This window comes from Ziziphus jujuba, chromosome 3 (genome assembly GCF_031755915.1).
Source record: "Ziziphus jujuba cultivar Dongzao chromosome 3, ASM3175591v1".
Lineage (NCBI taxonomy): Eukaryota > Viridiplantae > Streptophyta > Magnoliopsida > Rosales > Rhamnaceae > Ziziphus > Ziziphus jujuba.
This window is the reverse complement of record NC_083381.1, coordinates 16,098,436-16,168,581: the sequence shown is the minus strand read 5'-3', so window position 1 is coordinate 16,168,581 and position 70,146 is coordinate 16,098,436. Positions and strand designations below refer to the sequence as shown.

Below are 70,146 nucleotides of genomic sequence, written 5' to 3'. Positions count from 1 at the left end.
AAAAGAAAATGCTATAGTGGGCCATTTAACGTCCAGGAATCAGTAGGGGTGTGCACCAGTCGGTTTCGATCGGGTTTTTGCATAGGCCGAAAAGTGATTGGTCGGTCGGTTATCGAGAAACCTTTTTTTTTTTTGACTTCTAAAATCGGTCGGTCAGTTTCATTAGATTGGCGGGCAGTTATCAGTCGGTTTTCGGTTTGAAGATGGTGTAGCAGAGAGAAGCTATACTATAGAGAAGGTGGTCGGGGTGGTAATATAGGGAAGAAGAGTTTGCTTCGTAATTGAACCTTCTTGTCATGTAGTGAAGTAAATTTTGCTTTTAATAATTTTTTTTTTCGATCAGTGGGCAAGACTTGCCAATAAGTTGGTGGTGAGGTGACAGCTTGTATGTTTTTTTTTTTTTTTTTGGCTGAAAAGGTGACAGCTTGTATGCGTGTGAGTATTAATGTCTGTATACAGTAGTCCTTGTTTCACAATGAAATTAAAAAGACAGGACTGGGCTCTGAGCTCTTCATTTCACTGTGGGACTTACATCACTATTTTTCAACTTTGTGTGTGGTATTCGGATGGTTTCTTTGGGTGTATTTAATTTTATCGTCGCTGATATACAGAAAAAGGAACTAGTGATGGAAGTAAAACAGTAAAGATGGGCCAAAATGGAGAAAAATAATGTTCTCTGCATGAGGACTTGAATTTGCCAAACAAGAAACGAAAAGCCCCTTCTCCATCGCAGAGAAAGCTCCAACTGCTATTGCAAAGAAGGCCATTTGAGGAAGAGAGAGAAGAAAGAGTTGCAGTGTACCAATGGTAATGGGAAGAGAAGGCAGCAAGCATGGCTGATTTGTCGTGTTGATTATTATGCGGTCGGTTTCGATCACCGCTGGTTTTTAACATCGATAACCATTACCGACCGAAGCATCTTGATCGGTGCCGGTTAACCGATCGGTCGAACAAAAGTCACCGCCAATCATCGGTCGGTCACCGAAATTTAATGGTTAAAATGCACACCCCTGCAGGAATGTAATGCTTGCGTAGCATGGAGTTGGGCAGCGGCCGTGCATATCGTTCACAAGAACAAACCAAACAAGGGAACATATGTATATATATATATATAAGCTCATGTTCAATTTAGAATCTTAATACGAGGATTAATGTTATAATTTAGTTTTTAATATTAGAATTAATATCGTAGCTTTCTTTTTTGGTCCTTCAATTATATTATAGGTTGAAATTTAAAATTATATTATTCATTATCAAATTCCAATAATCTCATATCAATTTTTTTTTATTAATTTTTGAATCATATTAATGATTAAAATTTAATTTAAAAAATTATTAAATATAAACTTAGTATATTTAGAAAAATAAATCTTATCATAATATAATAATTAATAAATATAAATTTTAAATTTTAATTTTTTATATAATTCAAAGACTAAAAAAATAAATTTTGATGTTAATACTAATACTAAGAATTTAATTTGAATAGAACCATATATATATATATATATATATATATGGGAACAAAATATTGATTAACCAATCTCATATCAATTTATCTCATAAAAATATATATATATATATATATATATATGAAAAGTAATTGTAAATGATAGTATTTATAATTATTGTATCTACATGATTAGATAATGTGAAATCCGTGATATTTTTCCATTCAACTTTAAAATATTTGGATAATAAATTTGAAAGGAAAATTAGACTTTTGGACAAAGCGCATGGGGATAATTGTTTTTCAAAAAAAACAAGGTTCATGAGGCAAATTGATAATCAAATAGGGAATATCCATAGCAACAACATATATGTTGATAACTATTGATAAATTTAGCATTCCTTTAATATTTTTGTAGAAACTTTTTTTTTTTTTTAAATTTTTATCGAAATTGTTGATATTATAAACATTAATCGACAAATTTAATATTTTCATTGATACATGCGATGCGATGAATACATGTGATGGATAAATTTTATCTATTATCTGTATCGAAAATCTCGACAAATATATTTTATCCTCCATAATCGGTGTCAAATAGGAAAATATACGGAAATGTCAATAATACAGTAGATATTGTGTGACGCAACGTTTACAATTTGTGGTACCCATACAGCATTAATAACCAACATCGTGGAGCGTGTCGCACTTACAATGTGCATAGAAGTTTGTGCCAAATATCGGGTGGACTATTTGAGCCGTGCTTATCTTTGGTAAGGTGTATCAATCATGCCCATAATGCATAGTATGTCATGAGTATTTTACAAAAAAACAAATAAAAAAAATTAAAAAAAGGACTAAAAAACAACAAACCGTATATAAAAGAAGAAATGGGAACAAATATTTTTTTGGACATAAAAAGAAAATATAGATTTAAACTCGTCAAAAATGCAATCACCCAATCCTTCTATAGCTCTATGTACAGCAGAATTTTTCCCATTCTTTTCCTTCACATTCCCAATTAGTTGTATTAAAATTCTTAATTTTGATCACAGTACCATGATAATCTCTAGCAATAGGCCCCAGAAAACTTGTTTGGTTTGCGGCTTCCATATTTATTAACATTTTGACCACTGTGAACCCACTTCATGATCTCTAAGCCCCTCCTCTTTCTCTCTTTTCTTTCTCAAGGTTGGGTTTACGGCTTCCATATATATTAACATTTTGACCATTGTGAACCCACTTCATGATCTCTAAGCCCCTCCTCTCTCTCTCTCTCTTGTATCTCTCAATTGGAGTTCTTACATCGTTTCTCTATTTTTCTAAGTCTTAATAAGCAATCATGAACTATCAAAAATAAAAGTGATAGCTTGGCAACATCAAATCAAATATTATACACTAAAAAAACAAAAACAAAAAAAAAAAAAAGAAAGAAAGAAAAAGAAAAGAAAAGAATAACTTTGGTGATGAACATGCACCTCAATTTATTCTAAATTAAAATAAGACAATAAACCAACCGATTCTCTCCCTCTTCTCCTACACATGCATAAATCAGAGCACCATTCATCATCCCACACCAATTTGTCTAAGAATGATGACCCACATGAGCCTTTTTTTTTTTTTTTCTTATTCTTATATTTTTTTTGGGGGGGTGGGGGAGGGAATCTAGACCCTCTTTGAACAGATGGTAAAGAAATTATCTAAATCCAAGAAAAAGAAAATACCCAAATTGAAAAATCTAACAATAATAATGGTAATAAAAATGAAGCAATATTATTAATAGTCCGATTAAACCAATTTCACATTCTGAAAGACCTCTACTTTCACAAAAAGATGAATAATGTGAATTGATCTTTATTCTTTTATGTTGTACAGATAATTAACTTCATGATGTAACTAAGTGATACTTGGATTTAAGAGAGCAAAAGCAAGAAGCTCTTGGTTTCTTTCAACTAATTCCATATCTTCTTCACTAAGAATCAACCAAGCTTCAATTCCATCTCCATCTTTTGTATCAATCATAAAAACAAAATTCTTGAATTCCATTTTACAAATACTCACCCAATCTGGTTTTCCCCATCCAAAATCTGCTTTGTAAAATGGAAATCTACACCAACTGGTACAATTGTAATTGTCAATTCCATCTTTCTTTATCAAATTTCCACACTTTTCAAGTGCTTTCTGTACCTCTTTCACATCAAGTCCCCTACCATAACTTTCTTTAACTTCTTCAATCCCTTCTCTCAGCTTAGCAACCAAGTTTTCCAAATCAATTTCACTTTCTTCTACCACTGTTGTAAAATTGGCCACGAGATTCCCAATGATATTCTTTGCCAAAGGCGGTATAGTTCTCCATCGAAGATTCATAGTTTGACAGAAAACAGAGGGCCTAACAGAGTTACCTCTGTTTGATCTGCTTGCTTGGATTGCTGATTTCCAAATGAGTGCACAAACTGCTTCGACTCGTGTTGGGTTTTTCGCCTTTTCACTGGCTGCTATAGACTGCAGAGAAGCAATCTTTTCGGGTTCAAACACGAACCTTCTTGTTGTAAAGTTTCCATGAACAAGTTCCACAGAAGGAGGCTCAGAGTTGATATTGTTTGACAAGTCTGCAGGTGGGAGAAGCAATCCAGCACCGAATTCAGGAACCGAAAACTCACCAGATTCAAGAGCAATTGCGGACCAGGTGTTGAGGAATGTTGACAATGAGGCTGCATCCATGGCGTTATGCGAAAAGCTCAACCCAATTACCATTCCACCACATTGGAAGAAAGTGGCCTGGACAAGTAGAAGATAGCTTTTGCTTGCTTCTTTGCTTTCAGGCTCAGCTGCAAGAAATTGTCGGAGATAATACTCATCTGGTTTTTCCATGATCTTTGCCATTTTGCAGTTGGTTTTGGCCTCTATGAATTCAGCACCATTGTCATTACAATCTATGGAGGAAAAATCTGTTGAGATTCTTCCTGCTAAAGGGTAAAAGAGGGTGAGTGTTTGTGACAGAGTATTCCTCAGAAGCTTTGTTTTTTCTGATATAGAAAGACCATTAGAATTGGGATAGAAAAGTAGCAATGGAACATACATAACCGGAGCAAGCTGATCAACAAGACAGAGCTTGTGAGTTTTGAGATGGTGAGGAGTTGGAGAAGATGGTTTTATTGTTTCTCTGTGAATGATCTGGACCTTCATGTCTATGGCTACCATTTTTGTTTCTAAACTAGCTAAGCTCTTTTGCAGTTTAGAATTGTTGTATAGCCTAAATTAGCAGCCTTGTAAAAATTTTACATTAAAAATCAATTTGATGTCGCAAACTCCGTCTGTCAAATTGATCAATTTAGATAATATATTATATGTCAATTTGACTTATCAATTTGTCTTACACTCTATGTCTGTCAAAATGATCAGTTTGATACATATTGTTATATATCAATTTGACTGGATTTTGATCGGTTGGATGTTGGGAACTGCCAATGTGATAATTATTAGTTAGCCTAGTGATACCCTTACAATTTGATACATCAACACGTTCTCACTTTATCATAACTTCAGATTTTATTTATCTATTTCCAATAATCATAACTAGTTGCAATTTGATGAATTAATTTGATACTTAATTTAATGGTCAAAGTTGAATAACGCCTCGCATGGTTGTAATTTATAACTTTTTCGTGCGCTGTTTCTTTTGTGTGTGTGTGTAAATTTGTATATATATCACATAATAAGATCAACTTGCTTTCATCAAACAATTGCAACTTTATAATTATAATTATAATTATAATTATATTGTAATACCAATTGCAATATAAGTCACATGAAAACAGGTCTTCACTTGCCTCTGTGTTCTTATATTCCCATGTCTTCACTTTCAATACCAATTGCAAGGAATTTCCTTGGCATATCAGGATCTTGGTTTTCAAGAAAATTTGATATGGAGCAGTTGATTCTTGCTTCAACAAATTCATCTCCTTCATCGTTGCATTTGATATAGAGATTGCCTCTGATTCTTCCTGCTAATGGATAGAAGTGAATGAGGGTTTCTCTTAAAGTTTTTCTGAGATGATTGGATCTCTGATCTTCAGCAATAATTGCATTATTTTGTTGATCTGTGATGATTGGGTAGAAGAGAACTAGTAGGGTGTACATAACTGTACCATACTGAGTTCTAAGATTTTGAGGAGTTGGAGAGGAAGGTTTTATTGTTTCTCTATGAAACACCTTTACCTTCATTTCTTTTAAATTTATTCAAAGCCTAGGAATTATTGTTCACAAAGCAACTTTATAATAGCCTTCAAGAAATTCTGCATCACCCAATTGTTTAACTTAATTTTCTTTTAATATTTTATCATATATATTGCCTGCCTATGTATATCTCCACAAATTATACACTTTTAGTACTGAAAAATTCCCCCACTGAAGAAGAATTTGATATTCATTAACAGCTAATAACCATTTATATATAGCTGCCGGCCAATTTGAATCAATTTGGAATTCAGTATACAAATGATGCAAAGGACAAATATTTTGCAAGATATTTAAAAACAAATTAATTAATATAGGATGGATGGTAGTTCCATGCAAGTTGTTAAATTCTCTAATAACAAATAGGATAAATATAATACGATACATATATGTATATGTACTTGGTATAACCTTTTTCTTTGTGCCAAATTATAGGAGGCCTTTCTTTAATTATTATATATTTCAATTTTGCCCCATCCCCTCTATACACAATATCTTCAGGGCCAAAAATCACTATAAAATAATCAGCAATAATTGGTTGACAAAAAAGAATACTACGTAAAAATGATGGGCTCATTTTTATTTCTTAAGAATTTTTTTATTTTCTTTTTCTTTTTTATTTCGTGCGGTGTGTTCTTGACCGTGGGAATAAACTTGTGTGTGTGTGTGTGTGTATATATATATATATCATATAATAGATCAACTTGTTTTCAGCCAAAAAAAAAAAAAAAAAAAGGATTAACTGGGTAAGAAATTAATATCATATTGCATAATTTTGTTACCCATCAGGCATGGATGGGACAATTCTTAGCGTGGATTATAAAGTAGCTTTTTCTTATATATATATATATATATATGATTTTTCTCCTATCTAAAAATGATGGATAATTTTATTTTATTTATTTATTTATTTTTGGGTCAAGAATTAGGGATGTCAACGGGGCGGGGAGGGGCCGGTTTTTAAAATCCCGTCCCCATCCCCGTATGGGATTTTTCATCCCATCCCCGCAATTTTTCCCGTTTTTTTAGAAGCGGGGCGGGGACGGGGATTCCCCAATCGGTGGCGGTGCGGGGACGGTTTCCCCATTTGTTTTTTTTCATATAATTAATATAATTTTTTTTGATAAATTTATATTAAAAAATTTTTTTCTATAAACAAAATATAAATAAAATGACCAAAAATATAATAAAAATACAATAAAAGATATCAAAGTTCAAATTTATAATTTTAATAACATACATTCTCAAAAAATACAATATAATATAATCCAAATACATAAACATAAAATTTATAAAAATATACATGCACACATAATAAAGTTTTACTTCTCATTTCCTTAAGTCTCCATGAAAGAATGTTCCGTAAGAGTTGATTGCTACAAAAATAGACAAAAATATTAAATAATATCAAAAAATTTTAAACAATTTAATATAAACATTTTTTGTAATAAATAAATTCAATTTACCTCCTCATCAATTTCTATGTCACTCATAGTAGAAGAACAAGCTCCAACATACAGTGAAGAAGATGAAGCTAACAAAAATGAGATTAATTAGTTAACAATAAATACAAAAATTATTAAACACAAAAAAATATAAAATTTAATTTTTCATACCATTAATTTCAGCCCATAACCAATCGAATAAGTTTAATTTTAATTTTCAAAATATTAAAAAAAAAAAAAGGTAATATATACGGGCCGGGTTCGGGCCGGGGTCTTTAATACCCGGTCCCGGCCCATCCCCGCTTTGGGTCTAAGAGAGTAAGCCCAAGCCCGCCCCGTCATCCCGTTTTTGCGGGGAAAAACCGCCCCGTTAGGGGCGGTGCACCGCGGTTTCGGAGATGGACGGGGCAAATTGACATCCCTATCAAGAATTCACCTTATCAGTAACAAATTAGCGAAAAGCCCCTTATTATAGGTAATATTATAAATTCTGTACAAAAATTTGTTTGAAATTCCCATAAAAAACGAACCACTATATATATAATTAGTCTCATTCGAAATTAATCCACGTAATAGTCTTAAACTAAGAATTTGTATCTGTCTTTTTTTTTGCTACAATAGTATTAGAGTTTGCTCAATTTGGACTAAATACCATTTTTTAAAAGCAAATTCAATTGGTATGATTAAAGCGGCCCGCCCATTTATAATACACAAGATATATATTATATAACTGGCATGCCTGCACAAAGGACAAAAGTAAAAAATGTTATTAATATTTTGTGTCTGTCCCTTTGCCAATATATGTAGAGGATCCATATGCTTGAAGGTCTTATACATTGTAATTTAAAACAGAAATTTTAGTTTTTGGTAAATAAAAAGAATTTTAATTTGTTGATAGTGAGAGGGGGCCTAAAAGATGCTAATTTTGTAAGTTCTCATTGATTCTATCTCAAAATTAAACGATTTTAAGGACCCACATATATATATATATATATATATATATATACCCAGCCAGACATTGTAGCCTCCAGCAAGTACGCCTGTCTTTATTTTTTTTATTTTTTTATTTTAAATAAAAAATGTCAAAGAACAAAGAATAATATATAAGAGAAGGTAATAATTGAATTGTAATAGATTTGTATAAACAGAATTTTTAATTGGATTAATATTCCAATACTGGATAGTAATTTGATAGTTCTTAAATAATTTGATAATATTTTGTGTCTCTCGGTGCTTTCTTCTTCCAGATGGCTTATTCTTCCTGGCCACTTGTCCTTACTAAATCGCCACATATTTACTTGGCTTTACCACATATTGCCAAGAATTTTTCCTTCTGTCCTTAGTGATACCTTGATTTCCCTTGCATATTTGTTACATATAATATATGCTTATAATCATTTTGCCGTCATTGTCATATGTGTATACATTGCATATTTGTTACATATAATATATGCTTATGATCATTTTGCCCTCATTCTCGTACGTGTATACATGATATATAATATACTGTTAGAAGTTGGTATTCTAAATTGGATATATAAGCAGTTTCATAAAAAGCACTGCAAATTAAGAGGATAAAAGCTATTTGATAAATAAAACCTAAAAATGATTTTAATAATTTTGTTTTAATTAGGAAAGAAAAAGTCAACGATATCGTCGAAATCCCGGCGACAATATCTGTTGTCAGCAAGTACCGACACCAACAGAGAGGGGGAAGAAATTTCTATATGGATTATCGTGGAAATGTTGAGAGTGTCGATGAATATCCACAGAAATCTCCATTTTCGGATGGATATTGATGGAAATTTGAATTGTTGGTCCATGGACTATGGTGGCCCTGATACCTTATTTCTTTTGCTCTAAAGGACAACGAATTTTGGCTGAGGAATTTGTTCGGGTTCATTTTACAGGTCATTGATGCTGGTTATTGCTTCCTTCTAACACTTCCCAACAACAAACTGTGGCTTCCAACCATTTTGGTCTTTGTTGTTGGAAATGTTAAGCATACAAAAAGAACAATAGCTCTGTATCTTGCCAGCGTCAACCGTTTCGGAGCTACTGTTCATGATTCCAAAGAACCAGATGCTGAAGGCACCATGTTTGATTTCTATCTAGCTTCAAAATCAAATCACATGGAGTTGCTGATGGTTTCTTTTTCCCTTTTCGAATTCTTCAAGGGGATTATTAGTGGGTTCCTTCTTCGATAGCTTCATGATGTCTTGCAGGAGAACTCCATTTTCAAACTCAACCTGCTTGATGGTGCCCTCCATTCTTCAATAAATTTTAGATTTTGTTTGGTAATCTTTGAATTATTAGTTCGCAAACGGGCTGTTAGTCTTTATATTCAATTCGATTTTTTATTCTTGTTTCATGGGAATGAGAAGTAGATTTGGAGCTCTATTGACTTTGGTTCTTGTAGAACATGGATACCAACTGTTCGACAAATTTCCCACATGAAAGTTATTTCTTTTCATTTGAGAATTTGGTTTTCCTTATTTTCATTTACTTGTTATTGGTTTCAGCAGCTTGCAAAATTGGTTGACATTTTATATTTTTCAAAGTCTACCACCTAAAAAGGTTGTTTTGGTTGTCAAAAAAGCATTGTAAGAACAGGTTAAATAATTTGTAATATATAAAGTAATTAACAATGGTATTAAGTCAAAATATCTGACCAAACTGGATTTATGTGTCTTGTATTATGTTTCAGTAACTTTTGTTGTCCTAAGGTGATGCGGAATCAGTTGAATTAAATAATTTGTAATATTATATTGTAATTAACAATGGGATTAAATCAAAATATTCAATCAAATTGGGTTTATGTGTCTTGCTAGAACATTAATAGGACTATGAACCATGACTGTTTATGTTTTAGCTACTTTAGTTGTTCTTTCAGTCATCCTCTTTTTAAGAACGGGTAGGAAATAAAGATTGGGGTTTTAAGTAAGCAATTCTTTTCAATTTGATAGCAGAAAAAGTAATTCTTTCCATTTTTTTTAAATTAAGAGAAATTATTTTTTTATATTATAAATTAAATATTTATAGTTTCCATAATTTTATCGATATCGACATTTCTATCGATATTTCCATAAAATTATGTTTTTGACATTTCCATCGATATTAATATTTTTATCACTAGTTTTAATATAGAAATAGATATTATAGAGGAAGAATTAATCAGTTGATTAATTCCTTATTAATCATTTTCTAGAGATGTAATGCTTCTTACCCAATCATTTACCAAGACTTACATTTTCTGGTCCATTTATTTAACAATAGCATCTTTAACATGTTTCTTACAAAAATTTATATATATTACAAATTTATAATAAATAGACAGGCAAAGAAATAACATTTTAGGAGAAACATGCATTCATTCTTTTTATTATTATTGTTATTGTTGTTGCTGCTGCTGCTTTGGTCCAAACTTATGAGTCTCAAGAAGACATATACATGATATAAAGAATTTTTCATTTACAGAGATTTGGAATAAATATAAAAACATTTTTAAAGTTTTAAATTAATCATTTATATTTTTTGAAAATGGTTTAAATCACTTTTATACTCTTAGTAAAACTAAATTATCTTTAAAAGTTTTGTTCTTCTTTTTCTTTTTGCCATAATTAATTTAAAGGCTTCAAAATTTATTTAATATATTTTTAATTAAATTTTATTTAAACTATGTGATAATTTATCCTTTTGAAAAGAACTATATGATAATTTTAATTAGTAAGCTTTTTAAGTAATTTATATATTTGACAAATTATATTAGATTTAATAAGGAAAAAAGAGCACTTCTTCTTCTCCAGCTTTTCTTGTACATTTTTATTATCTGCTTCTATGATTTCTCTTCTCAAATTTAAGAATATGTTAGAGGAAAACAAAAAACTGATAGAGATAAAATCCAAGAAGAACTGGTTAAAAATATTCTAACAGGAATTCTTGGAATATTTACTCCTCTCTCTCTCTCTCTCTCTCTCTATATATATATATATATATATATATTAATCATCTTTCATTTTTTTATTGTTTTCCAAAAACAGTGTTCAATCTGCTAAAAACAGCTTTATGAATAAGGGTGAGTTTAGCGGTTTTCATAGCCTTAATTGTTTGAGAAGACATTATCAATGTATATATTCCAGAGAGAAAGTAGAGGCAGAGATGGATAAACTTAGTTCTATTTTTCAATACAACTATTTAATATTAAGGGATGATTTTCAATTGGAAAACAGCTTGGTGACCAACTTGGTCTAATGTTTTTTTTTTTCCCCCCTTTTTCTGGTGAAGAAATAATGATGAATTTTATTTTTAAGAGCTAATAAATTAAATGGCAAAATAAATGAAAAGATAATTTCTAACCTATTTAAATAAAATTTGCTATTTTATTGATTGATACAAATGATGGAGGTGGAATCTGAAACCTTGGTTGATATTAAGAAAAGAAGACATGAATTTAATTAGTGGAAACAAACGAGAAGCTGCTTCTTTTGCTAAATTCAATTCAAGTGTAACTTAGTCATTGGATTTGAAGCTCAATTGTAACATGCATGTACTTAAATTCTCTAATGGGCAGCAAAAGATTTTAATGTCGGGTGCTAATTTAATGGTATTCTTAATGATCTAATGTAGATTGGAATTGTTAGATTTTGGATGGGGAAAGCCATTGTTATGGGTTAGTATTTGCTACTATTGTTTTCAAGAGTATTATATTTTTGTTGCATATATAAAAGATGGAGAAGGAATTGAAGCTTGCTCTGATTTTTGAAGAAAAATACATTGCCTTAATAATTTGAAAGCAGCATCGGGTAACTTGCTTTTGTTAGTTTGAATCCAAGTGTCAATGGTTAACTTTGAAGTCGAAATACATGTGTGTGTGTATATATATATATATATATAAATATATATTATGTTATAATGTACGAGTTTTGCTACAGTGGGCTTCATATATATATATATATATATAGAGTTCCATTTGTCATTTAACACAATATATATATATATATATATTTATATTATTTCTCTTTTATTTCTCCTTTGCATTTATTTTATTTTATTTTAATTTTCTTGTTCATCTTTTATTAAAATAAAAATTTAATATGAAAAAATATACGGATCAACCCATAGAGCCAAATCTGAAAATTTTTAATATTGAAGGTTGTTTTATGTTGAATGAAATATCAACAAGAATATTAGAGAAGATCAAGACATACAAATGAAAAAACAGTAAAGACATCATTATTATTATTATTATTTTTTTATGTTAAATGATAAGTGAAGCTCTCCATAAGCGTTTGAAGCTCTCTATAAAAGCCCACTGCTTTACAGTGTAAAGCAACAAGTGAGAGTATGAAAAACCCAACAAGGGATTTGGAGTAGTTTCTCTAATCATTTGGAAAGCTTCAATGGACTGAACAATTATCCTAAATTGATTCCTCTCTTGGGTGAAAATGTTGCTCGGAATATTGTTGGATAATTTGCAGAAAAGACAGTTCCAAAAGGTGAAACTGATATTATTAATGATAATGATCTGCAAGCCCTGGTTCGTAAGATGAGAAAAGCGATAGGACAAGTTAAAGAGAATTGTGGTAAAGGACTTAATTGCCGCATATGCCATTTGAAGAAATCAGAAAGCATGGGAAATTTGATTAGAAATGGTGAAATAGACCACTATGGATTTACCAGTTGGTGTAGGTTTCCATTTTACAAGGTGAATTTTGGATGGGGTAAGCCAGCATGTGTGAGTACTGCTGGTATGTAATACAAGAATAATGTTATATTAACGGATGCAAGAAATGTAGATGGAGTTGATGCTTGCTTGGTTGATATTTACAGAAGAAGATGTGGCATTTATTGAAACCAATGAGCAGCTTCTTGATTTTGCTTCTTTGAAAAAAATAGTTTTGTCATTGGAAATTTGAAGTTTGAGGTTATTTTTCTTTCTATATCAGTTACTCTGTCTTCTTCTTTTTTCTTTATTTATATAATCTATATCATTTAGTCTTTTTAAACTTTGTCAGCTTTTAAATATATGATCCAAGATGTACATACTCAATCATATTCTCAACTAAAAATAATTTAATAATTTTAACATTAGAGTCATTTCATTAATTTGTTTATTAAATTTTAGATTCCAACTGACCCTTGTAGATTTTATTTTATTGGATTTAATTGTCAATGTTATTAGGTTTTATTAAGTTATCAATTAATAATGTAATTTCACATAAATGGGTAACTAAAATTTAGAAAACAAATTAATTTAATAAGCAACAGTATTAAGAAAGAAAAACATATGCATATTAATTGTTGGCTACATATTGTAACTTGTTACAATATTTTTTTGGGGCTTGGAATATATTCTTGTTAACTTATATTTTATTTTCTAAATTTTTTCATCTAAGTTAGATTGATGAAGGGGGGAAAAAAAAAATTAAGAACCAGTGTAAATGTATTTTGAAACAGAGAGAAAGATTAACTCAGAGACAGAGCACCATTTAACAACTTGACTATGATTTGTGAAATGTAACAAAAGCAGTAGAAAATTGATTTATTCGGATCCAAATTAAGATGTTCCTCTATCAAATCTTGATTATTATTAGACCCTTGGATTCAGAGAAGCAAAAGCAAGCAGCTCCTTATTGCTTTCAACTAAAACCATGTCTTCTTCTTTCAACATCAACCAAGCTTCAATACCACTTCCATCTCTTGAATCCATCAAAACAATAGTATTCTTGAATTCAATACCAGCAATACTCACCCATGTTGGCTTCCCCCATCCGAGATCCGCCTCGTAGAATCGAAACCTACACCAACTGCTGCAGCAGTAGTTGAAAATTTCCTCATCTTTAACCAAGTTTTCATACTCCTTGAGTTCTTCATGTGCCCTGTCCCAGTCAATTGACCCTTTGCCCATAGTCTTCTTTGACTTGCTCCATTCCTTTCCTCAACTTAGCAACCAGGCTTCTCAGATCAACATGAGTCTCACTCCCTTCCATCTTCGCTGAAAAATACCCAACAAGATTCCCAACAATGTTTCCCGGCAATGGCGGAACCACCCTCGGACGAATATTCACTCTCTGGCAGAAAACAGAGGGTCCTGAAACCCCTGCTGCATTTGATCTTGATGCTTGGAGTGCAGATTTCCAAAGAAGTGCAGAAACTGCTTCAACACTGGTTAGGTTTTTGACACTTTCACTGGCAGCTTTAAACCGCAGAGCTTCAATCTTTTCAGCTTCGAAATCGTACCTCCCTGTCACAGACTTCTTCTTTTTTAACAGATTCCATTGAAGAAGGAGCTGGTGATGCAGAGTTCCAAACATCTAATGGTGGTCGAAGAGATGCAGCACCAAATTCAGGAGCCAAAACTTGTTGATGACCATCGAGAGAGCCGGTTGAGGCCCAGGTATTGAGGAACACGCTCAATGTGGCTGCATCAGTGAGCTTATGAGATATGGCCAAACCAATTGCCATTCCACCACATTCAAAGAAAGTGGCTTGGACAACTAACAGAGATCCTGTCTCTGCTTCTTCACTTTCAATACCAATTGCAAGGAATTCCCTAAGCATATCAGGATCTGGGTTTTCAAGAAACTTTGACAGGGAGCAATTGATTGATTCTTGCTTCAACAAATTCAGCTCCTTCATTGTTGCATTCGACATAGAGATGCCCCTGATTCTTCCTGCTAATGGGTAGAAGTGAGTTTGAGTTTCTGATAAAGTTTTTCTGAGATGATCGGATCTTTGATCTTCAGCAACAATTGCATTATTTTGTTGATCTGTGATGATTGGGTAAAAGAGAACTAGTGGGGTGTACATAACTGGACCATACTGATCCATAAGAGATAGCTTGAAACTTCTAAGACTTTGAGGAGTTGGTGATGAAGGTTTTATTGTTTCTCTATGAAACACCTTTACCTTCATTTCTTTTAAATTTGTTCAAAGCCTAGGAATTATTGTTCACAAAGCAACTTTATAATAGCCTTCAAGAAATTCTGCATCACCCAATTGTTTAACTTAATTTTCTTTTAATATTTTATCATATATATTGCCTGCCTATATATATCTCCACAAATTATACACTTTAGTACTGAAAAAATTCCCCCACTGAAGAAGAATTTGATATTCATTAATAGCTAATAAACATTAATATATAGCAGCCAGCCAATATGAATCAATTAGGAATTCAGTATGAAAATGATGCAAAGGACAAATAATTTGCAAGGTAAATAAAAAAAAATTAATTAATATAGAAAGGTTGGTAGCTCCATGCAAGTAGTTAAATTCTCTAATAAAATAGGATAAATATAATATAATGCATAACCTTTTTCTTTATGCCAAATTATAATGGGCCTTTCTTTAATTATTATATATTTCAATTGTGCCCCATCCACTCTAGGCACAATAACTTCAGGGCCACAAATCACTATAAAATAATCAGCAATAATTGGTTGACAAAACAGAGTACCACGTAAGGATGATGAGCTCATTTTTATTTATTAAGACTTTTTTTTTTCTTTTTTTCTTTTTTGTAACACGATTGTGGGCTTGAAAATAGATGACACTAAGGCCAAGCCATTAAAGATGTAGTAATAGATCAATAGAAGAATTAGAAAGTTTCTTTGATTAATGAAGGGAGCAGTTGGAAAGGGAGAAAAATTTTCACCATTTTTTTTTAACTAAAAATAAAAATATTTTCAAATATACCTTCTAGGTTTTGGGTTTTTCATGTTTCTCCAATGTTGACCGAGCTTCAAAAAAATTTTTGTACAGAGCCATCTTAGATAATCATTCAACCTAGAGAATACAAGTAAACTATGTAATTCTAAAAATACCAAGTAATTTCAAGTTTTAATCATGGAGCAAAGTTTGGCTTTTTGGTTTTAGTTTAGGACCTTTTGTGGATTAGGCAGGTTTAAGGTTTATTTTTGGAGATTTATGCCTTAAGGTTTGATTGAAAAAATAAGAAGAAGATGAAAATAGGAAGAGAAACTTGAAAGAGCTATTTCCTCCAAGATACGGTAGTTACATTCTCTTATCTGGTCTAGAGATCTTCCATTTAATAAGGAGGTCGTCTTAGATGCTTCTCCACTAACCCTTCTATCTTCTCCTTTCTGAAACCTCCATTGTTTATGAGTTGCAAAGTTTCAAAATGGGTTATGAATTTTGATTCAAAAATGGGCATAGAAGAAGAAAAATATTTTGGAAGGAAGATGGTCTTTTTTTCTTTTCTCATTTTTTTTTTCCCGGTTTTTGGAGGTGCAAAGGAAGACAAGGTAATTTTCATTTTTAATTAAAATAATAATACGGTGATGCGGTCAATTTTAAATGTTTTGGCAATTTGTTATTGGATTGGAGTGACAAATAAAAAAAGTGATCTGTATCGAGATTATGTAGTAATATAATTCAACAAAATATTAAAAACATGCACATAAGAATAAAAACAATTTTCATCATGAATATGATCTTTTTTAAAAAGGAAATACATCAGCATTATTGGGAATTATTGGAGACTATATTTTGAATTGAACATCTATTACATAAACATATAAGTCACATATACACCAATTTTTTTCAATTTTTATGCTGTGTAAATCACATTCCTCGTAACCAATTGAAATGCTTTAAAGACATGTGGCTACTAGCACAATGTATGGGTAAGATTCTTTCTTCCCCATTTTGATTTCAAAAACTTTCAAATGGAATTAATTTCGAATAAATATTCCCAATAAGTATCTAATATTGACATGTGCCAGTTAACAGATAGTTGAATACAAGTATAAAAATATATGATTCATTTATGTACAAGTACTGAAAGTGATGTAGGCTTGGGCCAGTTTTATGTGTTTGCAAATAGCGGCCCAGATTCTATCCTGAGTTCAGCAGTCTATCAACACCTAGTTTCATTTTTGAAATATTTGGATTTGCTTTTCCAAATTTCATTTTGTTGAGTTGTAATGCTGCTTTTATTTAGTTTTCAAGATTTCTTTAGCTGATGTTAGCTTCTAACGGTCTGAAGACTAGAAAGTGTAAAAACTCATGGAATGAGACAGCAAGGCAGTCTGCTAGACTAGAAAGGAGTTCAAACTGATATTTAAGCTCATAACTTTTTTTCAAGCTGAAGGGGGAAAAAAAAAGATTGTTATGAAAAATCTTTTCACGCTATGACTAGGGGGCATAAAGCTTGTTACCAAGGGAGGGCATAAATCTAGGATTAAAAAATATATATTTTTTAAATTTAAAAGACATAAAAGTTCTTCTAAAGAATTTAAATTTCGGGTTAAATTCATTTTACCCTCTAAACTTTAATTGATTGTCATTTTACCATCTAAATTAAAAATTTTGACACATTACCATCTAAACTATTGTTTTAGTGCCATTTTAATAAATTTGTAACTTCAGTTTGGAGCGGTTAACAGAATGCCTCACTTGTGTTGCTCATGACCTTCCTCACTTCTCTCAAAGACAAACTTCCAACACCTAAACCCAACCCAGAAGAAGGATTTGATAAGCTTCAACAATGATTCACTATCCTTTCTTCCATCTCAGTCTTGTAGGGTTTAGTTGCACTTATAAAAGGTGATGCTAATGTAGCTTGAAGAAATACCCACGTTACAAAAAAAAAAAAAAAAAAAAAAAGGATATGAGGGCTGCTTGAAGAAATAATAGCAGAAAAATATGATGAATATGAAAGGGATCTTTGGTTTGATCTTCTTTAATTGGACGAAATCTGTGATTTGAAAATTTAATTATTGCAACACGGGAAAGACGAAAACAGAGTTATGGCAATTGGCAAGCATTCAAGACGGAAGGGCAAACATATAGGCACGCGAGTAGATTCTCTATAGGAAAGAATGTAGATGTAGATCTTACTTATCTACATCTATCTCGATTTTTGTCTTCATCTTCTTTTTTCTTGTTCATCTTCACGATAAACCATTTATAAGCAAGGAAGCCATTGATGAAAAGGAAGCATATTTTAAACCAAAAGGCTTTTTTTTTTTTTTTTTTTTGGCCCTTGATTTTTTATTATGAATGATGTACATGAGGGCCTTCTGTTAGCCTCTCCAAACAGAGGTTACAAATTGTACTTGAATGATACTAAAACAATAGTTTGGGTAGTAATGTGTTAAAATTTATAATTCAGGCGGTAAAGTGACAATCATATTAATATTCAAAAGAATAAAATGTATTTAACCTTTAAATTTTCAACAGTTCGGGTTGCAATATTTGGGACATGACCAAGGGGGGATCTTTATTATGTTATGTTGCTGATATACTGTTTTAATGTAATGGTAGAAATTGACGAAATGAAAAAAATGAATGCTACCAATTTAGGTTCAAAGCAGAAACATTACACAGCATTATAGTGCAAACTTCATTAAATTAATGACACAAAATGAGCTACGTATCTCATATTCGCTAATTTTGCAAGAGCTAGTTGCATTTCAGAGAAGGTTCTTAATTAAATTAAGGTAATATATACCGTCCACCTTTGACCAATAGCTAATGACATGCTCCTCTCTTATTACCTGCCGCCTCGATAAAGCCTTTTGCTTTTATTTTATACATTCTGCTTTCTGACTTAGAGATATATAATTTCTTTAAAGGAACTTAATTATAAGATCTTATATATATGAAAATGCTAATATGAAAATCTGTTTGACTGACATGTTACTAATTTAGTTTTTAAAAGTTCGAAGAAATTTAAATAAAATCAATTAATAATGAAGGCAATTTAAGATTACTTCCAATCAATAATAAATTCTTATTGCATTTTAAAAAATAATTTTTTATTTATTTTATTTTATTTATTTATTAATGTTTTAGGATGAAAAAAAAAAAAGATTTTTATCCATTAATAATCATCAGAGCAGCTATACATATATATACCAACCTTGTTAGTGACGATTAATAATATAAAGAATTAGACGTGCGATTGAAGTTATCACATGTCACGGATATACAAACAAAATGAAAATGGATCAAAATATTTATATTTTTATTAAAGGAAAAGAAATCCAATAAAAAAAAAAAAAATTGGTGCCCGACCCACGTGATGAAATTGTGCATTATTGACCCCTGTGGTACTCTCCCACCGTAGAAACAATTTAAGGTGGTACCACATGTGGGTCCCATCTCTTTGTGATTTTTTGGCTGAATATCTCTTTGTGAAATCTTGTGTGAAAACGCAACTCTTGGGAGCACCAAAAATTTGCTACCCACGTCCATATTGCAGTACACTATAACATGTCTAATCATCCACCGCCAAAAGCATTTTACCACAATTTAAAGCTAATATTATATATATTTATTCGATGAATTAGCCAGTATTATATATCATTACATAAAGAGGATTCTTTTTGTATAATTATAATTATAATTTCACGTATATGTATATTTATATGCTTGTATGTAATCATTTGTAATACCAATGAATAGAAAATGGGTTAGGTATGTAATGGTGGCCGGATGAGCACGTGATCTAATTAAAAAGTTATATTTATCCCAAAAAAGAAAATTTAAGTGTGAATGTGGCTTATTGAACCAACTTCAGAAATAAAAATTTAAAAAAAGAAAAAAAAAAAAGGATAGAGATTCTTTTTAAAAAGACACCTCATATATTTATATTTAATTGTAACTTCTTTTTTTTTTTTTTGGTGAAATATATTTAATTGTAACTTATACATATGTTTAAGTTAATGCTTGAATGTGAATTGTAACATTAATAAATAGAAAGTAGGTTAAGTGGGGTATGCAGTGGCAGGATGAGCACGTGATATAATGAAGAAGTACATTGATTTGCCCCCCAAAAAATAAAACAAAAACAAAAAAATAAAAAAATAGCTTATTTTGACCATCGATTGATTATTATTTACTCCATACCCTTGAAACGCGTATGAAACGTGTTTCTTTGTGATAGATTTGAAAGAGAATTGCATTAGAGATATAATAGTGTAACAAACAACATAATTAAGTAACAAAAGTGCCAAAAAAATTATTGAGGGTCTGACACTTTCAAAAAGACACCCCATAACCCTAGAATGTGCGTGGTACATGCTTTTCTTTCTTTTCTTTTTTCTTTTTTTTTTTTGTGGGGGGGATAAATTTGAACTGGAATTAGGTTAGAGACATAAAGGTATAAGAAACACTACAGTTAAGGGACAAATCCAAAATGCCAAGAAAAATAAGACCAGGATAGCAATGCCAGATACTCTAAGTTAGGGGATTAAAAATGATAACCCTGTTACTTACTACATTAATTAACTTAGATAATATGTTGAGTTTTTCTATTGATATATTTTTAGAAACTAATTCCAATTGATTTCTAGAAAACTAATTCTTAAAAAATTAAATTTCAAAAATCGATTTTCCTTAAAACTTTTAACACTTTTTAAATGGAGTCTAAAGTTAAGGAACAAAAAATGATAACCGTATTATTTACTAGATTGATTAACTTGGATATTATGCTGAGCTTTCCAATTGGTATATCTATATATATATATATATATATATATATATATATGTATTGAAATTTTTTTTCCATTTGATATTATAAATAGGTTTACAATTAGGTGACATTATCAATAATTTATCTACAATTACATAGTTACTCTCAACATTATTAATTTAAGAGCATGTAACACGTTCCCATAAGTTTCTACTCTAATATAATACTGGCAAGAACACAAAGATTATTGATCAAACTTTCTTCTATGACCAGGGTCAAACCTAAGAGTAGTACAGTGGAAAATATATTTTAGTTATGTACTATTTTTATATATAAAGTAAAAATCAAAAGGAGTAAGAATAATAAAAGTGAATTAATTGAAACAGTTTTCTTGACACTATAAATAACATGGTTTCTGGACTGGACAACAATTCACAAATCTCTCAAACAAATCTCAATCTTTTAATTCATTATAAGGAAAAAAAAAAAAAAAAAAAATGAAGGTTGAGGCCTTTGACAGAGAAACAGTAAAACCTTCTTCTCCAACCCCTCACCATCTTTCAACTTTGAAGCTCTCTCTTATAGATCAGTATGCTCCATCTGCCATGTACACCCCACTACTTCTCTTCTATCCCAACACCATTAACATTGCCAATAGCTTCTCAGACAACCACCAAGCCACCATTGCTGCAGCTCAAAAATCCAAACGTCTGAAAAAAACTTTGTCACAAACCCTAACGCATTTCTACCCTTTAGCAGGAAGAGTGAGAAGCAACCTTTATATCGATTGCAACGATGAAGGAGCTGAATATGTTGGAGCCAGAACCAAATGTCCAATGTCAATGGTTCTGAAGAACCCAGATTCCGAGATGCTAAGAGAGTTCCTCCCCCTTGATACTGAAAGTGAAGAAGCAGGGACAGGTTGTTGTGGTTCTCTGACCACTTTAGAGAAGAAATATGAGAAGAAAATAAAAGAATTCTATTAATCTCTTAAAAATAGAATACAAAAATAAAAACTTCTCTCATGGAGGATTCTCTCTTGGAACCTCTCTCTTCACTCTCCAATTCTCTCTGGAATTGCTCACTCTTCTCTTAAGTTCTCTCTGGAACTTAAACAACTCTCTCTCTTGGAGTTTTCTCTTGCTCTCTTGGCTTGGTTTTCATGCAAAGGTAAGGAGCCTATTTATAGGCTTACAAGGCCACACTTTTCAACATCTTAGCCCACAATTGTTGATCAACAATGGTGGCTGTCAACAATGGTGGCTGTCAACAATGGTGGCTGTGGTTGGTGCGGCTGTGGTTGGTGAGGTTGGTTGGTGCGGCTGGACTTCACAATTCTCCCCCTCCAGCCGCATTTAAAACTGATGGTCATCTGCCATCTATTCCAGCTATGTCTCTGCATAGCTTCAGCTTCTCTTGAGCAACAACTTTTGTTAGCATATCTGCTGGATTCTCTTTTGTGTGGATCTTCAACAGTTTCAGCAACTGTTGACCTATTACTTCGCGTATCCAATGATAGCGAATGTCAATGTGCTTTGTACGGGAATGATACATTGAGTTTTTGCTCAAATCCATGGCACTTTGATTATCACAATGTATCTTGTAGTCTTCTTGCTTGATGCCCAATTCTGTGAGAAAACGCTTTAACCACAACATTTCCTTACCCGCTTCCGCTGCGGCAATGTACTCTGCTTCAGTAGTGGATAAAGCAACACACTTCTGCAATCTTGACTGCCATGACACAGCTCCCCCTGCAAAAGTGTAGAGATAACCTGATGTAGACTTTCTATTATCAGGGTCTCCGGCCATATCTGCATCTGTATAGCCTTCTAAGATTGGGTCACCTCCCCCGTAGCACAAGCACAGCTTCGATGTACCTTTAAGATACCTGAGAATCCATTTGACTGCTTCCCAGTGTTTCTTTCCAGGATTTGAAAGAAATCTGCTCACAACACCTACTGCATGAGCAATGTCTGGTCTGGTACACACCATTGCATACATCAGACTTCCTACCGCTGAAGAATATGGTACTGAAGCCATCTCCTCTATCTCTTCTTTGGATGAGGGGCACATTCTCTTACTCAACTTAAAATGATTTGCAAGTGGAATGCTGACCGGTTTGGCTTTATCCATGTTGAATCTCTTTATCACCCGTTCAACATACTTCTCTTGAGATAGCCATAACCTTCTATTTTTCCTGTCTCGGATTATTTGCATTCCCAAAATTTGTTGAGCTGGTCCTAAGTCTTTCATATCAAAAGATTTAGACAATTCTTTCTTCAGCTTACTAATCTTCATTGCATCTTGTCCAACGATCAACATGTCGTCCACATATAGCAAAAGTGCAATGAAGTTTCCACCTGAAAATTTTTGAATATAAACACATTGGTCTGCTGCAGTCCTTTTATAGCCTTGACTCACCATAAACGAGTCAAACTTCTTATACCATTGTCTTGGTGCTTGCTTGAGGCCATACAAGCTCTTCTTTAGCTTGCATACGAGGTTTTCTTTCCTTGAAACCTCAAATCCTTCTGGCTGCTCCATGTAGATTTCTTCATGTAAATCACCGTGAAGAAATGCTGTCTTCACATCCATCTGTTCAAGCTCTAGGTTTAGACTTGCTACTAAACCAAAAATGACTCGAATTGAAGTCATTTTTACCACTGGTGAAAAAATCTCATCAAAGTCAATTCCTTTCTTCTGAAGAAATCCTTTGACCACCAATCGGGCTTTGTGTTTCACCACCCTTCCGCTGCCATCTTTCTTGAGCTTGAACACCCATTTATTCTTTAGTGCCTTCTTTCCTGTTGGAAGCTCAACCAACTCATAAGTATGATTTTTCTGCAAGGATTCCATCTCATCTTGCATTGCTTGCAGCCATTTTTCCTTCTCTTGATGAGAAACAGCTTCCTGGAAACTCTCTGGCTCCCCTTCTTCAGTAAGCAGAATATACTCAGATTCTGGAAATCTCTTTGATGGAATTCGGCCTCGCTCAGATCTCCGAACTTGCAAACCACTGGTTTCAGGAGGTGTACCATCATCTGACCGCTGTGATGGCCCTGCAGCTGCTTGAGAGGATTGAGTCTCCCCCTGCTCAATATCCCCTTCTTCCTCCTGGTCTGCTTCTGGTATATCTTCATGCACCTCATTATCCTCTGTGGCTATCTGGGCTGGTGCTGAATTAGGACAAAAATTCTCGGCACTAGAACTACAATTAGGAGACATTCTGGGCTTTTCAATGTCTTCCATTTTCTGGTTTTCTTGGAATACTACATCCCTGCTTCTAATAACCTTCTTGGTTTTCGGGTCCCATAACCTGTATCCGAATTCTTCGTCTCCATATCCTATAAAGATGCATGGAGTAGATCTTGCATCGAGCTTCTGTCTGAGCTCCTTGGATACATGTACATAAGCTATACAACCAAACACTCTTAAATGAGAGTAGGAGGGAATCTTACCCGACCACACTTTCTCCGGAATTTCAAAATTCAACGGTACTGACGGTGATCTGTTGATTAAGTAACAGGCGGCACGAACAGCTTCTCCCCAGAATGGCTTTGGCAGCTTAGCCATACTGAGCATACTTCTGACCTTTTCCATAATGGTTCGGTTCATTCTTTCTGCTATTCCATTATGTTGTGGGGTGCGAGGGACCGTCTTCTCATGTCGAATGCCGTGTCTTCTGCAGTAGGCATCGAACTCCTTGGAAGTATATTCGCCTCCATTATCTGAGCGGAGACATTTCAGCTTCTTTCCTGTTTCACGCTCTACCATGGTATGAAACAGTTTGAAGTAATCCAGTACCTGGTCCTTTGTCTTCAAGAAATATACCCACACCTTCCGTGAAGCATCATCAATGAAGGTCAGGAAATACTTGTTGCCACCTAATGATTCCACCTCCATGGGACCACAAACATCAGAGTGCACCAGACTAAGCAACTCTGATTTTCTCGATGCAGAGAAACTGAAGGAGACTCTATGTTGCTTACCAAACAAGCAGTGATTACAAGGATCTAGCGCAGCATCCTTGCAAACAGTGATAAGCTTCTTCCTTGCCAAAGTGGTCAATCCTTTTTCACTCATGTGACCGAGTCTCTGGTGCCACAGATTTTGAGACGCCTCTCCTTCTGCAATATTGAGGCTGTCTGCACATATCTTCACATGAGTCTTGTACAACGTTCCACAAATATGTCCTCGGGCAACAACTATGGCACCTTTCGTCATTTTCCATGTGCCTTTGCTGAAGTAGTTGTCATAGCCTTGCTTGTCTAAAGCTACTCCCGAAAGTAGATTAAGCCGAAGATCTGGAACATGACGGACATCCTTCAAAGTGATTGTACAACCAACATTCGTTTTTATCTGAATATCACCAGTTCCCATAATCTTTGCGAAACTGGAATTTCCCATCTTTACTGTACCAAAGTCTCCTGCTTTGTACGTTTTAAAGAAATCTCTGTGTGGAGTGACATGGTAGGATGCTGCAGTATCGACTACCCACTCAACATCTTGGGTTGATATATGAAGGCATGTCTCTTCTTCGGTGGAGCAGAGCGCCACTTCTCCTGTACAAGTGACTAGTGTCTCTCCATCCTTCTTCGGCTGATTACCTTGGAGTCTCTGCTCTCTCAACAACTTTCTGCAGTTCTTCTTCATGTGACCCTCCAGGCCACAATGATAGCACTTATACGATGATTTTCTACCATCTGTAGATCTGCCTCTGCTCTTGCTCCTGCCTCTCCCCCTATCTCGACCACCTCTTTGCTGTCTTCCTCTCTCTGTGACGAGGGCATGTGACTGATCCATGCCAATGTCCTTTCTCCTGGCCTCTTCATTAAATAGGGCATCCTTAACCATAGACAGAGTAAGTTTGCCATTCGGGGCCGAATTGCTGAGAGAGACTACCAATGTCCCCCAACTGTCTGGAAGAGAGCTTAGAAGTAGGAGGGCCTGATCCTCATCCCCTAGTTGGTAATCCACAGCAGATAGTTGATTTACCAAGCTCTGGAACTCACTGGTATGCTCGGCTACAGAAGTTCCACTCTGTAATGTTAGATGTACCAATCGCTTAAGCAACAGGGCTTTGTTCCGAGCAGTCTTGGCCTGGTACATGTCCTCCAATTTTGTCCAGAGGGCATATGCATCCGTTTCCTTCGCTACATGATGGAAGACACTGTGGTCGATCCATTGCCTGATCTGACCGATCGTTTTCTTGTTTAATTTCTTCCATTCTGCTACTTTGCTGGGATCGGGGTTTTCGCCTTTAGCTTCTATAGGATCAAACAGATCCTTACAATTGAGGAGATCTTCCATCCGAGGTCTCCAAAGTGTATAATTTGTGGCAGTGAGCTTAACCATAGCTCCCGAAGATGATTCTTCCATTGACATTATGGCTTGACCAAAATTGGAGCTGAATTTGGCAAAACGGAGTTAACCGTTGCGTCCGGAACGGCCGAAAATGGTGGACTTGACTCTTCCGGGGTCAAAATATAATTACCAGAAATTTTGGGGCAAAACTGTAATTTCACAAAATTTCTGGGTCAACCTGCAAATACAGAAACTTCAGGGGTCAATCTGTAATTTCCAATAGTTCAGGGGCTTCACCGTAATTTCAGAAAACTACAGGGGTCACTCTGTAATTTCCAATAATTCAGGGCTGTTCCGTAATTTCCGAAACTTCAGGGGCTTTTCCGTAATTTCAGAAAATATTGCTGACGTGGCAGATGGTGCTGACGTGGCACCACGTGGCAGATGACGTGGCGACACGTGGCAGATGACGTGTCGGCTGGCGTGGCAGATGACGTGGCAGGTGTGCTGACGTGGCTGCTGACGTGGCTGATGACGTGGTCGTCTTCAACCTCCAGACGGCGCGTGCGGCGCGTGGGCGCGTGAACAGTTGCAGAAAAATTTCAGGCGGCGCGTGCGGGCGCGTGGGACGTTCGTTTTCTCTCCGGCGAACTTCGTTGTTCTCCTCTCGTCGGGTACTTTCACCTGGGATTGTCAAATTAATTATTTGAACAACTTTCCGAAACACCAACTTGAAGAACAATGGCTTTGTTTCTTCAAATTTTGGACCCAAGCTCTCAACCAGGAGCTCTGATACCACTTGTTGTGGTTCTCTGACCACTTTAGAGAAGAAATATGAGAAGAAAATAAAAGAATTCTATTAATCTCTTAAAAATAGAATACAAAAATAAAAACTTCTCTCATGGAGGATTCTCTCTTGGAACCTCTCTCTTCACTCTCCAATTCTCTCTGGAATTGCTCACTCTTCTCTTAAGTTCTCTCTGGAACTTAAACAACTCTCTCTCTTGGAGTTTTCTCTTGCTCTCTTGGCTTGGTTTTCATGCAAAGGTAAGGAGCCTATTTATAGGCTTACAAGGCCACACTTTTCAACATCTTAGCCCACAATTGTTGATCAACAATGGTGGCTGTCAACAATGGTGGCTGTCAACAATGGTGGCTGTGGTTGGTGCGGCTGTGGTTGGTGAGGTTGGTTGGTGCGGCTGGACTTCACACAGGTCCTCTGGTGCTTGTCCAGGTCACGTTCTTCGAATGCGGTGGGATGGCGATAGGGCTGTGCATCTCACACAAGGTCGGTGATGCATCCACATTAGCCACGTTCATGAAGGGCTGGGCTGCAATGGCGGCGGCGGATCTTGGTTCCGGTACTACTCTGCTTCCTGAATTTGGTGCTGCATCTCTTTTCCCACCCATGGAACAGTACTGCTGTTCGGGGGATTCGAACTTGGAACCTTCTTCTTTAGATTTGGTTAAGAAAAAGTGTTCGACGAAGAGGTTCGTTTTCGATTCGTCGAAGATCGAAGCTCTTAGGAGTAAAGCAACAAGTGAGAATGTGGAAAAACCAACAAGAGTTGAAGCGATTTCCGCACTCATTTGGAAAGTTGCAATCCAAACATCAAGAAAGATGAATTCTATGAGGCCTTCTGTGCTTTGCCAATGCATCAATTTGCGTAAACAAATGGTTCCTCCCTTGTCCGAGAATTTTCTCGGGAATCTAACGGATTACTTTGCTGTGAAGACAGAAGGAAGTGAAATAGATTTGAAAGGCTTGGTTGCTATGTTGAGGAAAGGAATGGAAGGGTTTAAAGAAGATCATGGAAAAGGAAAATTTGATTGGGAAAGGAGAAAGGAAAAACTAGAAGTGTTTGGAAAACTTCCTAAAGATGATGGAATAGACAACTATAATTTCAGTAGTTGGTGTAGGTTTCCATTTTACGAGGCTGATTTTGGATGGGGAAAGCCAATATGGGTTAGCATTGCTGGTATGGTTTTCAAGAATATTATCTTTTTGTTGGATACAAAAGATGGAGATGGAATTGAAGCTTGGTTCATTTTTGAAGAAAATTATATGGCCTTATTTGAAAGCAATAAGGAGTTGCTTGCTTTTGCTAGTTTGAATCCAAGTGTCATCTAGTTAGTCTTAATTAAATTTGAAGTACCAAATATATATAAATTATCTGTCAAATTCCATCACACAGTTTATATTGGATTCTATGTGGCTTGTGGTAATTGGCTGCTAAAAAACTCAATGTAAACTATCCAATAGAACGCATTAAATAATTTTAATATATATATATATATATATATATATATTGCTGAGAGAGGATGTTTTATCACAAATATATAGTATCCAGCTGCTGTTTTAGTGTGAAACAATTATGGGCTTTGGAATTTCCCAAAAATTGATAAAGTTGTTGTAATTGTTGCTTTTGTACTCTGAGAGAGTTTATCTTTATCGATTTTTTTTTTCCCCTTTTCTTATTTGAATGTTTATCAGTATTTCATGCATGTATTTAGATTATTAGTTGGTAAATTTGATTAAAGTTGTTAATGGTTTTTAGCCATTTTTTATTTTTTATTTTTTTTGGTATAGTTGAGCATCTGAGAGCAATTTATTTTTTGGGGTCTATCTCAATTCTCAAAATAAGTGGGTTTAGAATCCATTTAATATCTCATTTTGTTTTGGAAGCAAGAAAAAGAAAATCTCATTTTGTTTGAAAATTTGCTACTAAAAAGGAGTGGTCCCTCTTTCCCTCGTGTAAACCACTTTTCCACTTGGACTTTTTTTTGGATGTGAATTTTTTCATAATTTTATAGTTTAGTCTCTGAACCTCTTTTTTATTTCTTTCTTTCTTTTTTTTCTTTTTTTCTTTTTTTTTTTTGTTTTTTTTTTTTGAAGTAGCAATAGCATCCGAATTTCATAAAGATTGCAATCATGCATCCCCGTAGCTTTTTAAATAGTTTTGTACCAGCATACCAAACGCTGGACCTTTATTTTAATCCTGTCCAAAACGTGGCAATCCAAAAATCCGCATATTCTACTCCAACTCTATCAAAGAAATGGGACTCCATAGTCATATATTTCCTAGCTTTTCGAATTAATAATAAGCTTATAGCATTACATCATGGCATAAAATGCAACTTTCCAAATCTACACCAGGATCCTTAATTCTTTGCCAAGACAAACGGGATTGAGATCCCACCGTATGAGTCTGAGAAGGAAGAAAAACAGCAAGAAAAAGAAAGAAAGTGCAAGAGAAAATTCAAGAAAAAAAAATCAGAAAAAGCAGAAAACTTCCAAAGAAAACTTCCAGAGAGTTCTTTTTCGAGTTATTGTAAAAACTAGTTAAAAACAAGAAACTAATACATCAAGTATTTATATTAGTACTCTAAAACAGAAACTAACAAACTTATATTTAACTAACTGGTGTGATAATCTGGCAACAAGGCTGTGCTAAAGCTATGCTGAGCTGGCACCATTCCACAATACGCCCCCTTTCAAGTTAAAAACACCTTTCCCCTTAATGAAAAAGACCTGAACTTGACAGTATTCCACAATGCTTCCAGAATTGAACTTGACAGTACTCCACAATAGTACTCCACAATACTTCCTTTCATCCACTGAAAAAGAATGAAACTTGGCAGCACTCCATAATGCTTTCTTTTCAAGTTAAAGACACCTTTTAATCAGCATCAAATGCTATAACAATGCAGATTTCATAACTATAGGAACTTCACTCACTCTTAAGTTGTTTCTCAGAAATAAAAAACGTAAAGTACCCAATGATTCAGTAAAAATATTAGCAATTTGCTCCTTTGAAGGCACATAACAAATCTCAAGCTCTTTATCTAAAACCTTGTCTCTAACAAAGTGCAAATCAATCTCAATATGCTTGACTCGGGCATGATGTACAGGATTAGAAGCTAATAGTGCTACACCAATATTATCACTCCATATTATTGGTTTGTCAAACAAAAACTGCAGTTCTTGACTAAGATTCCTCAACCAACACAACTCAGCTGTGACATGTGCTAAAGCCCTGTACTCAGCTTCTGTACTGGACCTTGCAACCACATGTTGCTTTTTAGAGCTCCAAGAAATTAAGCTTGCCCCCAGAAAAATACAATAACCACTTGTATATTTTCTATCATTGGGATTACTAGCCCAGTCTGAATCTGCAAAAGCATGGAGAACTAACTGGTTTGAGGCTTGTAGTTGAAGACCATATTGAATTGTACCTTTTAGATATCTCAGTAATCTCTTGCAAGTCTCCCAATGATCTGTGGTAGGAGCATGAAGAAACTGACTTAATTTGTTGACTGAACAGGAGATTTCTGGTCTAGTTATTGTGAGATACTGAAGTGCTCCAATGGTGCTTCTGTATAGCTCAGGATTGTCAAACAAGTCACCATCATATAGGAATAGCTGTCTACCAGTTAACATGGGAGAAGAAACTTCTTTAGCACCATCCATTTTGGTTTTCTGCAATAGATCTCTAATATATTTACTCTGAGTTAGATGCATAACACCTTCACATCTATGAATTTCAATTCCAAGAAAGAAGTGTAAATCACTAAGATCCTTAAGAGAATATTGTTGGTTCAAATTACCAATAAGCTGATTAACAAAAATAGCATTGTTACCTGTGATTATGATATCACCAACATACACCAATATCATAGCACAGGTTGTACCAGAATTATACATGAACAAGGATGTATCAGCTTATGAGTTCTTGAATCCTTTGTGAAGCAAAGCTTGTTTGAGTTTATCAAACCAAGCTCATGGAGCTTGTCTCAAACCATATAAAGCCTTTTGTAGCTTGCAAACATACCCTGGATGTGTTGAAGAAACAAAACCCTCAGGTTGTGACATATACATCTCATTCAAAAAGACATTATTAAAGTCCAACTGCCGTACCACCCAATTTTTAGAAACAGCTACTGTTAAGATCAACCGAAATGTAGCAGGTTTAATAACTGGACTGAAGGTTTCAAAATAGTCCAACCCTGGTGTTTGTAGAAAGCCTTTAGCAACTAAACTAGCTTTACACCTTTGAATAGTATCATCTGCATTATACTTTACTCTTAAAACCCATTTATTGCCAACAATATTCATATCAGAAGTGCAAGGAATTAATTGCCAAGTGTTATTTTTCATCAAGGCAGAATATTCAAGTTCCATAGCAGATTTCCATTGAGGATCAAGAAGAGCTGCTTTGACTGTTCTTGGGACAACAATTTGACTAAAGGAAGTAGGAAGTAAAGGATGTTTAGTAGTTAAAAGAATTTTTGAAGTATTGGGTTTGAAAATACCATTTTTTGATCTAGTTATCATAGGATGAACTGATTGAGTATTGGGTTTCAACATTGTTTTTGAACTAGACAAAACTGATTGAGGAATAATAGAAGAAGTATTTAGCCTAATAGGAAATTGAAGATTAGAAGATGAGTTTGAAGTACTAGGAGCAGAAGTGGAAGTATCAGACTGTGGAGAACAATTATGTGGAGACAAATTAATTGCAGGAATAAGAGCGGAAACATTAGGTAAAGGAGAATTATTTGCCAGAGAAGAAATTGATTTAGTAAATGAAGTATTTTGAGGAAAAGAACTTGGTAAATTGTTATTAGGAAGAGAAGAGATATCTGGGGTGGAGTCAGTCAAAGGAGTAGAGGAGACATTTTTATACAGGACAAACAAAGGTGTATCAGAAGATGAACAAGAAGAGGAAAGTTCATCCTTCTTAGCAGAACCTGAAGAAAAACCAGTCATAAAAGGAAACTCAGTTTCATGAAAAACAGCACTATTTGTAATATAAACTCTCCCCGATGGATGTAAGCAATGATAACCCTTATGATCAGGGCTATATCCCAAAAAGACACACTTGGTTGTATGAAAATTTAGCTTAACCTTGTTATAAGGTCCCTAATACGGAAAACAGGCACACCCAAAAACTTTAAGAAAAGTGTAATCAGGTTTTTTATGAAACAACATCTCGTAGGGAGAAGCTGATTAAGAACCTGAGTTGGTAGCCGATTGATCAAGAAAGAAGCACAATGAAAGGCTTTCCACCAATAAACCAGTGACATGTGAGCTTGAACCAAGAGACACAACCCCAATTCAACAAGATGTCTATGCTTCCTTTCCACTTTTCCATTTTGCGTGTGAATATAAGGACAAGGATGCCTAAAGACAATACCAAACTTTGAGAGATAAGGAAGAAAGGATCTGAATTAACCTCCCCAATCAGCTTGAAGAACTTTGATTTTTTTATCAAACTGCCTTTCAACCATAACATGAAAACTTGAAAAAATTGCCAGGGCTTTTGACTTAATTCTTAAAGGATATATCCAAACATATCTTGAGTAATAATCTAAGAATTGTATGTAATACTTGTATCCTTCCTTGGAACTAACTAAAGCAGGCCCTCATAAAATCTGTATAAATGATTTTCAAAGGTGCTGATGCTCTAGAAGTAGAGACATGAAAATTAATCAAATGATTTTTACCAAGTTGGCAGGCATCACAAAAGAACTCATCTTTATTAAGAAATTTCTTATCACAAATTTTGAGGACTTCCAATATAACTTTAGTATTTGGATGTCCAAGTCTATTATGAAACAATGCAAACTCTGAAACATTGATTCTATGACAACTGTCACTTGTTACATCTGGTAAACACTGAGAGGAAGTAGTACATTGAGAAGAAGTAGTACATGCTAAAAGAAAGCAAAACGATTCATCAACAACACCAGAAACACCAGCAGTAGATTTAGTAGCACAATTTGAGAAATAGTGACCCTTGTCACGATCTGAACCAAAGTCAGCAGCATAAAAACTGGTAAACATCTTATTTGCATGTAGTCTTTGTTTTCTAAGAACAGGAGCTTGCAATTTGTACAATCCATCTTCCAATACTCCTCTAAGTTGAGTTCTGCCTAACTTGTCCGTGATAAAACAATAGCTATCAGTAAACTCAGCAACTAATCCATTGTCTCTAGTTAATTGAGAAATACTTAACAAGTTTTTTGCTATGCAAGGAACAACCAAAACATTGTTAAGTCTTACTACCATAAAGATGGAAGGTATGAATGAGTTACCAATATGAGTAATATCCACATTCTGCCCATTGCCAACAGTAAGTTTGTTGTTCCCTTGAAACTCAATATGCTCAAGCAGACTATCACCATCTGCAGCTACATGATTAGTAGCTCCACTGTCTAAAAACCAGGAAGGGTTTGGGTCCACTGTTGCAGACTACTAGAATGTGGAGAAAGAGACAGATTACTCATATTAGCTGACATTTAAGGCACTGAAGAATGATCAACAACATTTGATCCAATGGAAGCTGACATTGGAGGCATGAAAGGATAACCAGCATAATTCATGCCAATTGAAGCAGAAAGAGGTGCACCGAAGTGAGGTACACCATTATGAACACAAAAACCAGTAGACTGCTGTGGCACTTGACCAGAGATGTTGTTAGAACTACCAAGTGGTGTTGAGACACCATAAGAAAAAGGATTAGACAAACCAGACATTGAACCATATGACTGCAAATTTGGAACAACAATCCCAGTAGTTGATTCAGGCATAACTGGCGATCTCATATTGTAATTATACAAAAAGTTATTAGAAAAACCAGATTGTAGAGTGTGTGGTAGAGTATGTGGAACTCCAGCAGAGAAAGTCCTAGGATTAGCACCTCCAACAGTAAAGCTTGGCTGTGGAACACTCTGCTGAAATGGTTAAGCATACCTATAATAACAAACATCACCAGTATGTCCAACCATTTTACAGACTTGACAAATTGGTCGATTAGTACACCTGCCACGACCAAAGAAACCTCGACCTCGGGTATTGTAATTCTCATTTCGATAATTGTAGTTGCCAACATATCCTTTGTCAAACCGAGCTCGTGGAGAGAAACAACGACCAGCATTGATATTGAGACCAGAAAACTGAAAGTTACGTCCAGAGGTCTAAACATGCCCATGAGTTGGAAGTTGAACCAAGTTTACAGAATTCAAACCAGTATGAGAAATTGAACTTATCATATTTGCTGAATGAAAATGACCAAGATTCATAAAAAGAGCAGAATTATAGTCTTCCAACTTGCTTTCATACACAAGTAATCAAGATCAAACCTCTGTTAAGCCGATTGAATCTAGTCGAGAATTAATATTTTCAGAGACAGGATCAAACTCAGGTCCTAAACCACCAAGAATATAATATGCAAAATCTGTCTCATGCACAAATTCACCAGCAGCCTCAAGATCATCAGCAATTATCTTCATTTTGAGCCAATATTCATTAATGCTTAAACCTCCTTTTTTAGTGGATTGTAACTGTGTTCGAAGACATAAAATCTGAGATTTTAAGTGAGATGCATACCTAGATTCAAGAGTCTGCCAAACATCAAATGTTGTTTGTAACCCAACCAGATGACGTAGAACTTCGCATGAAATTGTAGCTCGAATCCATCCTAATAGCAATTGATCCTGTTTCACCCAATAGTCAAGTTCGTCATCAACATCAGCAACACCGCCAGATCTATCGTCTGTAAGAACTGAAACTTTTCCTGATGCTGTTCTTCGTATAAGAATGAATTTTTCTAGATCGTGTCCTTTGAGAGGAGGAAGAATTTGTGATCTCCATAGAGCAAAATTATCTTCCTCAAGCTTCATAGCATTGCTTGAGAAAGGGGAAACAACAACCAACGCATATTTTTGAGTAGCCATGAAGGCAGGCTCTGATACCATGAGAAGGAAGAAAAACAGCAAGAAAAAGAAAGAAAGTGCAATAGAAAATTCAAGAAAGAAAAAGCAGAAAAAGCAGAAAACTTCCAGAGAGTTCTTTTTCGAGTTATTGTAAAAACCAGTTAAAAACAAGAAACTAATACATCAAGTATTTATATTAGTACTCTAAAACAGAAACTAACAAACTTATAGCTAAAAATACAAGCACGTGGTGGGTCACATGACATTTAACTAACTGGTGTGATAATCTGGCAACAAGGTTGTGCTAAAGCTATGCTATTCCACAATAGTGCCAAGCATATTCACGCAAGAAAAACTTCCAAGATATTCAGATTTACATCCAAGATATTAATTTGTTTGATATTGTGGAAAATTAATTTGCTTAGTCAAAATAAAGTCCAAAATCTAGTCAAAGATTAAATACAAAGGAAAGGATTCTTTCCATATTAACGAACTTCTTCCCCGAGTTTCCTAAAAGATTCCACGCAGATAAAGATTCTGCATCCCTACTATTCTTAGTAAAACTTCAAAACCAAGGAAATAAATATGTTAAATAAATGCCAAACAACCAAAAATATTTTGGTTTTTCAAATATCACTTTTGACACTATGATTCTTTAAAAAACCAATAGAAAACCCACGGCAAAGAGTCTCTCAATTTGTTTCCACCTTTGAATACTGTGTTGTTTGTCTTGGATATGGATATTCTCCTCATTCAAGTTTCATCTAAGCTTTTAAAGATCTCATAACATGTTAGTTTTATTAACTTATATTGTGATGACCAAAACCAATCCATATGTACGTACCTACTTAATTGATATTATATATTTATCCAAAGAGGCTTTTATCTAGAAATCCTGGATTTTATTAAAATTCAGGATTTAAATCTTTGTTCAGATTAGATTTGGGTTTTTAAAAAGCATGTGACTTCTTATTTTCCCCTTCTTTCTCACTCCATCTTGGACATATTCACTGTTTCCTCTTCATCACGTCAGTCATTCTAACCTCTCGCTTGAAACACTTTAAAATCCCATCCCCAGCGTCAGCAATTAACAAATATCAGTTTTAAATCTTGGAATCTATACACTTTTTGTTTCTCTCACCACTTGCTCTCCACCTCGCAACGCCGGAAGGCGAAAAATCCCAACCTTAAGCTGAGGCGTTTGCATCTCACTTGCTTCTATATTTTAGAAAATCTTGTAATTCATAAGCTTAAAGTATCCAAATCTTCTGGTTTTTTGATAAAAAAAAAAATGTTCCGAAAATTTTTATTTATATTATCATTGATAAACTTTTTTTCAGAAATTGGTATATGATCACTAATAAACATATTAAAATGGTAATGTCAGGGTGGAATTAAGCAAAATGCAGGAAACCAGTTGCAGAAATTGTTCATCAGTAACAACTTTAAGTCAAAGCAATGCCACTCAACTTCGACTTACTTTGGGAGAGGATTGTGGAGGTAGATGGAGTGAAAGAAAGGGGAAAAGTATATAAGAAGTCATGTGAATTTTTTGAAATTCAAATCTATTGACCATTGATAAAATTCAGTTGTCAATATTAAAATCTTGGAGTCCCTAGATACGAGGCTCCCAATATTTTTGTCTAAATATTGTTGTCTAATTTCGAGTGTGTCTCACGAAAACCAACTTGGTAGAGCTAGTAATTAACAATTTTGGAAAGGTCTGCATCATGAAAACTAAAGAAAAACTAATTTTGATAATTACTAGGAAAGGTCTGCATCACTAAAACTAAAGAAAAACTAACTTTGATCATTACTAGGTTAAAGATTAACTGGATTTTATTAATCAATTAAATACAATAATTGAAGCAACTTGAATTTGAACATATATAATATTAACTACTAGATGGTCGGAGGGAGTTTATATGACGTTTGTATGTGGATAAGTGTGTATATATATATATATATATATATGTTAAATATTCACTAAAAATATTATATACATAGGAGTTTGTTTTTTATACTAATAGTCTTGATAAAGATTTTTGACAAATGATCTCAACCTTTAAACTAATATAATATATTCACTTATTACACTTTATTTTCATATTTAAAACAGCATTTATTATTGTCAAAGTAATATAATGTGCAATTTTTTTCTCATCAATAATGTTAATTTTTATGTAAAAACACGTTAATATGCTTTTATCTTGTAAAAAAATATTAATTTTTACTCATTCAAAAAAAAATATTTAATCTCTCCTCAAAAGCCTCCTTAAAAAAATCTATCCTCAAAATGATCAATCAATCAAAGATCAAAATGATTTATCAACATATATACATATATATATATATATATATATATATATATATATATATATATATATATATATATGCAACATTTATCCATTTCAGAAACATATATGCATTAAATTCAAGGATAAACTCAGTAAAATTTGTCAAAGGATAAATCCAAGGCTTCTTTCCAAACAATAAGTTAAATAACAAAACAAGGTTATTATTATATAATATTAACACTAAAAATTTTCCGGTTCTGCAACTGATTATAATTATTTATTATATAATATTGCCTATATCAATATTTTAGTTTGATCAACTTGTGTCTTGTGACAATAACCAACACCAATAATTCACCTCCCCCATACCCCCCGGCCGGCAGCCAAAAAATAATAATAATAATAACAATACTAGAAGAAAATTAAATACTTCAGGAGAGTCTTACATCATGAAAACTAAAGAAAAACTAATTTTGGTTGCTATATTAAAGATTGCGACTTAATTAACTTTATAAATTATTAAGTCCTTCCATTAACAGTAGAATTGATTAAATAAGTTTAGATAGAGAATAAAGCTAAAGAAAGAAAGAAGGAGACCAATTACAGTCTGATACTTTTGACTTGTAAGATTTTATGATTTAAACCCTCAACTTTAAATGTAAATGGTCCTTCAATTTTAAATTTATTGTAGATTGATTCAATACTCAATTTTGATTATACAAATTGGTAATGATATTGCTTTTTTTTATTGATTGACACTCTAATCGCTTTCTTTACAAAATCTACTATAAGTTTACACGCAAAACTATTACCAACTTATTTAGTCAAAATTTAAAATTGGATTAGTTTACAATAAATTTAAAAAGTGAATATCTAAAACGCTATTTTTGAAAGTTAAGATTTTAAATTATAAAACCTATAAATCAAAGATATCAAAGTACAATTAATCAAATGGTTTAGCAATGGATATCAGTTAAATTCAATTGGTTTTTTTTTTTTTTTTAATCAAACTAAACTAAACCCTTAGAAAAAACAGTCCAAACCGGACCAGCCATTATTGGTTTGATTTCATCATTTTAGGCTTTGGCCTAATACTATATTATTTTTTTATTTTTTTATTTTTAAAATATTTTTTTAAAAATATTATTATTATTGTAATAATTTGAATTTAATATTATTAATATATTAAAGCAATAATCTTAAAACATAAAAATATAATAATTTAAGTATTTATAATAAAAATATTAAAAATTATGTATATATGTTTATGGTGAATTTAGTTTGGATAATTTTTTAACACAAATCAAATTGAATTGACTATAAGCTAAAAACCAAACCAATTCGGTTTAATTAGATTGATTAATCTAGTTTGGTTTGTACCTATCTCCATTTTGGTTTTGAATATATATATATATATATATATATATATATTTGGGTAAAATACATTTTGCCCCCTTAAACTTTTATGTATTTGGCATTTTACCTCTTAAATATTAAAAAATTTCACATTGCCACCTAATCTATTATTTTTGTGTCACTTTGTTGTAATTTGTAATAAAGGTATTGAAAACTTAATGGAAACTTACATGTGCAACTCACATGACCCTTTTGAAAGGGAACTTGATGGAGTTGAAAAAACTGAATCACACATGTACAAGAGAAAATCTAATACCAAACCTTTCATTAGATTATCTTCCCATGTTCTTATTGTCAGAAGAGGTTGCAAACTCTCCATGTACCCTATTAGCTGCTAGGGAAAAATAAAAAAGAAAAGAAAAAAGAAAGTATCGAATGGATAATAACGCAACAAACTTAGGACAGCAATTCTTGCCCAGTTGCCCTGACCACTGAGCTTGAGTGTGTTAACCCTTCTTCTGAACTTAACCCATATGACTTTCACATGTTGGCCTATTTTACCAAGCTGTGAACCTTTGATTTTGCTTTCACACCTATAAATAGCTCTTCTATATCACTCTTCCAATAGCTCAATTGAACTCTCTGTGGTTGCCAAGGAGAGCGATTCATAGTGCATGAGTTCTTTAAGGTCAATTTTTAGATTTCCCCATCCAAATCATACAATGTATTTTTTGTAAATACCCTTAAAAAAGGATAATTTGACCATATATAATATCAAGTAATAGAAGGTAGGAGTTTATGACTTTTATAGTGGATTTATATATATATATATATATAAACGTTATACTAAAAGACATATGCACCATATGTCCATTTCAGAAACTCATACAAATTTTATTGAAAAAATACAATACAAAAGTTAATTAGATACAACAAGATCAACAACATGGTCACCCATATCTTTAAACATGATCTATATATAGATGCTATTTAAGAAAGTCAAGTCCCAAGCATTATTCTGTGGAGATCATTCTTCAAAAATTGAGAATTTTTTTGGGAAAGAATGGAGATCATCCAGAGAGGAAAAATAAAACCATCTTCTGGAACTCCTCACCATCTGAGAGATTTCAAGCTTTCTCTTTTTGATCAGCTTGCTCCAGCTATGTACACCCCATTGATTCTCTTCTATCCCACCGCCAATATTATCGTTGATCAAGAGCCATTAATATTCCAGCATCTGAGAAAATCTTTATCAGAAACCCTCACTCACTTCTACCCATTAGCAGGAAGACTCAGAAGCAATCTCTATATCGAATGCAACGACGAGGGAGCTGAATTCATCGAAGCCCGAATCAACTGTTCCATGTCAGAGACTCTTGAAAACCCGGATTCGAAGCTGCTAAGACATCTCCTCCCAATTGATATTGAATGCAAAGAAGCAGATATGGACTTTCTGCTGCTTGTTCAAGCCACCTTGTTTCGGTGTGGTGGCATGGCAATCGGATTGAGCATTTCTCATAAGATCACAGATGCATCCACTTTAACCACATTCGTTAACGCCTGGGCCGGAATGACGATCGGGTCGGACCGGGTGGTGCTTCCTGGATTTGGAGCTGCATCTCTTTTCCCACCACTTGACACGTTAAGCTCAAAGCTCCTTCCTCTTCCAGTTGTTGAATTTGTGGAAGAAAAATGTAAAACAAGGAGGTAATGTTATAACTCTAAGATAGGGATCTTCTGTCTCTAAATTTCCTATCTCCATTGTATTCCACGGCTAAAATAATCTTATTTAATTTTAAAAGCAATTATTATTTTTTTACTTAATTTATTTTATATCTTTATTAATGTTTTAAATAAAGTGACAATTTTTGTAGGCTCTTTATTCGTACCAATTTAATTAGAATACATGAAATAGTCAACAAAATAGTGAGTTTTAATATACATAATAAATTAAGTATAAAATTCATTAGCCCAAATTCCAGAAACTAGAACTTTCAGGAAGAGTAGTGATGCCTTTAACATATTATAGTATCAGAACTCAGCTTCTTGAAGCTTTCTAGGAAAAATGGTGGACTTTAAATTTAAGGGTCAATTTCATCCACCTCGTTTGACTTAAAAAATTTGTTACACTATCTAAAAAACTAAGCTCTATTAATACCACACTATTTTAACATTGTTCCCAAAAATTTAAAATGTTTAGCAAGTCCAATCATGTATAACTAATAGTTCATATATATATATATATATATATATATATATATGTATGTATATATATTTTTTCAACAGGTACGTGTTTGATGCTAGAAAAATTGCTGCTCTACAGTCTAAAGCGGCCAGTCCAGCTGTGAAAAACCCTACAAGGGTTGAAGCAGTTTCTGCACTGATTTGGAAATGTGCAATGGAAGCATCAAGATCAAACTCAATTGGCTCTCCAAAGCAATCTTTCTGGTGCCAAAATGCAAACATTCGCAAAAGGGTCATACCACCGTTGCCCGAAAACCTTGTTGGTAATCTTGTCGGTTACTTCGCTGCAAATACACAAGAGGACGAAGCTCTTGATCTCCAAAACTTGGTTTTCAAGATGAGGAAAGGGATAGAAGAAGTTAAAGAGAAGTATGAGAAAGGAATTGATTGGGAGAAGACAAAAGAAGAACTAAAAGAGTATGGAAATTTGATTAAAGATGAGGGAATAGAGAATTATAATTGCACTAGTTGGTGTAGATTTCCATTTTACAAAGCCGATTTTGGATGGGGAAAACCTGCATGGGTGAGTATTTCTGGTGTGACGTTCAAGAATGTGATTCTTCTGATGGATACCAAAGATGGAGATGGAATAGAAGCTTGGTTGGTGTTTAGAGAAGAAGACATGGTCTTAGTTGAATCCAACATGGAGCTTCTTGCTTATGCCTCTTTAAATCCAAGTGTCACTTAGTTTCTTAGGATTAGAGAAATTAAATTCTTAATTTCCTGCAACTACGAAAATTTTGCTTCTGTAAATGTGTTTGGGTTTGTATATCTTTCTATGTAATTGTTGTGAGTTAGTACCAGAAATTCTAGCTTTGTTATAAAAATAAATAGAAGTTCATACATGAATATATATCAATAATATTCATCTTTTATAACATAATATTTGTACCTAAATTTACATAATGTTTGTTCCTAAATTTATTTATTAAATACACATTTCATTAAATTAAAATTGGAGTCTACTTTGGACAAACTAAATCCAAAGCCAATTAGGAACGTCACTCCAATTGTATTTGCGATAATCTAATTTATAAATTCTAAACATTAATTTGGCACTTATGTGTAACGTTTTCTTGGATAAAGATTTTTTTCTTTTAAGCAAAAAAAAAGTTGTAAGTGTAAAGATTGGTATATCCTGTAATCCCGAAGACTGGATTCAAGTAAGACCGAGCCCTTAATTCAGTCAATGGTGATAATAACTTCAATATCATTTATATAAAATTCGAAAATTTTAATAGGGAAATTCTAGTTGCTACCATTTTAACTTTATACAGTCCCCATCTATATGAAACTGGGTCCTCAGCTTGGGCTAACTGCAATAATGGCCAGGCTTTGATTCTCAAAAGGTGGATTTCGAGCCTCCCATAAGAATCTTTGCCCACGCTTCTCCAAATACAGAGCTATTTCTCCCAGTTACTCGATGGAAAACAGACCCAAACTTCCAAAACAAAGAAAAACAACGCCTCTTTGGGTTGTGGCTCTACCCATTTCAAACACTCCCACTGTGAATTATTCCCATCAATGGTTGAGGAAGAATCACCATCTCCGACTTTTAAAGGTCTGGAAAACTTTTTTCCTGAGTGGTCCGGTGACATTTTGGGTTCGATCCAATGGCTGTAATAGTAGGATTAATGTTGGGGTTTTTTGGTAATTTGATTTCGATATGGGATTCCATAAGGTTGATTTGGAATTGGAAAAAGGATTTCTCATTTCCATATCATTAATTTAGAGCTACTCACCTATGTTTTTGATAGTAACTTCAAAATATATTACTATAAAACTTGAAAGTATAAAATATAAAATTATATTGGATATAGATAATATCGTTGGCACACTTTGATATTATCTATAGATTTGGATCCACTCCGTTCAGTAGGTTGACATTTTGTGATAGTAAAACTGATTACATGGAAAAACTACAATAAAAAAAAATTCATGTTGATGGTGGGCGGTGATTAAGGGGCATTTATAAATGCAACTTGCTATAGGAATGGGGTTTATACGATTACTAGAATAATCCAACCGGGAATAAAACAAAGTGCATGTTAATTGCCAAGAAACTCAAATTAATGGAGAAAAATCATAAAATCAATTTCTTGAGTTTTGTTTACTTTTGTAGAAAGCAAGATGTAAATATACATATTATATATGCATGCAAAATATTAATTTATTTATGTTTGTTGTCTTTTGCATAATTGGATAAAGGATAGTAAATGACATAGTCCAATGCATATATTTTATTTATTTCTCATGCAAGTGCGTAATTTTACAAAATTTATACAAAAATTAAAAAATTAAAATAAATACCTTGTTGAAATGGGAGGCATCTGAAGTTCCGTTAGGGAGTATGTTCTCACACTTTTAGCATCGACAAAATAAGTAGTTTTGTCTTTAGGATCCTAAATTTTTCTCCATCTGTATTATCAAAAATTATGTGACACTTCTAAATTTTTTTATAGTTTTAAATATGATATGTAATTAACTGAAATTTGACAATTTTTAACACTTACAGTATTATTATATGTCTCATTATGGGTTGGAAAATAATTTATAGGAGATTAAATCTATCTATATACATATAAGTATATAATCCTACAATGAGAGCACCAACACCTCATAGCATGGTAGGTGTCTAACCGCCTCATTACCTACAAACGCTAATAGACACCTATTAAGTCAGTACTCATAGACAATCAAACGTCCACTATATATAATATGGGTAATAACATCCATCATAGAAAATTTATATGTGGATTTATACAATAATTTATTTATTGAATGACAAACTCATCCCCAGCGTTGGAGGAATATAAAAGAAGCATCATCCATTAGAATAAAATTTCGTATTTATATGTGTACTTGCAAAATTTTCTGTTAATTGTTTATCATCATTACACAGGACAGAAGCAAGACTAGAAAGCGTGTGCCAAAGGAACATACTTAAGGGAGTTGACGACAGTAGAGTGATTGACTAATTAAAAATCTTCTAGACTAGCTATACCACAGCACACAATATAAAATAATCAATTTCTTTTCACTCTGCAACTGGGAAATAAGTTACAATGCACCTGGATGCATCACAAAGTTTACAGCAAAAATATGTTATATACATATACACATACACACACGAAATTAGTAATAAAATTTATGAGTTTCATCATCCACCGGGGAGATTTAGACAAAAGCAATATAAAAGAGAAATGGGTTTGAAAAATTCGTAAACGTATTATTATCCACTTGGATAGATAGATAGCGAACTATGCAATCAAATAATATTGATGAGATGGACAAGACCAGAGTTAGATATGGAGATATAGAAGGAGATGGGTCAATGATCATGTTATCTCTCTTGAAAAGCTACAAATAAGGTTGTTTTGTGAAAGAAGAAGATATCAAACCTAGAAGAAAATGGCGACGGACATGAACATTGTTGAAGTCATCTCCAACTCTTCATCACTTTAAAACTCACGAACTCTGTTTTATCGATCATTCTGTTCCACTAATGTATTTCCCACTGCTTCTGTTCTATTCCCATGATAATTCCATTCATGATAGTAGAAGCGGTATCACAGAAAAAATCCGGCATCTGAGAAAAGCTTTGTCACAAACCTTGCTTAGTTTTATGTATTACAGAAGAATCACGTCTAGCTTTACATCGATCTGAGTGTAAGGACGATGGAGCCAAGTTGGAGGCAAGGATCAACCGTCCAATGATAAAGATCTGGAGAAACCAGATATCCAGTTGCTCAGACAGTTTCTTGCAGCCGAGCCTGAAAGTCAAGGAGCAAGAATAAGTCCTCTGCTGCTAGTCCAAGCCACATTCTTTGAATGTGGTGGAATGGCAATTGGGTTAAGCGTTTTGCATAACGCCATGGATGCAGCTTCATTGACCACATCCCTAAACAGCTAGTGTGTAATGGCTCTTGGTTATGGTTGTGGCCAGGTAGTGGATCCTGAATTTGCTCTCTTCATAGCTTCTCCCACCAGCAGCTCGAATTCCCCTGAGCCTCCCATTGCAGTATTTATTCAGGAAAGGTTAAGAGCAAGGAGGTATGTGTTCGAAACTTCAAACCAACAAAGATTGCAGCTCTGCAGTGCAAAGCCGCCAGTGAAAGTGTGAAAAACCCAACTCGAGTTGAAGCAGTTTGTGCACTCCTTTGGAAATCCGCAATGGAGGCATCCGAATCTAACAAAGGATCTCTGAAGCCTTCTGTGTTTTGTCAAGTCATTAACCTACATCCAAGGACTGCTCCGCCATTGCCAGAGAACCTTGTTGGGAATCTTATTGGAAAATTTCCAGCAAAGCTGGAATAAGAAAATGATGAAATTGATCTGAAAATCTTGGTTGCGAAGCTGGGAGAAGTGATGGAACAAGTTGAAGGAAAGTACAGCTAAGGACTCCTTGTGGAAGAGATACAAACAGCATTCACAGCAATAGTCCCTCGGACTCCGAAAGTACTTCTATGCATATTTCCCCCTTTAGAGTAAAACCAATGTCGTTCTCTAGCTCATGCTAGAGGGTAAATTCTGGACTTTCCAGACTGGATAGTGGCACTTAGGAAAATCCCAAAAAATAGAGACTTACATAACAATAACAAACAGAAAAGCTCTCTATAGACCAACAATGATATAGAAAGCTACTGCTGCAGCAGTTGGTGTAGTCATTCATTTTACAATGCAGATTCTGGATGGGGAAAGCCAGCATGTGTGAGTATTTCTGGAGTGGGATTCAAGAATTTTGTTTTCCTATTGAGTACAAGAAACGGAGATGGAATAAAGGCATGGCTCACTCTCGGAGAAGACAAGAAATTAGTTGAAAGAAATCAGTAACTGCTAGACTTCGCTGCTTTAAATCCGAGTATCATTTAATTATGTGTAGGAATTTCTTGTTGCAGAACATAGTTAGACTGTTAAGAGGCTTTTTTGATCCAAAGAGAACTGGAAATGAATGGATCAAGTTTGTCTCAATCTTTAGAGCTTAATGTTTTTCTCTCACTTATGGTGGTTGTAGAGTTGAATTAGTAAAAGCTTTCTGAATCATTTCCCAAGTATGTGTTCAATAGTGTTATAATCCAACTTTCTCCTTTTTTGACCTTATTTCAAATTTATCATGAACGAATATAGTATATGGTAAACCAGGCTTTGGGCAGTATATAATTGAGGACAGAATTGTAATTTTTAGACTGGATTAAATAAAATATATGATGTAGATACACAAGCTAAAGTTAAGCAACGTATGCCTCCAAAATAGAAATAAATTTCATAAAAGAATTTCAGAGCAAGTTATACACCACAATTTACTTTCTGAGGTAGAACTACTCTCCAATGAAACTCTTCGAGAATTTTACTCAAAACTGGAAACAGAAAGGATTATACCCCGAGGAGAAAATTTCAGGTGCCCAATTAAAATCATTTGCACCCATGTAAGAATACAAACTATCCATTTACATAACTGTTTAAATCAGAAGCTCTCAATTCAAATCAGAAATCTATAAAATCTGCAGATTGAATAGTTCTTATAAGCTCCTTCAAATTAGCAAGAACATGACGTGGTCCTAGACTCTTAACACCAATGAAATTCAAAAGCTGCTCTAAATCCTACAAACAGAACAGAAAAAACATGTCAAAGGCACTGGAATATACCGACAGTCTATAGTATTTTCAATGACAGGTATATTCAATGCACCCATTTGAACTTCAAGAAGAGTATATGATAAAACTTTAAGTAGAATCTCAAAAAAGAATTCTCAAACTCTAAACCAACAAAATAAATGGAAAGAAATTTCCATCTTCCAAAAAGGACGAGAAATTTTAGTCATCCAAGTCCAAGAACTGACCTCTGAAAGTAATCATCTGAAGCAAAAACAAATATTCCACATTCAATTTTCACAGATACTACAGCATAATACGAAAGCAAGCTTGGATTACATGAGATGCCAAATTGCCAACTCATGGAAACATCAAGGGGAAAGAAGAAAACAGAATTTCATGTATGTCTATTGTCTTTTTTTTTCTTTTTTTTTTTTCCCTGTGTGATATTAGCATAAACTTATTCATCGTTTCCTATCAACTTCTTCTCTTTTCTTTTCTTTTCTTTTTTTTTTTTTTCTGTGTGATATTTGCATAAACTTATCATGATATCCTAGCCTATCATCTAACAGGTCTTAAATTCAAATCCAGCAGTGTAAGACCCAATTGTTCTCCCCGTCAATATTAAGGCTCAAGTTTATCCCTTTGTTGGACAAACCCAACACATGTTGACCCTTGTTATCAAGGTCAAAACTGATAAATAATAATAATAATAATAACAACAACAACAATAATAATAATAAAGAAAGCGTAAAACAACACCCTAATATAACTACAATAAAAGACTAGTTTTCTTACGAGCGTCACCTGACCATGAAATTTATATAGCATAAAAATGACAATGCAAAACGAAAGCGCACCTTGTTCAATAAGAATACCGCATAAGATGCTTTTGTTGTGTCCTGCCCATCTAAATACAAAGGGAATTCCACATGTTTCAAATTTGTGGAAAGAGCTGTACTCGATGACGAATCAGAGAATGTAGTTTCTACTGATGGTGCATAGTCAATTATACATGAGCGGGAACCACCCAAGCGCAAAGGGTAACGCAATGGAACTTTCAAATAGGAAGCTATCAGGGAAACAGCCTGCAAACATATTATGATTAAAAAGACAGCTGGATAAAATAACACAAACTAGCGACCTAAATTACAGTGGCAAGAAAAAACACAATAACCCATACATACTTTCTTTAATGATAAATAAAATGAATCATATTTTAATTAAAAACTGAGGCATAAAGGAAATTTGTATGGAGATGCATCATTATCTGAAGAATAATGTAATCCAAGTAAATCCTATTTCTACGAATGTAATCGTCCATAGTATTCCAGCAGAGAGAGAGAGAGAGAGAGTGAGAGAACACACATGAGCAACATATCCCAGTGCAGTTGCAGACCTCTGAACCTCCTTCTTGTCAGTGAAAAAACTCATGATTTTAGAAGGAGGCATGGTCAATTGCAGACCTAAAATTGTCAGTGATGCTTGATTCACAGGTTTAGATCTGGCAGAATTCCCTGGTAAAAACATTTTAAGAAGAAAAACGGAAAATAAGAATTTGAGTCCTAAAATCATGGCAAGTACATTATGAAGGCTAAGAGAGAAGCAAAAAAGCTGAAAAAGATAATAGTAAAGCAGACACCCCATATAAAAAAGCATAAAGAGAAACAGAGGATATCCACTCAAATTAAACAAATAAAGGGTGAATAGCTATATATATATATATATATATATGATATCACAAAATGATATTGGACATACTGAGAAAAATAAAAGGCATACAAAGGTTCATTATCAACCTTTATAAACCTTTCAGCTGTTTAATGCTTACAAAGTCTTAACCATACCATGTTCCAACAGCCAAGGTTTTCTAGTGCACATTGTTATTCAACAAAGATCTATAAATATATAAATATATACATACCATTCTACATTCAACATACACGACTCACAAATTCTTTGTGAATAAAAACCAATAGATGAGAGTGGGTGAGTAAGCTTGGCTACATAGTTTCAGTCCAAGGTTGTTAAATCATGAAGCAAAAACATGTATCATTTTGTAATATTAAAGAATAGTGTATTGTAACGTATCATGTATAGTAAAGTTCACTTAAATTTTAAATTTTAGTTGTTTAATTATATATATTACCATCAGGATATCCTGATGGAATTTGGTGCGGACGCCATGGTACGGCAACATGTTACAGGAGGGACTACATCCTCCAACATGTTGCAGGAGGATGGCATCCGCACCAAAGTCCATCAGGATATCCTGACGGTGGATGGACCAATATGTATATATATATATATATATATATTTATGGTATTTTGTATTTTTTATATTGTATTTAACATATATTGGTATAACTTATAATATCTTACATGTATTTAATCATCTAAATGATATATAATATATTTGTTTTCCTAATTATATGATATTATATTATCTATTTATTTTAACTCTTTTACTTTTGCTTCCTTATATAAGCATTTATTTGGCTTTTAAAGCTATTAAAAACGTTTCTTATTCAGAAAGTCGAGGGCCCATTTCTATTTCTTGTAGATACTTGGTTTTACACATTGCCACCTTCATTCTTCTTTATTTTACTGCAGGGAATTCAGTCATCTTTCTCTATTTTTGTTCAGTGCTCGCCCATCCTCTCTTTCTACCTCTTTCATTGCCATATCTGCTGTCAAAGGCTATGGGATTTCTGGATTTTCTCTTCAAACTTTCAATATTCAGCCATTCATGGATGTATCAATAGATGGGACAACACACTGTATCGGACAGTTAACAACCATTGTATCAGACAATACAACTAATTGCCAATTCAACCATGCAAGTTGAATCCATTTCGCTGTTTTCTGATTCGTATCATACAGTAAGAACTGCGATATGTACGTTTTCAATAACTATAATTCAGTCAATTAATTAGTACAGATTTTGACCAATTATGTTGGAAATTTTCTAAAATGGATTATTACAATCCTTCTTAATTAATAGTTATAAGGTTTGAACCAAGTAAGTTTCATGCTAATATTTTAGCTCGATTAAGGTCCTTATCTTTTTGGTATTTCAAACATAACGCAAATATTCATAAAAGATGGAGGTTGCCATTAAGCATGCCAAAACAAGGGGCAAGGGAATGTAAAGAGGGTTAACAAAAGAGAAGTTCCAATAAACATGATAACTGCCTACTAATGAATGGGGACGACTACCATCTAAAAGCACTGCTATGAACGCATCTGGAGAGGATGGAACTATCGGAATTAGTTGAAATGCAAGGTTTTAATCTTTTATATAGGCTACACATTTTTTTTCCCCCCTTTTTTCTGTTTTTTTTTCCCCCTTCCTAAAAGGAGCCTGATAAATTTGACACTGCATCACTTACTTTTCTAAGATAACACAAGTATAAGACGATAAGCACATAATGTAAGACAATTAGCGTAGCATATACCTGATCTACTACTGCTAGGAAATGATTCAAGTTCCCGATCTTGTGTAGGTCCTGAAGAGATCTTTACAGGATAAAGCAATGAAACTTGAGATACCATATACTGTTGCCTCGTTCTCAGCTTCTTCTGCAAATTCTTTAGACGGATATATCCTTTGTCTCCACCGAGTAACGCATGCAACTCCTGTTACAAAAGCATCATCAAACCTCCCAGTCACAAGAAAATAAAAAATCTTACCAACCATTTGTCCAAAGAGCACGCAGATACGATAATTCAAACTTTGTTAAGCACGTATCTCATGAAAGAATTTCATTTTTGAAATACATAAAGAGAAATACAACAATTTAAAAGAAAATATTCATATAAAAGATATGAAATGACCAAAAAAAAAAAAAAGAAAGAAATCCCTCATATGAGATATGTTAAATTAAAACAAAACATAAATCAGGCTACAAAAGATGAAGATTTGCAATTTCATAGTCACCAAATGTAACTTTATAAAAGCATGGGAGTAAAGGAACAAAAGTATGAGCAGATTAAGGCATTACTAATACTGCAAGGCTCTATAATAAGAATGGCTGCAAAAACAGGTCTCAAATACCAAAATAAATTTTATAATAATATAAGCAACATTGAAGCATATCTATTTCTAGAAAATATGAACTTTGTCCATATTACAGTGTGAAAAAACCTAATCCCTTATGGAACCAGAAAGTCAGTGCTTAGCGGTTTTGTAGAGTTATTTTGCTCCTGTACTGTATCAATTCGGGCATCATAGCTTTTCTCTTTCTCATGTCATTAATTATCACAAATGAAATCCTAAAACTGGTAGTGCACATACTCCTGTAGGCTAACTTTGTCAAAATAACTCATCCCAAGCCCAATTTGAACTGTAAGCCCAGGACCAACTATTATAGCCCTTAAATTCTTAATGTAATTCTTCATAACCACAACCCACCACATAATTAACCACATGCAATAAGTATCCAAATACCAATCAATGACAGAAGTGTTAGTACATTTAAATACTAATGCAACTCCAGAAGCAACATAATCTAAAACTCAAAAAATACACCTCTGTTCAAATCAAAACGAAAATCCAACCAACATTCGGTAACTAGAGAAGTATAAACCAAATTACCAGCAAATGCTTCCTTGTAACAGAAAGAGCTGTACCAGCAACCAATAGTGACCTAACTTCACCATTTAGCTGCTCCTCTTGTCTCTTAGCATCCTCCGCTGCAAGCTTACAATCAATTGACATGTCTCCCATCAACATTTTTCTAGCCTCCAATTTCCCACGCATCTCTTCAAGCTCATTTGATCTATTTAGTGATTCAGCTTCAACCTGCCCATCATGTTGCCACCCGCTAATCCGCGGGCTAATCAATTAAGGCCCAATAAAACCAGAAATGAAACCTCAGAGACTAAATGCAGATATCAGCATATAAATTCATAAAATTCATATCTACAATGCATGAATTAACAGTTAAGGCCCCATAGAAAAAACATATATAATGTTTCATCCATTCATTTAGGTAGAAAGCTAGAAATACTTAGTAAATTATGTCGCTTCAGTTACTATTTATATTTATTAGAATAACAATTACATTTTCCAAATACAAAGCAGTAAACAGCGAAGAGAAGAAAAAGAAAATGCAAATTAATTGCTTAAACCATTACAAGTGGGTAATTCAATCTGCTCTCCTTTCTCTTAGTTTTTTTTTTTTTAGTTTTTTCCTGAAATCAACTTACTTTAGTGGCTCAATTTTATTACCTAATATATATGTTTGATTGGATTATATGCTGATCTCTTTAAATTTATTTTGCACCATTACTTAGATTCTCTCAGAAACCAAACACAAATAAATTTCCATAGACAAAAGGAATCAAGTTATCAATTTCTTAATTAAAAATTCAACCCTTATACCACTTTCTCTGAAACAACAGAGAACTGGGAAAAGGAACGAACTAATCAATTCCAAACAACCAATTTATCCGACAGTTTTTTCTTCCATTTCAATTTCCTAAACCTACATTTTTTCAGCAAGAAGGCACGGGAATATATTCAATCACATCAGAAGCTAGAAAAGAAAAATTCCACAAAATTCACTAAAACCCTACCTGAATAAGAGGTTCGAGCTTCTGCTGAAGACTCTGTTTCTTCTCCTTAGCTTCGGTGAGGGCAGAAGAAAGACTCCACAACCTTGCAAGTTCTTGCTCGAATTCTTCCCACTCGATCACCTTCACATTTTCTTCTTGATCGATTTCCTTCTTCGGCTCTGACGAATTGCTTCCGTTTCGTTCCATTCAGAATCAGATATGAGTTTGAGTTGTTGTTGTTCGAATCCAAGAATTGGCCAAGGCTTGGCTTCATCATCCCTAGACTAACCAGCTCGAGTACAAGATCATGGAACCATTTTTTTTTTTTTTTTTTTTTTTGGGGTCTCGCTTTTCTTTGGAATTTTCTCGGGAAAATTTTCTATTCTCTCGGAAAAGTTTTGGGTTTGGGATTTCCGGAGAGGAAATCAAAAGATTGTTTTATTAGGTAGGCAAAATACGCTATGGATGAGAAACTATCGAATACGTTCATGTGTATTAGAATGGAAATTGAGTTGGTACATGTGGCCAATAACTTAACGCCATGTGTACCATTAAATCCCTGATAAGTCCATTTTATCCCCGAATTATAAATTTTTATTTTATTTTATTTTTTATAAATTCTGAATTAGAATTTGATATTGAATAATATTTTTTCTATTTTAAATATTTTCAAGTAATTCTTATTCCATATATACATATATATATATATATATATATATATATTTGGAAAATTTTAGTTCTTCTGGACATTCGGTTTATATATATATATATATATATATATATATTATGTGATTTTGGGACAGGCATATCAATATGAATTTTCAACTTTTTTATTTTGGGAATGGAAATGAATTTGCTGACCATTTATTTTTTAATTTACCCGAAATAATAGCAACTACTTTTTGGTAAATTTCAATAACAAATACCATAATATACAATTTTATTTTATTGAGATAAAACAAACATATTTCACGAGTGTAAATGGTAAACTTTTTTATATTTTTTATCCATGAACCAAAGAAAAATTATGACCATGCAATTATGAATTATATTTTAAATCATGATAGTTAAAAATTAACTTAAAATGTTATAGCAAATGATGATAAAAATACAAAAAATAAAATATAATTGTCATATCAAATGCTTAGAATTTTCAAATCCTAAATTTTATTGCCCCCAACAGTGGACCAAAGATATAACTAGAGCTTGGAGACCAAAAGCAGCCCAAAAAACACCCACCAAACTAACATGTCCCCTGCTTTTCATTCACTAGAGAAATCGAGCAAGAGTATAATTCTGTTTTCCAACTCAACCAAAAGAACAATTTGCTAAAGCCACGTTGTAAAAAATTAAGCAATTACGTGTAATTGATCTCCAAAGAAATTGCAATATGCACTAAGAAAGGAACCTAGAAACAAAAAAAAAATAAAAAGGAAAAATTGAGTGAGCAGGTAAACAAGATTTGGGAAATTTAAAATTTTATACCATTAATTAATAAAAAAAAAAAGGTAAAAACCTCAGAAAGAAATTGTCAACATCCTTCTTTTCAAAGGTGTGCAACCGACTCAACAAATCGTCACCACCGCCTGTCAAGCACCCAATTCTGAGTGCGACGACCAGACAGCGATGACAGAGAACAAGATATAATAAGACTATAAGCAAAACTGACTACATAGTTCAAAACCACACGACTAACATAAGCTAGGTCTTTATGACAGAAAAATAAGTTTTTCAAGATTGCATCAATGGATAATGCAAACAGCAATATTCACTTCTTCTTGGCAGCAGACTTGGTAACCTTAGCACCAGTAGGATCCTTCTTCTCAACACTCTTGATAACTCCAACAGCAACCGTCTGGCGCATGTCACGAACAGCAAACCGACCTAGTGGTGGGTACTCAGAGAAAGTCTCAACAACCATAGGCTTGGTGGGAACCATCTTAACAAAGCCAGCATCACCATTCTTCAAAAACTTAGGCTCCTTCTCAAGCTCCTTACCAGACCTCCTATCAACCTTGGTCAAGATTTCAGCAAACTTGACAGCAATGTGGGAGGTGTGGCAGTCAAGCACTGGGGCATATCCATTACCAATCTGACCAGGGTGGTTCATGATAATGACCTGGGATGTGAAGTTGGCTGCCTCCTTGGCAGGATCATCCTTAGAATTGGATGCAACATAACCACGCTTAAGATCCTTCACAGCAACATTCTTAACGTTGAACCCAACATTGTCACCAGGCAAGGCCTCTTGAAGAGCTTCATGATGCATTTCAACAGACTTAACTTCAGTGGTGAGTCCACTTGGGGCAAAGGTCACAACCATACCAGGCTTGAGGATACCAGTCTCCACACGACCAACTGGGACAGTTCCAATACCACCAATCTTGTAAACATCCTGAAGTGGGAGACGAAGTGGCTTGTCTGAGGGCCTCTTTGGCTCATTAATCTGGTCAAGTGCTTCAAGGAGGGTTGGACCCTTGTACCAGTCAAGGTTGGTAGACCTCTCAATCATGTTGTCACCCTCAAAACCAGAGATCGGAACAAATGAGATCTTCTCAGGGTTGTAGCCAACCTTCTTCAAGTATGAAGAAACTTCCTTCACAATTTCATCATACCTAGCCTTCGAGTACTTGGGGGTTGTGGCATCCATCTGCAACAACCAAAAATTTAATAAGACAAATCACATAAATAAAACACATACAGGAAGTCAACCTCACACAATATGAAAGTTACTAATATCAGTCACCAACTAAAAAAAGAAAAAGAAACATGCAACAAAAGATAATGCTGAATAAAAGACAGAACCACGCAACACAAACAAAATGAAAGAACAATCTGAAGGCAAGGAAAATTTACGTCTAAAAAACAATTGGAGACAATTGAGGAATTAACATGCAATCTGTAAAAGGTAAAAATACAAAACCACTAAAAATGTTATCATACCTGCTAAAAAATATAACACAACATCCACCAAGAATATATAGGAGAGAGAGGGAATTGAACCCTCACTAGTTCATTCGTTAGAACTATACCACTTGGTGATCTCTCCATTGGATAATTCAAACACATTCCAATAAAGTGGACACACTTCATAGATTAGGACATTAAAAATGTCCATAAATGCCAACAGTGGTCAACACAGCAATCACTATGAAGCGGACCCTTTATCAGACATAATCAAAAACCTATGCAGATTACATTCAATAGATATCCTCAAATATAATCAGATATAATAAAAAACTATGCAAGTTACACACAAACATAAATGAGAGATAGTGAACTCACCTTGTTGCAGCAGCAGATCATCTGCTTGACACCAAGAGTGAAAGCGAGCAATGCATGCTCACGGGTCTGACCATCCTTGGAAATACCAGCTTCAAAACCACCAGTGGTGGAGTCAATGATGAGAACAGCACAGTCAGCCTGTGATGTTCCAGTAATCATGTTCTTAATAAAGTCACGATGTCCAGGAGCATCAATGACAGTGCAGTAGTACTTGGTGGTCTCAAACTTCCACAAGGCAATATCAATGGTAATACCACGTTCACGCTCAGCCTTGAGCTTGTCAAGCACCCAGGCATACTTGAATGACCTCTTGTTCATCTCAGCAGCTTCCTTCTCGAACCTCTCAATAACACGCTTGTCAATACCCCCAAGCTTGTAGATGAGATGACCAGTAGTGGTCGACTTACCGGAGTCGACATGGCCAATGACCACAATGTTAATGTGAACCTTCACCTTACCCATAATGAATTTGAACTGCGATAGAATACACGGAACTTCTCTGTCAGATTTAAGTAATTTAAACGCTAAAAGTCATAGTACAAGTACAAATTCATAAAAGAAAATAAAATGGTCAAACAGATCGTTAACAAATAGAACATGATTGTTACCATTTTCTCCTCACATTTAAAAAAGGAAGGGGGGGAGAAAAAAAAAGGCAAACGTTTTATGGCTTTGAAAATTTTCATTAAAAATTTCATCAGTCAAACAGAAATCAAGCAACATATGAGAATACCATTTCTAAAAAAAAGGGTAATATACATAAAATACGACCCACTGGAAAAACAAGAAATAACGTGTTTTTAATTCAAGAAAAACGAATTCCTAAAGCAGAACACATCAAAAGAACAGATCAATTTTAAAGCACGGTAAGCTATCTTACGGTAGCGACAAGCAAACAAATAGATTTAACAGTTACAAAGCTTAACAACTCTAGAAAAGAAAGCCAGTTTCAAAATCCAAATCTAGAAAAGAAAATCCAGTTTCAAAAATCCGTAATATTACACAGAAATCAGAGCAAGTGGCATATCTAGCTTATCGATTAAAAAACAGAACAAATTTCAATAAACAAATCAGGATTAGAAACAAGTCTAAAACCAAAAAAAAAAAAATTCAAAACTAGAAACTGAATCACATTCTCAGAAAACCGTAACATCTCACAGAAATTAAAACAAAGAAAACAAAAAACCAATAAAAGCATAAGAATTTTGATGAAGAAACAAAAGCAAAAGCCCAAAAGCCAAATCTCATATACCTTGGCAAAGAATTAGCAGTGGCTGCGCAGAGAGAGAGGAATTGCTTAGAGACCCTCGAGCAGCTCTATGAATTACAAGTAGGGTTCCATAGAATGCTGCGTCCCTTATTTATAGCTCAGCTACTCCATGAAAAGGATCTAGGGTTTCTTTGGAGGCGGAGTATTTTGCTACTGTGTCGCTTTACTTTTTTGTCCCTAGATTGTTTCCAAATTTACGATCTTACCTTTTATTGCTTTTCTTTCTTGCTCCCCAAGATTTAAGTCAACGTTCGTATAGCAGATTCGGAAATTTGGATTGGTGATTTGTATTTTTCAAAATTCCAAATAATCAATTATTATGTTTGGAAAGTGTCTCTGATATCTGTTTTGCATTTTGTTATTTAAAAATAATAATAAACAAATATTTTTATACCATTAAATTAAATTAAAAAATTTGTACCATTCAATTATTATGCGAATATGTTGTGGTGTCATAAATTGTAAAGTTATGTAATTATTATCTTCTCAATTATACATCTGTACAGATTAAATTTTATTAATATGGATCTCTATTTTTAAAATATATATATATATAGAGGTTATTATTATTTTAAAAAATAATTTCTTAAAACACAGTGACAGTATTTTTCTTTTTTTTCTTTTTTTCCTTCTCAATTCTAAATTAAAACTAATGAGAAGGAAATTACAAATTGCGAATACACTGTGTAATTTAAAAACATATCATGCTAGGAAGAAAAAAATTAACTTTCAAATAAAAAAATTCGGAAATGAATATTTTAAAACCATCTTTATTATGTTTTGTAATTTAAAAATTATTCGTCTAGAACAATTAAGTGGTTTTGCCCACTGTTTTGTTCCACAATAATTTCTGAATTTGAATATATTAGAAACAATTAAGTGGCATCGCCTCTGTTTGATTTTTTTTTTTTTAAAGACAAAAAAATTATATATATATATATATATATATGTAGATATAGATATTAAAACTATATATATATATATATATATTAAAATTTACCTCATTATTATTTATGAAAAAGTTACTTTTTTTCCTACTTAAAAATATACCCTTTTTATTTTTCACTTTCGGAGTGAATGGCCATTGAGTTGAGCGCATCAGCGCAACGGCCCACCCTCTTTTTTTTTTTTTTTTTTCAAAACATTTTTATGATGGTATATAAGTTTAAAGGAATAATCACAAACTTTTTTTTAAATAAAATTATACACTTGAAATAATAAATTGATATTTAATTAAATTTTTTAAAAATCCAACGAGTAAATAACTAATTGACTCTAAAAATATAAGTATGAAATTTTATTTTCTTAAAATTTTAATTGTTTTATAGCTTATTTAGCAAACTCCGCTGTAAAAAAATTTATTTCCCACTCAATCATAGTATCCAAATAAACATTGTTTTCTATTAAGATTTATCAACCAACATAATTTAATAATATTTGTTTTCTAAAATTTAAATATATTTGTTTAATTGCTATCTCAACGTATAAAATCTATATCATATTAATTTATTCTTTGGTAACGTTGGTTTTTATGTTTTTCTCTCTTTTTTTAAGAGATCAGCTAGCCGAACAATAATAGTCGCTATTTAATGAAATTCGAATTCTTCACATTTTCAATATCAAATATATATATATATATATATATACACATTAACGGTAAATAAATAATGAAATAATTATTTATAATAACAAAAACAAAATATGCTTATCTAGATGAGTCTTATTTAGATAAATTTTAAATAATCTTTAATTTAAATTTGTATATATAGATTATTGCATAATAGATTTCACAAATGAATATAAAACTTAAGTTCTAATAATAAATTTGATTTCTTTTCAATTAAAAAAAAAATCATTTACAAAGACTTGAACCTATTGCAATGTTATAACAAACAAATTAACAGAAACAATTATTTATTTTTGATGTTTCTCAAATATGGGTTCTCCAAATGGTGAGCTTGCTACCATGAGCTTCAAATGTTTATTCGGAACTTCATGTAATCTAGGAACTTTTTAAATTAAGGTGTCGATTAAATTATAAAAAATAAAAAAACAGCCGCATGAATACAATGATTACCAATATGTTTGGCCAAATTTGAAATTGAATTAATTTACGATAGATTAAAAAATTAAAAATTTAAATTATTATTTTGAAAAATTTAAAATTTAAATCAGGAAGTTGAATATATCAAAATATAATTAATCTTCATTATATATATATATGTGAGATAAAAAAATAAAATTACATAAAAGGTTTTCTCATTATTATTTAACAAGTTACCAAACACGCCCTTAGTCGGTCACGACACTATATTGCAGAACTTTTTCTTTTATATGTATTATATACTATAATATATATATATATATATATATTGTAATTTAATCAAAAAAACCATAACTTTTATTTCATTTTTCATTAGCAGTTTATTTATTTTGCTTTAATATTTTAAACCTTTTTCATTCAATATGACCAGTAGCAATATCTGTACGAGGATAATCTAATAATAAAATTATTATTTTATTAGTTATGATCGAAGTTTGAATTTTTTATTCCAATATCCAAAAAAATAAAAGAAAAAAATCAACATTCAATATGAAAAAATATACTCATCAAACATGAGGGCAAATCTAAAAAATGTTTAATGTTGAATGAAAAAATCAACAAGACTATTAAAGCAAAATTGGAGAAATGCATATGGAAATATTAGAGAAATTGTGTTCTCTAAAACAAATTAAATGTATGCTCATAATAAAAAATCAACTATAGCAAATTTATAGATAATATATATGATTTATTAAGTTTTTCCAAATATATATCATCCGATTAAAACTTAAAATATATTTTCTAATTTTTTTAACTTTATATTCTTTGATTTTAGAATTAATTGTGTTTTGGTTACCTTAACTTAAAAAATTTTAGAATATAAAATTTTAATTTTCAAAAATAACAATTTATGTTTATATTTTTAATTTGTTATAAATTAGTCTTTTTTCAAATTTGACTAAAAAAATTGATAACAATTTTAGATTAAAATGTTGATCAAGCAATTGATTATTAATTTGTTTGGCCAAATTAAGAATTGTATTAATATGCAACAAATCAATAAATAAAAGCCTATATCATTATTTTTAAAATTTAAAAATTTAAATAGTATAATTTTTAAAAATAAAGATATTAAAATACAATTAATTTTTAATTATATTAAATATATACAATATGAAAACATAACCTTTGTTATTTTTCAAGTTTCCAAACACAACCTGAGTCGGTCAGGACATTTCCTAGCAGAGTTTTTCTTTTTACTTTTCATTAAGCTTTGTTTAGAAAATATAAAATTTGAAAGAAAAATTAATTTTCAAAATTAATTTTATTAGAAATTAGTTTTTTTAAAAATTATTATTTTTATTATATTTGATGAATAATAGTAAAATTAATATTTATAATTAATTAAATTTAATATTGTATAATAAATTAAGAATAAATATATATTTTAAAAAATTATAATTTATTTTTTTTTAAAAATTTTAAAATGATACTTTTATAAATGAGAACTACTAACTTTTCCACATATATTTTTTATATTTGTAAGAATTTAATTATCTGGACACATATTTTTACCTTACAATAAATATTTAAACGAAGAAAGTTATTATTTTATTAAAAAAATTAAATTATCATTAATTTTATCATTATTCAAACAAACTATTAAAAAAAAGAGATTTCTCTAAATTTTAATTTAGTACAAATTAATATATTTTAAATTTGACTAAACAAATTAATCTACTTCAATTTATATTTTTAATTTATTACAAATTAATCTATTTTAAATTTTGGCTGAATAAATTGATAATGATTTTAGATAAGGATATTGATTGAGGAGGGAAAAAAAAACAATTGTGTAATGTTTATTAATTTGTTTGGCCAAATCGAAAGTTGAATTAATATGTAATAAATTAAAAAAAAATCTAAACCATTATCTTTAAAAGTTTAAAATTTAAAATTTAAATAATAAAATTAAAAACATGCAAATCATTTTTAATTATATATATATATATATATATATATAAATATGTGTAAGATAAAAAATGAAAAATAAAATTACATAAAAACGTTTTCCTTTTTGTTATTTCCCAAGTTGGCAAACACGCCCTTAATCGGACACGGCATTCCATAGCAGAGCTTTTTCTTTTTCTTTTCATTAAACTTCGTTTAAAAAATATCAAATTTGAAAAAAAAAAATTCAAAATTTAGTGTATTAGAAATTAGTTTTCTAAAAATTATTTTTTTTATTATATTTGATGTATAATAGTAAAATTGAGATTTTTAATTAATTAAATTTAATATTATATAATAAATTAAAAATAAATATATGTTTTAAAAAATTATAAATTATTTTTCTAAAATTTTTAAAATGGTATTTTCATAGATGAGAACTGCTAACTTTTTCACATATATTTTTTATATTTGTGAGGATTTAATTCTCTAGACATATATTTTTATCTTATAATAAATATTTAAACATAAAAAATTATTATTTTATTAAAAAAATTAAATTATTAGTAATTTTATCATTATCCAAATAAATTTTAAGAGAAAAATAGATTTTTCTAAATTTTAATTTAGTGCAGATTAATATATTTTAAATTTGACTAAACAAATTAATATAGTTTCAAATTTCACCAAACTAATTTACTTCAATTTATATTTTTAATTAATTACAAATTAATCTATTTTAAATTTTGATTGAATAAATTGATAATTATTTTATATAAAGATTTTGATTGAAGAGGAAAAAAAAAAACAATTGTGTAATGTTTATTAATTTGTTCGGCCAAATCGAAAATTGAATTATTATGTAATAAATTAAAAAATAAAAATCTAAATCATTATCTTTAAAAGTTTAAAATTTAAATAATAAAATTGAAAAAACTAAAAATTTCCCATTCATTTTTAATTATATATTTATAAATATGTTTAAGATAAAAAATGAAAAATAAAATTACATAAAAACGTTTTCCTTTGTTTTTTCCCATGTTACCAAACACGCCCTTTGTCGGTCACGGCATTCCATAGCAGAGCTTTTTCTTTTTCTTTAAATTCCGGGAGAGAGAGAGAGAGAGATTTATCTGATTTTTTTTTTTTTTTTTGGGGTCTGCCGTCAATGGCGGGCGTATCCCTCAAGTGCGGGGACTGTGGGGTTCTGCTGAAGTCCGTCGAGGAAGCTCAAGAACACGCCGAGCTGACCTCCCACTCTAACTTCTCCGAGTCCACCGAAGCCGTCCTCAACCTCGTCTGCTCTACTTGTGGAAAACCATGCCGATCCAAAACTGTATGAACTTTATTATTGGAATTGCCTAATCGATTCTAACAATACGATACCAATTTAATTCTTTTTCATGTAATTGGAGTTTTCTGATTTTGGGATCATTTTTTATCGTAAAGGGTAAACATTTTTATTTTTATTTTTATTTCTTTATTTTTTATTTTTTTCAGTTCAAAGTCGTTTACTTTATGATTTTATTTGAAGAATCTATTTTGATCGATTTTTGTGGTGGCTTCGATTTGTTTTGATTGGTGAAGGAAAGCGATTTGCATACCAAAAGAACTGGGCACATTGAATTTGTGGATAAGACTTCGGAGGCAGCAAAGCCCATAAGTTTGGAGGTCCCAAAGGCACCTGATGGAGGGGCGGAAGGATCTTTTGATGCGAGTTCTAGCCAGTCTGAAGGTACTTCGCACAGTCCAGTGCTTTAGTATCTCTTTTGAATTCAGTTCATACATGGAGATTTTTTTTTTTTTTTTTATTTACTTCCTTTATGTTATGGGAAGCATTTTACTGTGCAAAAATTTGTTGAGAAGATGGTCCTTTTGTTGATTTTACATTATAGTATAAGTGCATAGCTGAGTTACTATGTTGTATAAATGCTTGCTGTTACTATCATTCGCAATGGCATCTAGAGAAGGGTGCTTTTCTGCTGTTCAATGCAAAACAATCTTCTTCCGAGGGCTCTTTTTGCTGGTGATAGTAGTATCTTCTGTTGGTCAATAATTGAATAACTTTTTCTGCACTATATATATCCTAGATAATGCATCCTTCGGTTAATGTTCTGCTGAGTGATTGTGGACATTCACCCTCCCAGAATTTTAGTTGTATTTTTTTATGTCATATTTATGGGTTCCAATATGTGCAAAGTTTGATTATTTTAGGTTGTATATTTCTTTCTTTGCCCCATTTATATCACTTTGTAACTTCTGGGTAAGATATAATATCATTGGTACTTTAGTGTTGTTGTTTTATAAGTCTTCTCTTTTCAATGTCTCTGGTAATTCATCATCTACTTGTTAATGTTAGATCATATCAACAAACAGGGTTATAGATGGAACTGGAATTGAACATTACAATGCTAGCTCTTTGTAGCTTTTCTTTTTGGGTATTCATGATAGCCCCTACATAATTATTTTTTTATATAGAAATGGTTGTACCGGAGGTTGACAAAAAGCTGCTTGAGGAACTTGAAGGAATGGGTTTTCCAACAGCGCGAGCAACACGTGCCCTTCATTATTCTGGTGAGTTGAGATCATTAAAAACTTTTGTCTTAGTGTAGGCATTAAAACAACATTTGCGTTTCATAGCAAGATAACCGTATGATTTCTCTTATGATTGCATTCTATAATAGTTTCTTATTTGTTTTAAATGGCCATAGTTTTAGTGGGTCTAAAGGAGTGTTATTTATTTATTTTCAAATATTGGTGACAACATAAGTGATTCGCAAATATTGCTCCTAGTGCTTTCTTCTCTTTTTCAAGTCACATAGTAGGTCAACACTTGCATTTTGGAGTTAATAATTGGCAACTGGCTGATGACCTATGAGCATATTTGATGTTTCGAAATATTTTTGGGAATGTCCTAAATTCAAATATAGGCATCTGCATTCCTTCAAAGATTTTGTTTCAGTTGGTTAGTAAATGGTCTTTTCAAAAACGTAACAAGAATTGCAGATTTAATAATAGCTATTTAGATGAGATAAAGATATCAAATCCATGGCAATAGAGTCACTGGTCATTATGAGATGGTTGCTGGAGCTTTCTGCTTCTGAATTTGACCTTCCACTATTGTATGCAGAATATATGGTATCTGGACTTTAATAAATTATAGTTCTTCATGGTTATATTAATATTGGAATTTATTCTTTAGGTAATACGAGCTTGGAGGATGCAGTGAATTGGGTAGTGGAACATGAGAATGATAATGACATAGATGAGATGCCACTGGTATGGTACCTCTGTAATTGTTGCTTCTTATATGTATGTGTGATACCTCTCCTTTACATGATTTTCATGTATGTGTGATGCCTCTCCTATACATGATTTTCCTTGGTTCTGTCTTTCTATACATACACATTCTTGTGCTAACAAGTTTCAAAAGTTAAGGTGAGAAACAAGCTATGCTGGAATAGTTAGGTTTTATGTAAATTTTGATTGACATGGGCAATTTGGAAGAGATGGGAAGGCAGTGATAGCTGATAGCTAGTAGTACTAAACAACTGTACACAATTTAGACAGATAGAGCTAGAAACAGAAAGAAGGTAGAGAAAAGACAAATTCATTGTGATTGAATTTCTACTTGCTTCTATGTTCTCAGGTACCAGCAAATACAAAAGTTGAGGCTTCGAAGCCTTCTCTTACTCCAGAAGAAGTGAAAGCCAAACAACAAGAGCTAAGGTAGCATATTTTAGTCATTGTGTCATTGATAAGGTCATGTTAACTGTTTTTCCATGGTCAAATGGATGCAAGGCTTTGCAGATAAAAGCTTTGCTTGTGAAAAGTGAAGAAATACACTAAAACAGTTCTCTTTCATTTTCTTTGGATGCTTTGCCATGCTTGCCAATGTCTTCTGTTTTCATTAGTTAAATCCAATAAGTTTCAGTGCCCACATGGTTTGAGATTCTGGGTCGCCTCTTTTTCTTTTTTCTTATTATTTTGCATCATCTTTATTCACTGAAGAGCAATTAAATCCATGAAACTTTCATTACCTAATAAGAAAAGATGGTTGCCATATTATATACCTTTCGAATAGATAATGTTTGCACAACCTTTTCATTGATTTGGAGTTGCATTGTGGTTTATGAGTTCCATTGAAAAGAGATAATGACTTGTGCATATACTGTCTTTTTTGTTGGTCTCCTCTTGAAATCAATGCATCATGATGTTGAATTAAAATTCTAACAACTAAAAATTATAATAATAAAAAATGAAATTTCATAGTGAGTTTTTTCTTTTCAGGTTTTACATGTTTGTTTTTCAGTTATTTTTTCACATGATGTTAGCGTAGATTTGTATTATTATAATCCAATGTATATCAGTTTTATAGATACATGTCCATTGGAAGTTCCTTCAAGGCTTAAATCATTTTTGGCTTTTGATTCTGGTTTTATACAAATTGAATTTAATGCTTATCTATTTCTTGTCAATAACAAATCTATTTTATTTTTCCCAAAACCTTGATCTCTAAATTTGTCATAAATTACTTCATTCCAATCATTATTTATGTTGACTTGTTTATGCAATTCTGGGATGACCATGCCTTCTGTATGCACTGCTGCATATTTTTCCATTTGATGCTTCTAATATTAGTTTTGACTCTAGAATGCATGTAACTTACAAATTGCTTAGTGTTTAGATTTTATTCATATTCTTCTATTGATTGGATTCTTCCATCTGTTTCCCATTCCTTATTAGTTTACTTGTCATGTATGTATAATGTACTGTACCGTGGTTATTTTAGTTCAAACAGCATGCATCGTGTTTTTATAATGTTAGTTCCAATATTTGAGGAACCAGTTCGTGTTTGAGGAAATTTTAAGGCATAGTCAATGGTTACTAGTTAGCATTCATTTCTAGTTATTTGGTACTTACTCGCTTTCAACTGATACAGGGAAAGAGCTCGCAAGAAGAAAGAAGAAGAAGAGAAGATAATGGAAAAAGAGAGAGAAAAGGTACTTTTGAATACCTCTATGTTCTTCTCTTCTTTATGACTTACATAATAATAATTGTGTAGTTCTTTCTGCATGCATGTATGCATGCATAAGTGCAAGCACAGTCATTTGTTTGAGGCATTCACTTTATGGGAGGCATTCACTTTATGGGATAACTGCCTTTTGATGAATTTCTAACCAAATTTTGGCATGTCTTAGCTCTGTATCACTAATGTGTGTTTGGTTCAAGTTGTTAACATCATTCTGGATATTTTGAATAGCTAATTTAAAATTTTTAAGAAATTTTCTCCCATAGTTTGTTTGATTCAAAGTAGATTTTACTTTTTTGTCGAGATCGCTTTCTTGTTAGTTAACTAGACAAATAAATGACGGAGTACTTTTAATGACCAACACATGTTCAAAACCTTTCAGTTATAAAAAAGTCTCGAGCAGGATATGTTGTGTGCATGTGTTTGTATTGTTACTCTTATTTTTTTTCTTTCTACAAGTCCCTTAGCTTGAGAATTGGAATTTCGAATAACAGTTTTGTTCTCTTTTTTATACCAGGAGAGGATTCGAGTGGGCAAGGAACTTTTAGAAGCAAAGAGAATTGAGGAAGAAAATGAAAGAAAAAGGTATATCTTTATCCAAACATTTTCTGTTCTATACTCCTGTTGTATAAGATCAAAAGAGGTCTTTGCTCTTGGTACCCAGATGCATTTACCCATTATCATGGTAATATGTTTCACTTTTACAGAATATTAGCCTTACGGAAAGCAGAGAAAGAGGAAGAGAGAAGAGCTAGAGAAAAAATTCGTCAAAAGTTGGAAGAAGACAAGGTACAGATGCTTTTTCTGCACATTCTTTGTTCTGTAGTTAACTTATCAGCTCAGTTTTTGGAAAAAGTATTTTCTGGTTCCCAGCGTATTTGTTTATCAGTTGAAATGCTGTCTAATTTTGGAACTTCGAACAAATGTTTAGCTCTACTTTGTTATTATTATTTTTGATTATATGACTGAAACTTTCCTCAAGGAATACATAAGTTCACATGAAAGCGCATGTGTGTTGTCTTTTAAATTTGCAACACTAAATGGCCTTTCCCATTTCATCACTGAATATACGATATTTATATTTGAGTGTCTGAATTCTAATGGTTACTAACAGTGTCAATACTCAATATGTGCTTTCTAAATTTGTTATTAAAATTGCCTATGCCTTGTTTAAGTAATGTAATTACGAACTGTTGGTGGACTTGCGGCTAAAGCCAAGGCCTCTAATTAATACCATTCATCAAACTAATGGGATATTGTACTGGTAGAATGCCTCATTTTATTTTTAAATAATTGCTTCATATATCTTCTTGATTTATTTTTATTGAAGCTGAGTAAATAATTTTCATTGAAACACCATTGCAGGCAGAAAGAAGGCGGAAACTTGGATTGCCACCAGAAGATACTTCAGCTGCTAAATCTTCTGCACCTGTTGTGGAAGAGAAAAAGGTAAGATTTCACATGAATAAATTATCTGTCTGTTGGATTGTTGAAATTTGTGTTAAAGAATATCCCTTGTATCTAAACTGCAGAGCTTTCTACCAATTAGGCCTGCCACCAAAGTAGAGCAAATGAGAGAGTGTCTACGTTCTCTTAAGCAGAACCACAAGGTAACTACGTATGTTGGTGATTGTGAATGTTAGCTATGTAAAAACTATGCAGCATGATTACAAGAGCCTGGTGAATTGAAGTTTAAGGGTTGATGATTAATCTAAACATGGTTCGTTAGAATTAAAGGAACATCTTTCATTTAAGCCAGCCAAACTTTCTTACCTTTAAACTCAACCAAAGTCATTGCTTCCCATTGTTTTTCAACTCATCGAAAGACTTAATCCCAACTTTTATTGCTCTGCTAAAATTGATAATGGATGCCTAACCAAATTGTGGAGCTGTATGATAATTAACAGTGATTTGTTCTTGCTATTATTGTTATCAAATCAACCCATTTTTATTTTTTATTTATTTTATATATATATATATATATATATATATAGTAGATTTCCAGAAGAGATGAGAAAGTTGATGTGAAAGTTGGAGAGATGTGAATGTTGTAACGAGTGCTATCCAAACTATACTAAAAATTTGATATTTTAACCCTTCCATGTGATGTAACGTCCAAACATCACCTACTATGAAAATTCTGTACAAGTTACTGCTTAAAATATGACTTTGAAATCTAGTATTCCTTTATGGAAACAAAAAGGGTCATCCTATGTAAGGAAAACAATGGTTTTATCACCTATGGCGGTCTTGGGAAATAGTGTCAAATGCTGGTACTTTGTAAGGAACAAATTACTGCATCCAATATATTTCAGCATAACCACTAAATTTTTGTGAGCTAGAATGTCACTTTGTATAACATCTTAAGATTTTTTATTGTACATTTCAAAAGGATCACATTTGAAGTGACCTCACTTTTAGTTACTTTCTTTGTGTAACAAGGAGGATGATGCAAAAGTGAAGAAAGCATTCCAGACTCTTCTAACATTTGTAGGAAATGTTGCCAGAAATCCAGATGAGGAGAAATTCAGAAAAATTAGACTCAGTAACCAATCTTTTCAGGTAATCTACCTTCATATACAGGGTAACGGCTCTTATTTTACATGTCTTAACTCTGAGATCGTTACAACATAATTCATGATTTGTCTCAATGTCAGAATAGGCATTTCATGTTTGGAATTACTTTTATTGTTCAGAAGAAAGCACCATATGATAGTTTGTTCAAAATTCCATTTATAATATAAGAGATGACTACTAAACCTTTTATTTATGTTGTTCGAACCAGTCACTGCACATTGAAAAATGAAAATGCTTGGAAGTCTTAAAATTTCTAATATTGATCTTTGTTTAATCGTTTTTAGGATTTTCTGGATGGAATATCCTACTTATGTTGGAATATCCCACCGAACAACAATTTCTATTCTTATTTACATTATGCAAATGGGTTGTTCTACCTTCACTGACACATCGCACACCCAATGCTGCTACATCCCCTTATGGTTGCTCTTTATATGTTTTTTTTCTTTTGCAGTTTTCTTGGTTTTTTGTCTATGGTAAATGGAATTGTATTGCTTTTTGACAGGAAAGAGTCGGGGCGCTGAGAGGCGGAATCGAGTTTCTGGAGCTGTGTGGATTTGAGAAACAAGAAGGAGGCGAGTTCCTGATTTTACCCAGGGAGAAGGTTGACAGGGTAGTGCTGAATTCAGCTGGGTCTGAACTGGACTCTGCAATAAAGAATCCCTTTTTCGGAGTTCTTTAAGTCCAAACAGAGAATGCGTCAAATGTAAAAGGAATATTTAAAATTAAAAAAAATATATTTTCTTGTTCCTTTTTTCTTTTTTTGGTGTGTGTGTGCATTTTTCGTTTTATTTTTAAGGGTCAATGCTTGATTTTTATGATTACAAGAATGTAGAAGCCCTGATGAATGATTAGTTCTAATTTCCATAAAATGTTTTATACATTTTCAACTAAGAGTGAGTGGCTTTGAAGCCATTCTAACATCTTAAAGGATACTATATTTGTCTAATATATAATTTAATTATTTGCATTGTTATTTAACTAGTATTTTTTTGTTTTTAATGATTTGTTTAAAGCTGATAAATTTTTTCTTTACAATTTGTTCAAATTTTAATATTGAAAATTGGATTGGATTGAACACACATTGAAGTCAATCCAAACTAGTAGAAATGAGGAATCCAAACCAATCAATGTTGGATTGGATCGGATATGTTTTTTTTTACTGTTAGATTAGATTTGATTGAAAAATTCAAAACCTGATTTTTATTGGGTTGGTGTGAATATTTGATAAATTTCATTGGTTTGAAACCAATTTATAATCCTACAAACAACAAGTTATTGGGCCGTTTGAGAGTGATTTTTAAAATTCACCTTTAACTGATTTTTTTAAAAAATCATCTAATTGATACTTTTAAAAAAGCATGAAATAAGTGATTTTTTAATAATTTGATATTTTATTGCCAAACATTAAATATTGCGCTTTTATCGCTTTAGAAGTGATTTTAGCCTTTTCAAAATCATTTCTAAATGGACACTAAATTACTAAATTTTTTATGGATTGCTGAGATGAAGATTTTTTATTTTTTATTTTTGAGAAATTGAAGAAAAGATTTTAAGAGCAAAGAAATTATGGCTGTGCTACTTCTTTTAATTTTTTGGGCATATGGAAAATTTATAATTCAAATTCAAAATGATTCTGTCAGGCTTGGCCAAGTGGGACATAAAACACACATATATTGAAATTTATGGAACGTATTATATAACAAAACGAGTTAAAACTATAGAAAATTCAGAGTATAATAAGAATAACAATACATTAGGATTTATATAGCATCCCCATAGATGTAATCATAGGCTAATAACTGAACGTATGCTTCTAGTTCTAGGTAAAACATATGGAAAAGATTGAATTCATTATTATTATTATTATTATAAATTCCTTTGTTTCGGTTATCTATCTCTCTTTTTCCATGCTTGAACTACGTTCACTTTTAATGAGCAATAATAATTGTCAACTTACGATGTATTTTATCTGGTGTTTTATCGAACAGTTTCTCTGATTATATCTATTAATATCAAAATGATTAACTTCCCTATGCGTGCATAAATAGCATTACTGTTAGCCGCGCATGTGTCACAGGTATCTCACTCCATCAAAGCAGTGAATTGAATTACATAGGGTGTTGCTTTTCCAAGTTGAGAAAACCATAACAAAGCTTAAAGAAAATTTTCCCAGATGATGGCTTGCTTCCCATTTATATTTATTGATCTTAGTAGAGGAACTGCATCATACTCCACCTTAACCTTTGGTGCCATGGGGGACAGGTATCATAATTTAAAGAAACTAATTTGATTTTCTGTGAATTTTCTGAGTGCTGCATTTCATTATATTGGTTATATTTTTAC

The 70,146-nt window shown here is 32.7% G+C and overlaps 8 protein-coding genes across 13 annotated transcripts; 3 read left to right on the top strand and 5 right to left on the bottom strand.

Annotated features, from left to right (window-relative positions):
* Window positions 1–3,346: 3,346 nt before the first annotated feature.
* On the bottom strand, window positions 3,347–4,651 carry LOC107422486 (stemmadenine O-acetyltransferase). Its single transcript, XM_016031941.3, has one exon. It carries the CDS (start codon window positions 4,649–4,651, stop codon window positions 3,347–3,349), a length of 1,305 nt encoding a protein of 434 aa, XP_015887427.2.
* A 9,069-nt stretch (window positions 4,652–13,720) lies between these two features.
* On the bottom strand, window positions 13,721–15,045 carry LOC107422487 (BAHD acyltransferase BIA1). Its single transcript, XM_048476846.2, has 3 exons — window positions 14,472–15,045; window positions 14,056–14,374; window positions 13,721–14,009 (listed from the first exon to the last, which is right to left on the bottom strand). The coding sequence occupies exons 1-3, from the start codon at window positions 15,043–15,045 to the stop codon at window positions 13,721–13,723; spliced, it is 1,182 nt and encodes a 393-aa protein (XP_048332803.2).
* Window positions 15,046–21,001: 5,956 nt separating this feature from the next.
* LOC107422497 (BAHD acyltransferase At5g47980) lies at window positions 21,002–28,419 on the top strand. Its single transcript, XM_060815306.1, has 2 exons — window positions 21,002–21,493; window positions 27,091–28,419. Exons 1-2 carry the CDS (start codon window positions 21,070–21,072, stop codon window positions 28,005–28,007), a joined length of 1,341 nt encoding a protein of 446 aa, XP_060671289.1. The 5' UTR covers window positions 21,002–21,069; the 3' UTR covers window positions 28,008–28,419.
* Window positions 28,420–28,983: 564 nt separating this feature from the next.
* LOC125423202 (uncharacterized mitochondrial protein AtMg00810-like) lies at window positions 28,984–30,581 on the bottom strand. Its single transcript, XM_048476845.2, has 3 exons — window positions 29,654–30,581; window positions 29,409–29,494; window positions 28,984–29,085 (listed from the first exon to the last, which is right to left on the bottom strand). Exons 1-3 carry the CDS (start codon window positions 30,579–30,581, stop codon window positions 28,984–28,986), a joined length of 1,116 nt encoding a protein of 371 aa, XP_048332802.2.
* Window positions 30,582–39,241: 8,660 nt separating this feature from the next.
* LOC107422488 (BAHD acyltransferase At5g47980) lies at window positions 39,242–45,590 on the top strand. The gene is made up of 2 exons (XM_025075314.3): window positions 39,242–39,954; window positions 40,534–45,590. The coding sequence occupies exons 1-2, from the start codon at window positions 39,311–39,313 to the stop codon at window positions 41,177–41,179; spliced, it is 1,290 nt and encodes a 429-aa protein (XP_024931082.1). The 5' UTR covers window positions 39,242–39,310; the 3' UTR covers window positions 41,180–45,590.
* Window positions 45,591–45,731: 141 nt separating this feature from the next.
* On the bottom strand, window positions 45,732–52,062 carry LOC107422505 (vacuolar protein sorting 38). Of its 4 annotated transcripts, none has more exons than XM_016031962.4 (6): window positions 51,664–52,061; window positions 50,681–50,887; window positions 49,542–49,722; window positions 47,452–47,600; window positions 46,944–47,171; window positions 45,732–46,092 (listed from the first exon to the last, which is right to left on the bottom strand). In XM_016031962.4, the coding sequence occupies exons 1-6, from the start codon at window positions 51,847–51,849 to the stop codon at window positions 45,976–45,978; spliced, it is 1,068 nt and encodes a 355-aa protein (XP_015887448.1). In that variant the 5' UTR covers window positions 51,850–52,061; the 3' UTR covers window positions 45,732–45,975. The 4 variants fall into 4 exon arrangements, with proteins under 4 accessions (XP_015887448.1, XP_015887451.1, XP_015887450.1 ...); XM_016031965.4 differs by having other exon boundaries at window positions 50,681–50,921; window positions 51,664–51,805; XM_016031964.4 differs by having other exon boundaries at window positions 50,681–50,909; window positions 51,664–51,805.
* A 1,041-nt stretch (window positions 52,063–53,103) lies between these two features.
* On the bottom strand, window positions 53,104–56,341 carry LOC107422504 (elongation factor 1-alpha-like). 2 transcript variants are annotated; one of them, XM_016031960.4, is made up of 3 exons: window positions 56,180–56,341; window positions 54,928–55,401; window positions 53,104–54,292 (listed from the first exon to the last, which is right to left on the bottom strand). In XM_016031960.4, the coding sequence occupies exons 2-3, from the start codon at window positions 55,387–55,389 to the stop codon at window positions 53,411–53,413; spliced, it is 1,344 nt and encodes a 447-aa protein (XP_015887446.3). In that variant the 5' UTR covers window positions 55,390–55,401; window positions 56,180–56,341; the 3' UTR covers window positions 53,104–53,410. The 2 variants fall into 2 exon arrangements, with proteins under 2 accessions (XP_015887446.3, NP_001310804.1); NM_001323875.1 differs by lacking the exon at window positions 56,180–56,341 and having other exon boundaries at window positions 53,411–54,292; window positions 54,928–55,389.
* A 4,956-nt stretch (window positions 56,342–61,297) lies between these two features.
* LOC107422507 (uncharacterized) lies at window positions 61,298–68,781 on the top strand. Of its 2 annotated transcripts, none has more exons than XM_060815909.1 (12): window positions 61,298–61,527; window positions 61,779–61,926; window positions 62,670–62,765; window positions 63,394–63,470; window positions 63,841–63,920; window positions 65,134–65,194; window positions 65,741–65,808; window positions 65,931–66,012; window positions 66,589–66,672; window positions 66,756–66,833; window positions 67,666–67,785; window positions 68,085–68,201. In XM_060815909.1, the coding sequence occupies exons 1-12, from the start codon at window positions 61,360–61,362 to the stop codon at window positions 68,184–68,186; spliced, it is 1,164 nt and encodes a 387-aa protein (XP_060671892.1). In that variant the 5' UTR covers window positions 61,298–61,359; the 3' UTR covers window positions 68,187–68,201. The 2 variants fall into 2 exon arrangements, with proteins under 2 accessions (XP_060671892.1, XP_015887454.2); XM_016031968.3 differs by lacking the exon at window positions 68,085–68,201 and adding an exon at window positions 68,306–68,781 and having other exon boundaries at window positions 61,301–61,527.
* Window positions 68,782–70,146: the final 1,365 nt, after the last annotated feature.

What these genes read in the sequence shown, in the direction of transcription:
- LOC107422486 (XM_016031941.3), bottom strand. Translation starts at nt 4,651, where the DNA reads ATGGTAGCCATAGACATGAAGGTCCAGATCATTCACAGAGAAACAATA.
- LOC107422487 (XM_048476846.2), bottom strand. Translation starts at nt 15,045, where the DNA reads ATGAAGGTAAAGGTGTTTCATAGAGAAACAATAAAACCTTCATCACCA. An exon ending in AGTTTTGGCTCCTGAATTTG is followed by an intron (nt 14,375 to 14,471) that starts GTGCTGCATCTC and finishes AGTCTGTGACAG; the next exon opens with GGAGGTACGATTTCGAAGCT. An exon ending in AAGTTGAGGAAAGGAATGGA is followed by an intron (nt 14,010 to 14,055) that starts GCAAGTCAAAGA and finishes TGACTGGGACAG; the next exon opens with GGCACATGAAGAACTCAAGG.
- LOC107422497 (XM_060815306.1), top strand. Translation starts at nt 21,070, where the DNA reads ATGAAGGTTGAGGCCTTTGACAGAGAAACAGTAAAACCTTCTTCTCCA. An exon ending in AAGTGAAGAAGCAGGGACAG is followed by an intron (nt 21,494 to 27,090) that starts GTTGTTGTGGTT and finishes GACTTCACACAG; the next exon opens with GTCCTCTGGTGCTTGTCCAG.
- LOC125423202 (XM_048476845.2), bottom strand. Translation starts at nt 30,581, where the DNA reads ATGTATAATTCTGGTACAACCTGTGCTATGATATTGGTGTATGTTGGT. An exon ending in TATTTTTACTGAATCATTGG is followed by an intron (nt 29,495 to 29,653) that starts GTACTTTACGTT and finishes ATTCTTTTTCAG; the next exon opens with TGGATGAAAGGAAGTATTGT. An exon ending in TGGAATACTGTCAAGTTCAG is followed by an intron (nt 29,086 to 29,408) that starts GTCTTTTTCATT and finishes CTTCCTTCTCAG; the next exon opens with ACTCATACGGTGGGATCTCA.
- LOC107422488 (XM_025075314.3), top strand. Translation starts at nt 39,311, where the DNA reads ATGGAGATCATCCAGAGAGGAAAAATAAAACCATCTTCTGGAACTCCT. An exon ending in GAAAAATGTAAAACAAGGAG is followed by an intron (nt 39,955 to 40,533) that starts GTAATGTTATAA and finishes TTTTTTCAACAG; the next exon opens with GTACGTGTTTGATGCTAGAA.
- LOC107422505 (XM_016031962.4), bottom strand. Translation starts at nt 51,849, where the DNA reads ATGGAACGAAACGGAAGCAATTCGTCAGAGCCGAAGAAGGAAATCGAT. An exon ending in TTACAAGGAAGCATTTGCTG is followed by an intron (nt 49,723 to 50,680) that starts GTAATTTGGTTT and finishes CTTTTGTAACAG; the next exon opens with GAGTTGCATGCGTTACTCGG. An exon ending in CACTGGGATATGTTGCTCAT is followed by an intron (nt 47,172 to 47,451) that starts GTGTGTTCTCTC and finishes ATATGTTTGCAG; the next exon opens with GCTGTTTCCCTGATAGCTTC.
- LOC107422504 (XM_016031960.4), bottom strand. Translation starts at nt 55,389, where the DNA reads ATGGGTAAGGTGAAGGTTCACATTAACATTGTGGTCATTGGCCATGTC. An exon ending in TGATCTGCTGCTGCAACAAG is followed by an intron (nt 54,293 to 54,927) that starts GTGAGTTCACTA and finishes TGGTTGTTGCAG; the next exon opens with ATGGATGCCACAACCCCCAA.
- LOC107422507 (XM_016031968.3), top strand. Translation starts at nt 61,360, where the DNA reads ATGGCGGGCGTATCCCTCAAGTGCGGGGACTGTGGGGTTCTGCTGAAG. An exon ending in ACATAGATGAGATGCCACTG is followed by an intron (nt 63,471 to 63,840) that starts GTATGGTACCTC and finishes CTATGTTCTCAG; the next exon opens with GTACCAGCAAATACAAAAGT. An exon ending in TCAGTAACCAATCTTTTCAG is followed by an intron (nt 67,786 to 68,305) that starts GTAATCTACCTT and finishes GCTTTTTGACAG; the next exon opens with GAAAGAGTCGGGGCGCTGAG.